Source organism: Ornithorhynchus anatinus, chromosome 4 (genome assembly GCF_004115215.2).
Source record: "Ornithorhynchus anatinus isolate Pmale09 chromosome 4, mOrnAna1.pri.v4, whole genome shotgun sequence".
Taxonomy (NCBI): domain Eukaryota; kingdom Metazoa; phylum Chordata; class Mammalia; order Monotremata; family Ornithorhynchidae; genus Ornithorhynchus; species Ornithorhynchus anatinus.
This window is the reverse complement of record NC_041731.1, coordinates 81,474,999-81,547,087: the sequence shown is the minus strand read 5'-3', so window position 1 is coordinate 81,547,087 and position 72,089 is coordinate 81,474,999. Positions and strand designations below refer to the sequence as shown.

General features: G+C 45.2%; 4 non-coding genes across 4 annotated transcripts; 3 read left to right on the top strand and 1 right to left on the bottom strand.

Annotated features, from left to right (window-relative positions):
- The first annotated feature begins 13,697 nt into the window (after positions 1–13,697).
- LOC114811578 lies at positions 13,698–13,835 on the top strand. Its single transcript, XR_003759275.1, has one exon. It is a non-coding gene; the product is annotated as a small nucleolar RNA SNORA7 (small nucleolar RNA).
- A 5,922-nt stretch (positions 13,836–19,757) lies between these two features.
- On the top strand, positions 19,758–19,896 carry LOC114811658. Its single transcript, XR_003759354.1, has one exon. It is a non-coding gene; the product is annotated as a small nucleolar RNA SNORA7 (small nucleolar RNA).
- Positions 19,897–56,452: 36,556 nt separating this feature from the next.
- Positions 56,453–56,590, top strand: LOC114811480. The gene has a single exon (XR_003759182.1). It is a non-coding gene; the product is annotated as a small nucleolar RNA SNORA7 (small nucleolar RNA).
- Positions 56,591–63,834: 7,244 nt separating this feature from the next.
- Positions 63,835–63,972, bottom strand: LOC114811605. The gene has a single exon (XR_003759301.1). It is a non-coding gene; the product is annotated as a small nucleolar RNA SNORA7 (small nucleolar RNA).
- Positions 63,973–72,089: the final 8,117 nt, after the last annotated feature.

Genomic DNA, 72,089 nt, shown 5'->3' with positions numbered 1-72,089 from the left:
GTTGTATTTACTGAGGGCTTACTGTGCAAAGCACTGACTACACACTTGGGAGAGTACAATATAATAATAAATAGACACATTCCCTCCCCACAGTGAGCTTCTCTTGAAAATATTCCAGCACTTAGTATAGCACTTGCCACGTAGTAAGGACTTAACAGAGGATGATGATAATAGTAATGGGATGATGATAATGTTAATAATAATAATGATGGTGTTTGTTAAGCATTTATTATGTGTCAAGCACTCTACTAAACAATGAGATAGATGCAAGATAATCAGGTCCCACATTGGGTTTACAGTCTAAGGATAGAGAACAGGCATTGAACCCCCACTTTGCATTTGAGGAAATGCAGAGAAGTTAAGTGACTTGCTTAAGGTCACACAGCAGACAAATGACATAGCTGGAATTAGAGACCAAGTCATCTGACACTCAGGCCTCTGCTCTTTCCTCTTAGTAGATAATCAGAGGATTGTAATCCCTGTCTTGCCTGGAGCTCACAATCTAAGTGATGAGGGGAGAAGGCATTTCATCCCCATTTTACAGATGAGGAAAGTGAGGCACAGAGAGATTGTGACTTCAGTGCCAAATCCAATTCCTCTGCTCCAACTTAATCTGCCTCGACCTCTCAGCTGCTTTTGACACTGTTGACCATCCCCTTCTGCTGGAAACATCATCCAACCTCGGCTTCACTGACACTATCCTCTCCTGGTTCTCCTTTTATCTGTCTGGCCATTCATTCTCATCTCTTTCACAGGCTCCTCCTCCTCTGCCTCCTGTCCCCTAACTGTGGGGTTCCCGCAAGGTTCAGTTCTGGGTCCCCTTCTATTCTCCATCTACACCCACTCCCTTGGAGAACTCAATCTATCCCATGGCTTCAGCTACCACCTCTATGTGGCTGATTTCCAAATCTGCAACTCCAGCCCTGACCTCTCTCCCTCTCTGCAGTCTCACATCCCCACCTGCCTTCAAAACATCTCTACTTGGATATCCTGCCATCTCCTCAAGCTTAACATGTCCAAAACAGAACCCCTTATCCTCCCACCCAAACCTTGTCCTCCCCCTGACTTTCCCGACACTGTAGACGGCACCACCATCCTTCCCGTGTCACTAGCTCATAACCTTGGCGTTATCCTTGACTCCCTTCTCTCATTCAACCCACATATTCAATCCATCACTAACTCAGGTCAGTCCAGCACCTTCAACATCGCTAAAATCTTCCCTTTCCTCTCCATGCAAACTGCTACGTTAATATAGTGACTTGACCTATTGCACCTGGATCACTGCAATAGCCTCCTTGCCTATCTTCCAGCCTTCTGTCTCTCCCCACTTCAGTCCATACTTAATTCTGCTGTCTGGATCATTTTTCTACAGGAACTATCAGTACACATCACCCTGTTCCTCAAAATACTCCAGCTGTTGACCATCCACCTCTGCATCAAAGACTCCTTACCATTGGCTTTAAAGCAATCCATCATTTTGCTTCCTCCTACCTCACGTCACTACTCTCCTACTACAACCCAGCCTGTGAACTTCACTCCTCTAATAAGAAGCAGCCGTGGCTCAGTGGAAAGAGCCCAGGCTTGGGAGTCAGAGGTCATGGGTTCGAATCCTGGCTCTGCCACTTGTCAGCTGTGTGACTGTGGGCAAGTCACTTCTCTGTGCCTCAGTTACCTCATCTGTAAAACGGGGATGAAGACTGTGAGCCTCACGTGGGACAACCTGATTATCCTGTATCTACCCCAGCACTTAGAACAGTGCTCTGCACATAGTAAGCGCTTAGCAAATACCAACATTATTATTATTATTATTTTTAATGCTAACCTTCTTTCTCACCATGCCTTGATCTTGCGTATCTTGCCTCCGACCCCTTGCCCATTTCCTGCCTCTGGCCTGAACACCCTCCCTCCTCAAATCCAACAGATGATTACTTTCCCCCCGTTTCAAAGTCTTATTGAAGACATCTCCTTCAAGAGGCCTTCCCTGACTAAGCACTCCTTTCCTCTTTTCCCACTTCCTTCTGCATTGCCCTGACCTACTCCCTCTGTCCATCCCACCGCCCAGCCTCAAAGCACTAATGTACATACGTGTAATTATTTATATTAATATTTTTCTGCCCAGCTCTAGACTGTAAGCTTGTTGTGGGCAGGGAATGTGTCTGTTTATTGTTGTACTGTACTCTCCCAAGTACTTAATACAGTGCTCTGCACCCAGTAAGAGCTCAATAAATGCAAGAAGCAGCGTGGCTCAGTGGAAAGAGCATGGGCTTTGGGGTCAGAGATCATGAGTTCGAATCCTAGCTCTGCCACTTGTCAGCTGTGTGACTGTGGGCAAGTCACTTAACTTCTCTGTGCCTCAGTTACCTCATCTGTAAAATGGGGATTAAGACTGTGAGCCCCACGTGGGACAACCTGATTCCCCTGTGTCTACCCCAGTGCTTAGAACAGTGCTCTGCACATAGTAAGCGCTTAACAAATACCAACATTATTATTATTAATTGAATGAATGAATATCAAACATTGTTCTAAGAGTTGGGGTAGGTACAAGTTAATTAGGTCAGGCACAGTCCCTGCCCTGCATGGGGACTCACAGTATAAAGTAGGAAGGAAAACAGGTAATGAATCTCCATTTTACAGTTGAGGAAATTGAAACACAGAAGTTAAGTGGCTTGCCCAAGGTCACATAGCAAGCATTAGGCAGAGCAATTAGCAGAGCTGGGATTAGCACCCAGGTCCTCTGACTCCCAGGCCCAGGCTCTTTCCACCAGGCCATCCTGCTTCTTGGGAATGTGCAGTGAAGTAAAGTTGATATATTCAATCCCTGCCCTCAGGATCTTACATTGTAATGGGGGAGGCAAACATTAAAATAAATTGTACATAGTGGGAGCATTATAGTTTATAGTGGAAATAATAATAATAATGATAATGGCATTTCTTAAGCGCTTACTATGTGCCAAGCATTGTTCTAAGCACTGGGGTAATCAGGTTGTCCCCTTTGGGGCTCACAGTCTTAATCCCCATTTTAATAATAATAATGTTGGTATTTGTTAAGCGCTTACTATGTGCAGAGCACTGTTCTAAGCGCTGGGGTAGACACAGGGGAATCAGGTTGTCCCACGTGGGGCTCACAGTCTTAATCCCCATTTTACAGATGAGGGAACTGAGGCACAGAGAAGTTAAGTGACTTGCCCACAGTCACACAGCTGACAAGTGGCAGAGCTGGGATTCGAACTCATGAGCCCTGACTCCAAAGCCCGTGCTCTTTCCACTGCGCCACGCTGCTTCTCAGAGAAGTTAAAGACCACAGGCCTGGGAGTCAGAGGACCTGAGTTCTAATACCAGGTCTGCCATTTATTTGCTGTGTGACCTTGGGCTTTAGTTCTCTAATCTGCAGAATGGGATTCAGTATCTGTTCTCTCTCCTATTTGGACTGGGAGCCCCATATGGGACCTGATTATAGTACACCTACCCAGTGCTTAAAACAACACCTGGCACATAAGGGCTTAACAAAAACCATTATTTTTATTATAGGAAAACCTAAGTGCTTCCAGGGAGAAATATCCAAACGGGGTAAGCACCACTTAGGAAGTAGGTGCCGGTCTTACCAAGGTCTCAGTCAGAAATGAATTGAGGTTAGAAACCCTAGAAGCTTGTGTAGGTGTTCCTATAACCAACCAATCAACCAATGCCCTTGCTGTACTAATAAAGTAGATTTTGTGTAGACAAATTCATAAGAAAAACTCATCTTTTTAACGCATATCTCAAAACGCTAAATCGTCATTAACAGTGAGTTCTTTCCTTTGAGATTTGGGTAATTTAAGCTCTTTTTAAAGGAAATATGGCCCGTTAGATGCTCAACCTTTCGGCGATTAGTATGCTTTTCTTTGTTTAGAAGTATGTAACAACTTGTCCCTGACTGATTGTGCAGTCTTGACATAGCTGAGGGGAAGATCCAACTTTAAACATTGCAAGATAAATCATTTCCACATTCTTGCTTAAGTGGCTATTTTAGTGTGGGGAAGCACATTTTCTGTTGAAAGCTAATGCTGGTGTCTCCTTGACCCAAGGTCTTAACAATTTTTGAACAACATAGGTATGATAGTCCAGGAAAGAGTTTTATAAATATAAAAATACCCTGCAGAAATTTGAAATTTCTCCCCCGTTGAAGAGTCTTGACAGATGTATTCGCCAGGTTCGGCGTGATTCACAGACAGCATTAATGAGAAATGGTGTGTTTCCTGGTTAGTGGTATATGTCAGTGGTATTTTTTGAGCAGAGCTCTGTACTAAGCACTTGGGAGAGTACAGAGTTGGTAGCCTTGCTCCCTGCCCACAGTGAACTTACAGTTTAGTGGTACTGAGACTCCTCCTAACCAGACTTCCAGATCCCCTCAGAAACTTCCAATTTGGTGCACCGAGCCTCAGATCATTTAGTGTAAAATATTTTTAAAGATCCCAAAGTTTTCATCCTTGTTGGGTTCTAATCCTGGCTCTGCCACTTTTATGCTGGGTGACCTTGGGCAAGTCACTTCTCTTCTCTATGCTTGTTACCTCATCTGTAAAATAGGGATTGAGCTGTGAGCCCCATGACCAACTGTGTTGAACGCGATTTGCCTGTATCCACCCCAGTGCTTAGAATAGTGCCTGGCACATAGTAAGAGCTTAACAAATACCATAATAATAATAATTATTATTATTAATTATTAAGACAAGATGCAGCTCATATGCAGATGGTGAGGGAAAGGATATAATAATTATTATGGTATTTGTTAAGTGGTTACTAGGTGCCAAGCACTGTCCTAAGAACAGGGGTGGATACAAGCAAATCAGGTTGGCTCTCAGTCTCAATCCCCATTTTACAGATGAGGTAACTGAGGCACAGTGAAGTGATTTGCCCAAGGTCACGCAGCAGACAAGTGGCAGATCTTGGATTAGAACCCATGACCTTCTGACTCCCAGGCCCATGCTCTACCCACTATGCCACGCTGCTTCTCATGATAAAATATATCTCATATGATATATCTCATGATAAAGTTTAAAGAGAAACAGTATTGCCTAGTGGAGAGAGCATGGGCGTGGGAACCAGAAGGATCTGGGTTCTAATCCCACCACTGCCAGTTCAAATGAACTGATTGAGTGCTTAATATGTGCAGAGTACTGTACTAAGTGCTTGGGAGAGTACAAAACAATAATAAACAGACACATTCCCTGATCACAACGAGTTTACAGTCTAGAGTGGGGGAAAGTGACATTAATATAAATAAATAAATTACAGATATGTTCATAAATGTTGTGGGGCTGGAAGGGGGGAGGAACAAAGGGAGCAAGTCAGGGAGACGCAGAAGGGAATGACCTTGAGCAAGTCACTTAATTTCTCTGTGCCTCTGTTTCCTCAACTGTAAAATGGGGATACCTGTTCTCCCTCTTACTTGGTCTCTGAGCCCCATATGGGACAGAGATTGTGTCCAGCCTAATTACCTTGTACCTATCCCAGCACAAAGATGACACATGCCATAAAATACCATACAAATACCATTAAAAAAGGATGAGGCTGTGTGCTGAGAGACCCCCTACCTCCTGGGGGATCAGGCGGTCCCTAGTGCCCAGGACGACTGGAACTGAGCCATCTCTTAGAGGCTGCAAGGTCAGGTGCTTCTAGCTTTGTTATAGGAGAATTCTGGACTTGGAGTCTAGGTGACAAGTATCGGTGAAATTTGTAGCTGGAATGATTGACAAATTTTTCCCAAAGACACAAGGGGAATCGATCAAGGAGCGCTGCAAGATCCTTAAAAGAAGATGAACAGGTAAGCCAGTTCTTAAGGAAGTTGGTGCTCCCATTCCTGGAGAGTAGAATAATTCCCAGTTTGATCTGGGAGAAGACATGTATTTTCCTCTTGATCTCTCTGGGAACATTTCACTCCATAGACCTGGTTCCCTGAGAAAATTGGCCTGGCTGTGGGGAAAGGCCCTCAGATGGGCAATTTTGAAAAGAGAACCAACCCCTCTCTTTTGATCGATGCTCACATTACTTCATCCTTTCCTTTATTTAGTTTGAAGATGGTATTTGTTCAGTGCTATGAGAAGCATAGTGGATGGAGCATGGGCCTGGGAGTCAGAAGGTCATGGGTTCTAATCCCAGCTCTGCCACTTCTCTGCTGTGTGGCCTTGGGCCAGTCACTTCACTTCTTTGGGCCTCCGTTCCCTCATTTGGAAAATAGGGATTAAGACTGCAAGCCCTATGCGGAACAGGGACTGTGCCTTACCCGATTTGCTTGTGTTCACCCCAGCGCTTAGTATGGTGCCTGGCACATAGTAATCGTTTAACAAATGCCATCGTTATCATTATTATTATTATGTGTCAGGCACTATTCTAAGCTCTGGGGTAAATACAAGCTAACCAGGTTGGACACAGTCCATGTCCCACATGGGACTCACGAATCTTAATCCCCATTTTACAGATGAGGTAATTGAGGTCTGGAGGAGTGAAGTGACTTGCCTAAAGTCACACAGCAGACAAGTGGCAAAGTCAGGATTAGAATCCAGGGCCTTTTGACTCCACTGGGCCAAGCTCCTTCCTTTCACAAAGGCATTTGACAGAGCAGGCCAGCTTTTTTGCTGAATGGCTGTAACTATGGGAAGTTGGAGTGAGTTAATCAAGGCTTCTTCTATTTCAATTGATATGTATTATTTGCATCAATGAATAACGTATTGCGAGGTATCTTGAGGCATTGTGGAGGAATGTGGAATGTAATTTGAAATTCTCAACTGGGGCTAACCTGCCTAGGTAGTTATATTCGAGAAGCAGCGTGGCTCAGTGGAAAGAGCACGGGCTTTGGAGTCAGAGGTCATGAGTTCGAATCCCAGCTCTGCTACTTGTCAGCTGTGTGACTGTGGGCAAGTCACTTAACTTCTCTGGGCCTCAGTTACCTCATCTGTAAAATGGGGATTAAGACTGTGAGCCCCACGTGGGACAACCTGATTCCCCTGTGTCTACCCCAGCGCTTAGAACAGTGCTCTGCACATAGTAAGCGCTTAACAAATACCAACATTATTATTATTATTATTAGTAGTAGTATAGACTCCACAAGGGCAGGGATTGGCTATTTTACTTCTATTTTAATGTTTCTAAATCCCCTGTAAAGACTCTACACCCAGGAAGTGCTCAGCAAATGCTCTGCTCCCAAGAGGAAGTCAACACAGTGGTCTCCATGCAAGAGCATCTCATCAAAGTGCTCTGCACCCAGGAGGGGCTCAGCACAGTGCTCTGCAGCCCGGAGGGGTTCAGCACAGTATTCTGCACCTAGGAGGAGTTTAGTACAGTGCTGCACACCCAGGAGGCACTCAGCACAGTGCTTTGCACCCAGGAGGCATTCAGCAAGTGCTTTCGATGATGATAGCTACAGCCAGAGCTATTGTTTTTTCAGAACTGCTTAAATGTGCAACACCATCAGATACATTGAGCTCTCCACTGTGGAGAAACTGGCTCACCTAGTTTGTGTGTCTGTTTCTTCTCTCACCACCTGCCTTTTGGCCATTTCACAGTTTATTGGGCTTCCAGGAGAGAGAAGAGCAGGGAAAGCTATTTTGCGATTCCAATAAAATATTTGGTGGCAAAGAAGGTCAAAATTAAAAATGAAGATTCCATTTATCCGTTTTCTTTTTACTGTAGGTGATTGAGAATTGGCTGAAGTAGCATTTGGGGCAGCTGAGGAGAGTCATCAGGGAGGAAAGTAGGTCTTTGGAGCCAGCAGGGAAGCGGCTGCACCTTCAAAAGGAAACTGTCAGTGTTTTACCTGGAACCTCAGTTCGCCTTACCACAATTTTATAAACAGGAGGTGGACTTGAGAGGGGGAGAGACAGGGAGAAATGAATTTTTTGTTACATTGGAGACTGTGGAATTGTCTCTGCTGAAGCAGCATGACGTAGTGGATAGACCGTAGTGGAGTTAGAAGGACCTGGGTTCTAATCCCATCTCTGCCACGTCTGTTGTATGACCTTTGGAGAGTCACTTCATTTCTCTGTGCCTCAGCTAGGTCATCTATAAAATGGGGATTAAGAGTGTGAGCCCCTTGTGGGACAGGGACTGTTTCCAACCTCACTAACTCGTATCAACCCCAGTGCATAGAACAGTGCCTGGCACATGTAATCGCTTTATAAGTACCATAATTATTATTATTATTGTAGCTGGATAGCTTTCCTTGTAAGGTAGTCCAATCAATCAGTGCTATTTACTGAGTGCTTACTGTGTGCAGAGCACTGTACGAAGCGCTTGGGAGAGTACAATATAATAGAGTTGGTAGACCCGAATCCTGCCCACAGTGAGCTGGAAGGGGAAGACCTGGTGCTTGGATCTCCCCCGCCAAAGGGAGGAGGGTTTTGGGGAGGTGGGAAGTAGCAGGAGGTGTTGATAATGAAGGTTGAGGTAAATGACTGAGGCCCTTTTGTTACTAAGTGTCTAAGTAGCTAAGGGGCGGCGGACGGGGGAAGATGGAGGACATGGATGTTCAGTGACTTGCAGCCCTGCTGCTCTGGAGGGATTATGAGAAATATTATGGCCACAGGCATATGTCAGAGCCTTTGGAGAGCTCAAAGGGGACTTCAGCCCTTGTTTTCCCACAGTAGGGGTGCCTTTCGGGGCGGTGCTAGAGCCGGGTAGGGGGGTGGAGGGGCAAGGGGGAGGAGCAACTTCTACAACTCTCTGAGGTAAGTGGTCACTGTAATACCCGATGAAGACACCAAGCATGAAGTAATTGGCAATGGAAATAAGATCTATGCAAAATCGAGGTGATGCTTGAACATTTAGATTTAGAGTCTTTGGTTATGGTGGAAATTCTCCAGGCAAAACTGGGGAAAGTTTCTAGCGTGTCATTAGTACGAGTGGTCGTAATGGGGTGAGTAACCAAATATAAGGAGAGTGGAAAAAACGCAAATACGTAGTTGTCTCCTGTCCCTGACCACAAAATAAATAGCAATAGCTTATTCATTTGGAATCTCTTTTTAGGTCTGGAGAAGGCTTTAGGAAAATGACACAAATCTATTTTTACATAGCTCAGTCTCTAGGTAGGGAAAAGATATTAGTAAAGGACGATATTCTTACTTGGGACATGTTCAATAGGAGTTGAACAGTTTATTGTTCCTGGTTTTCATTCTTTTTTTTTTTTTTAGCTTGAATGAAGATCTTTATAAAATAGCTATTCATTCTATGGGTATTTCAGGAGTACCGGTACTGACCTTGGCAAGCACACTGAGGGAGATATAGCGATTGATCTGTGTACTCTAGAGCTGACATTTATTTTTGTAAATCTCCTGTCAGCATAAGAATATTTTGAATATCTCTGCAGTGGAAAATGAAAGATATGGCTTTTAATTCATGAATTCAAGCAAGTCATGAATTTGTAGATAAGTATATCAAATAGAGTATTACTTCTATAGCTGGTCTTTTTCTTCCAAAAGAAGCTGCTACTTATTATTCTTTGGTCTCACTCATTTAAAATTCCATTCTCAATCATATGGTTAAGTTTTTAAATGGAAAATATCAAATACTGTAATATAAGGTGATTACATTATCTGTTTCATGGTCTTTATCAAGCACTTACCATGTGCCAGGCACTGTACTAAGCAGTCAGTAGATACAAGCTAATCAGGTTGGATATAGTCCCTGTCCCACATAGGGCTCAAAGTCTTAATTTTCATTTTACAGATATGGTAACTGAGGCCCAGAGAAGTTGAGTGACTTACCTAAGGTCACACAGAGGACAAGTAGTGGAGCCGACATTAGAACCCAGGCCCTCTGACTCCCAGGCCTATGCTCTTTCCATTAGGCCACACTCCTTTTATTGGCAAGAGTTTTTGCCACAGCTTGGATGTGAGGCAGTGTGGGCAAGTTACTTCAGTTCTCAGGGCCTCAGCTTTCTCATTTGCAAAAGAGATATCTGCCCTTCCTTAGCTAATAGACATGTAGCAAAGTGGAACTAGTATCTGGTAAAACTCTTAGGAAAAATGGTTTGATAAATACGTACACATCGGAGACAGTATTTTGAAAATTATGAAACAACTTTTTATCTTATTGTGGAATAAAGGGGCGATTTGTCGTGCTCTTTAACTTGTAGTGCTTGAGCTCTGAACTCTATCAATGATTAACAGGAAGACCTACCCTGCCACACAGTCCACCCACCGAATATATTGAGCGCCCACTCTATGCAGAGCTCTGGAGTTAACTGTTGAGTGGATTACAGAACACCAAAGCTTGACTCCTTCTCTTCAGTTGACAATCTAATGAGAGAGGCATGACAGTAAGCAAACGTTGCAGTCAAATGGTAGCAAAAGATAAACATAAACTCCGGACAAGAATATATACAACCTAAGTACAAAGATGTCCTCCCTGACCTAATAGTAATGGAGGTATATGTTAAGCGCCACTATGGGCCACTGAGTGCTGGGAGACATACAGTATAATAATAATAATAATAATGATGGAACTTGTTAAGTGGTTACTATGTGCCACACACTGTTCCAAGGGCTGGGGTGGATATGAGGTAGTCAGACTGGACACAGTCCCTGTCCCACATAGGGCTAACATTCTTAATCCCCATTTTGCAGATGAGGTAACTGAGGCCCAGAGAAGTAAGGTGACTTGCCCAAGGTCACACAGCAGACATGTGGCAGAGCAGAGATTAGGACCCACGTCCTCTGACTCCCAGGCCCGCGGTCTATCCACTAGGCCACACTGCTTCTGTGGACAATTATATGCCTCATGCCTGACGAGTCATCTAGTGGATGGAGCATGGACCTGGAAGTCAGAAGGACCTGGGTTCTAATTCTGACTCTGCCATGAGTCTGCTGTGTGATCTTGGGCAAGTCACTCATCTGTAAAATGGGGATTAGGACTGTGAGCCCAATGTGGGACAGGGATTGTGTCCAAACTAATTACCTTCTATCTACCCAAGTGTTTAGTATAGTGCCTGGCACATAATAAGTGCTTAACAAATACCATAATCATCATTATTGAGGGAGGGAGAACAGGCATTGAATCTTCATTTTACAAATGAAGAAACTGAGGCATTGAGAAGTAAAGTGGCTTGCCTAAGGTCACCCAGCATACAAGCAGTAGACCTGGGATTAAAACTCAGTTTCCCTGACTTCCAGATTCATACTCTTTCTACTAGGCCAACATTCCTTCATTGCAGAAGGCCTGAAGATTCCTGGAATGCTTTTTTTTTTAAATGGTATTTTGTTAGGCGCTTACTATGTGTCAGGCACTGTTCTAAGCCTTGGGATAGATACAAGTTAATCAGGTTAGACACAGTCCCTTTCCCACATGAGGCTCACAGTCTCAGTCCTCATATTGTAGATGAGGTAACTGAAGCCTAGAGAAGTTAACTGACTTGCCCAAGGTCACACAGCAGACAAATGGCAGAACCAGGAAGGGAGCTCAGGTCCCATGACTGACTGCTACTTTTCACACTGCTTCTTTGTGGTCAGAGAATGTATCTGCTAATTCTATTGTATTATACTCTTCCAAATGTTTAGTATGGTGCTCTGCGCACAGTAAGTGCTCAATAACTAGCATTGATTGATTGATCGATGATTGGGATGGCCAGAGTCATGGAAGGTTAATCTGGGAAGATTTGAAGGATCTGGTGAATATTCAATCAATCAATGGTATTTATTGAGCAGTTACTGTGTGCAGAACACTGTACTAAGTGCTTGGGAGAGTAGAGTACAACAGAATTTGTAGACACGTTCCCCACCCATGAAGAGCAGAAGGCTAAAGGGACAAGGTATATAATGTTTGCTTTCCAGGCATCATCATGAAAAATGATTTATCGAGTATTTTCACACAGGTGGCTTTGTGCTGAATATGGTCAGAATCAGTTTTGTGAAAGTAAATGCCTTTCCTTTTAGGAGTTGGTTATCTAAACCCCAACATATCCACAGTAGAAGCCTAGCAAAGTGATTGGTTATTAGAAACGCTTGGACATGCAGCAGAGAAGTGGCAAGACCTCAGGGAAGGAGCATGAGCCTGGGATTCAGAGAACCTGGGTTCCAATTCCAGCTCTGCCAGCTCTGCCAACTCTGCTCATCACTTTGGGCCAGAAGTTAAATTAAACTGTTTCTCAGTTTCCTCATCTGTAAAATAAAGATTCAATCCCTGCTTTTCTCCTACTCCTACTGTGAGCTCTAGACTGTAGGCTTGCTGTGGGCAGCGAATGTGTCTGTAACATTGTTATAGTGTACTCTTCCAAGCAATTAATACAGTGCTCTTCACACAGTAAGTGCTCAATAAGTACGATTGACAGACTGCGAGCGCCATGAGAAACAGGAACTGTGTCTGACCTGATTATCCTCTGTCAGCCTTGATGCTTAACAGTGCTTGGCACATAATAAGCACTTAAAAGATACTACTTATTATTATTGCCAACGTTATCTGACCAATCAATAACCATTGATTACCCACCCTTCCAACCTTCCTGCCTCTCCTCAGCTAGAGAGGGCTGGCCTATGGGAATTCCGAGAGGTGTGGTGGAAGCCTAAAGCCCCATCTAAGCTCATGGACAGGGAATGGATCTGTTTATTGTTATATTGGACTCTCCCAAGTGCTTAGTACAGTACTTTGCACACAGTAAGTACTCAATAAATGATTGAATGAATGAAAATACTGCTCAGGCTGACCATTCTATTTTGAGTTTAATGCTAACCCTATTTTTGAATTTCTAGGTAAAGTATCTGTCTAACATGTATGGAACCTGTCGCGATATTATTTTTTAAGAAAGTCCCTAAGGCACCAAGTAAGGGCTTTTATTGTGGATGAGAAATACCAGAAAACAATTTCAGCAGTTGGGGAGATCTGAGTATTTTTCATAAGAGTAATTATATTAAAACATAATAATAATAATAATGTTGGTATTTGTTAAGCGCTTACTATGTGCCGAGCACTGTTCTAAGCGCTGGGGTAGACATAGGGGAATCAGGTTGTCCCACGTGGGGCTCACAGTCTTAATCCCCATTTTACAGATGAGGGAACTGAGGCACAGAGAAGTTAAGTGACTTGCCCACAGTCACACAGCCGACAAGTGGCAGAGCTGGGATTCGAACTCATGAGCCCTGACTCCAAAGCCCGTGCTCTTTCCACTGAGCCACGCTGCTTCCCCATATTGACATGTCCCCCATAAAACATGTCCCCCATAAAACATGTCCATATTGACAAGTGGCTGGCTCCAGAAGAGCTGATCGCTCCACTGGAAATAGAGAATTGTTTTTGACTGCTCTTATGAGCCAGGACCCAGGAAGCCGACAGCCTAGACTTATAGGGCTACAAATTGGCAGGGGCTGTATATCATCATCGACATCACCAGTGGGACTTATTTGAGCACTTACTGTGTGCAGAACACTGTAGGAAGTGCTTTGGAGAGTACAATACAATAGAGTTGGTAGACATGTTCCCTGTTGACAATAGGCTTACAGTCTAGAGGGGAAAACGGACAAAAGTCACAGTGCATAGATGACGCAGAAGGGAGAGAGAGAGAGGCAAAGAGAGCTTAATTGGGGGAAGGCCTCTTGGAGGAGATGTGACCGCTTTGAAGGTGGGGAGAATGGTGGTCTGGTGTATATGGACGGGGAGGAGTTCCAAGGCAGAGGGAGGATATGAGAGAGGGGTTGACACCTAGGGAGACGAGATTGGGGCACAGTGATCTAGCTGTTCCCCTCTCAGGGTCACAACTGGAGATTTTCCAGGATTTTACCAGTCTCGGCTGTGGGAGGGAGAGTTAAGCAGAGGCCTACCCATTCCATTCCTAGCTTGGGCAGTGGCTAGTGAGTGGAAGGCCATCTGCTACAAGTCAAAACTTACCCACGCTGGGCAGCAGCCACATGGGAGAGAGTCGAGGGCACAGACAAGTTTACTGCGTGGAAGGAGACAATGGTAAACTGCTTCCAGATTTTTACCAAGAAACTTCTATGGATCCACTACCAGAATGATTGCAGATGGAGAGCGAGGCGTTTTGGGAGAGATGTGTCTGTGGTGTCGCTACGGGTCGGAAACAACTCAGTGGCATAAGACAAGGCAAGAGCAAGCTGGCTCTAGGGAGGCAAAGTGTGTGGGCTGGGCTGAAGAAGGAGATCAGTGAGAGAAAGGAGGAGAGAACATGCTGAGTGAGTGTTTAAAGCCAACAGTAAGGAGCAACCTCTCCTCAACTGACAACCCCCAACCCGCTGAGGGTAAAAAGAAGCACCCAGAATCTTGGAATCCAGAGGCCCCAAACTCCCCTGTTAGGAATACTGTTCGGTGACCTGAAGCAATTGTGTTTTCTGGAGCTCAGAGTGAATCGGATGGTCCCACCGAGATGGGGGAGAGGAGTGGTATAGAGAAAAGAAGGAAAGAGAGTCAGTCAGAAGAGTAGAGGAGCAGACCCTTTTTATGGTATTTAAGTGCAAACTGTGTTCTGGGCACTGTGCCAAGTGCTGGGGTAGATACAAGCTAAAACTGTCCATGTCCCACATGGAACTCACCGTCTTCATCCCCATTTTCCATTTGAGGTAGCTGAAGCCCAGAGAAGTTAAGTGACTTGCCCAAGATCACAAAGCAGGCAAATGGCAGAGTTGGGATTAGAAGACTGTGAGCCCATTATTGGACAGGGGCTGTCTCTATCTGTTGCCTAATTGTACATTCCAAGCACTTAGTACAGTGCTCTGTACATAGTAAGTGCTCAGTAAATGCTATTGAATGAATGAACCCAGGCATTTTTTTTAGTAGTATTTGTTAAGCGCTTACTACGTGACAATCACTGCACTAAGTGCTGGGGTATATACAGATTAACCAGGTTGGACACAGTCTATGTCTTAATCCCTGTTTTACAGATGAGGTAACTGAGGCACAGAGAAGTTAAGTGACCTGCCCAAGGTCACACAGCAGACAAGTGAGGGAGCTGGCAGTAGAACCCAGATCCTTCCGACTCCCAAGCCCGTGCTCTATCCCCTAGGCTACACTACTTGCAAACGTGCACACTTCTTGGTTTTCTGGCCGCCCAGGTCAGACCATGTAAGAGCCAGTAACAGTGAAAACTCCAGTAATATCAACTGTAACATGTGTTAGGCCATACTGTGGGTAAGCCCATTGCTAAGCACCGAGGTAGATGCCATCAAAGCAGGTCGGTTGCAGTCCCTGTCCCACATGGGGCTCATAGTCTTGAGGAGAAGAGAGAACAGGTATTTTAATCCCCATTTTACAGTTGAGGAAATTGAGGCACCGAGAAGCTAAGTGACCTCCCCAAGGTCATACAGCAGGCACGTAACAGTCCGGATTAGAACCCAGGTCCTATTCACCCTCAGGGCTGTGCTCTTTCCCCCGGCCATGCTGCTTGCCTCCAGTGAGCCAGCAACAGGGAGGAGCAGTAGCAAGAACCAAATCTACTGCTGTTTGTTTCTCCACCCACTCCTGCTGTTCTCCTGGAAAATGAGTTCCATGCCACCATCAAGTTCATTATAGGCAGGGAACGTGTCTGCTTATTCTCTCAATCATAATAATTGTGGTATTTACTAAGCGCTATGTGCCAAGCACTGTTCCAAGTGCTGGGGTAGATAGGAGGTAGTTGGGTTGCACACAGTCCTTGTCCCACATGGGGCTCACAGTCTTAATCTCCATTTTTTTTTTTTTACACGGATGAGGTAACTGAAGCCCAAAGAAGTGAAGTGACTTACCCAAGGTCACACAGTAGACATGTGGTGGAGCCAGGATTAGGACCCATGTCCTCTGACTCCCAGACCCATGCTCATTCCAATAGACCAGTCAGCTCCCCTGTATTGTATTGTACTCTCCTAAGCACGCAGAATAGTGCTCTGCACATAGTAAGCACTCAATAAATATCAATGATCGATTGATTGATTGGTCTTCGCCAGGATGGAAGTGGGATCTTCCAAGTTCACCTGCCTGTCTTGGGGGCAAAATCAATCAATCAGTGGTATTAAATGATCCCTTCCTGTGTCCAGGGCCTTGTACTAAATGCTCGGTAGACTAAAATAATAATAATGATGATAGCTCTGCTATTTAGGTGTTATGTGCCAGGCCCTGTACTAAACGCTGGGGTGGATACAAGCAAGTCAGGTTGAACACAGCCCTGTCCCATGTGGGGCTCACAGTCTTAATCCTCATTTTCCAGAAGAGGTAACTGAGGCCCAGAGAAGTGAAGTGACTTACCCAAAGTCATACAGCATAGAGAAGCAGCGTGGCTCAGTGGAAAGAGCCTGGACTTCAGAGTCAGAGGTCATGGGTTCGACTCCCGGCTCTGCCACTTGTCAGCTGTGTGACTGTGGGCAAGTCACTTAACTTCTCTGGGCCTCAGTTACCTCATCTGTAAAATGGGGATTAACTGTGAGCCTCACGTGGGACGACCTCATTACCCTGTATCTCCCCCAGCGCTTAGAACAGTGCTCTGCACATAGTAAGCGCTTAACAAATACCAACCAATACCAACAGCAGACAGGTGGCAGACCCAGGATTAGAAGCCATGACCTTCTGACTCAGGCCCGTGCTTTATCCACTGTGCCAGCAATATCCCGTGGCTCAGTGGAAAGAGCCCGGGCTTGGGAGTCAGAGGTCATGGGTTTGAATCCCGGCTCTGCCACTTGTCAGCTCTGTGACTGTGGGCAAGTCACTTAACTTCTCTGGGCTTCAGTTACCTCACCTGTAAAATGGGCATTAACTGTGAGCCTCACGTGGGACAACCTGATGACCTTGCATCTACCCCAGCGCTTAGAACAGTGCTCTGCACATAGTAAGCGCTTAACAAATACCAACATTATTATAGTTGATAGACCCAATCCTTGCCCTCAAGGAGCTTCAAGCTGCTCCACCCAGGATATGACATAAGGTGATAATCTCGGAGTGATATCTTGCAGCAGGATGAGTTTGTGCTCTACTGGGCTACAGGTAAAATAATCTCCCTCTGGCCCTCAATAGCCATGCACAAACATCCCCCACCACCAAGGAGGAAGATAACTTTTTATTGAAGTCTCAGGTTAGGCCCTGATGGTGGCTCTGGGAGCCCCTGGTGAGGTGGAACAGTGACTGCAGTAATAGAATGTAAGCTTGTTGTGGGCAGGGAATGTGTCTGTTTTTATATTGTAGTCAGTCAATTGATAGTATTTTTTGAGTGCTTACTGTACACAGAGCTGTATGAAGCGCTTGGGAGAGAAAAGTACATCAGTAGACTGACGTTCCCTGCCCTCAATGAACTTTCAGTCTAGAGGGGAAGACAAACATTCATATAAATCGATTACAGATATGTACATAAGTGCTGTGGGGCTGGAACGGGGAGATGAATAAAGGGAGCAAGTCAGGGTGACGAAGAATGGAGTGGGAGAAGAGGAAAAGAGAGGTTATTCAGGGAAGACCATTGTACTCTCCCAAGTGCTTAGTACCATGCTCTGCACACAGTCAGCACTCAATAAATACCATTGAAAGAGTAAATGAGAAGCTAAGAGAAACAGCATGGCCTAGTGGGTAGAGCATAGGCCTGGGAGCCAGAAAGGCCTGGGTTCTAATCTCAGCTCTGCCATTTCTCTGCCTTGTGACCGTGGGCAAGTCACTTCTCTGGGCCTCAGTTACGTCATCTACAAAATGGGGATTAAGATTGTGAGCCCTATGTGGGACATGGACTGCATCCAACCTGATTAGCTTGTATCTAGCACAGTGCTTAATCTAGTGTCTGGCACATAATAAATTCTTAAATATTTAAAAAACAAGCAAACAAAAAAGTAAGTTACTTCAGGACCCAGCCAACCTGCCATCCCTTCTGAGGAGTTTTTGGCTCCACCAGGCTGGACCTGAGAAAGGTTCTCCGTGGGTTTGATGACAGATAGCCCCCAAGGCAATTTCTAACTCATTCATTCATTCATTCAATGTATTTATTGAGCGCTTACTATGTGTAGAGCACTGTACTAAGCGCTTGGAATGTACAAATTGGTAACAGATACAGTCCCTGCCCTTTGACGGGCTTACAGTCTAATCGGGGAGACGGACAGACAAGAACAAATGAACTTCATTCAATTGTATTTATTGAGTGCTTATTGTGTACAAAGAACCATACTAAGCTCTTGGGGGAGTACAATAAAATAATAGACACATTTCCTACCCACAACGAGCTTATGGTCTAGAGAGGGAGACAGACATTAATATAAATAAATTATAGAAAAGTACACAAATGCTGTGGGGCTGGAAGGGGGGATGAATAAGGTGAGCAAGTCAGGGTGACAGAGAAGGAGAAGAGGAAAGGAGGGCTTAGGAATGGCCTCTTGGAACTTGTCAATCTCCAGGTATCTGTTGGGGAGGTGGAAGGGGGAGAAAGAGAGAGAGACAAAGTGAGTTTGTGGGTCCTGGTGGGTCGGACTTTGTGTGTGGATCTGCACATGCATCTTTGAGGATGTGGTCTCCTCCCCCTCCCCACCTGCTTTCTCTATTTTTCCTATTCCTGGCTACCTGGGTTCCTCCTGCCTCAGGCTTTGACTTGGGCCCCGGGCCTCACTCTCCAGAAAAGAGGTTCACTTTAGCCCTGAGCAGTGGAAATCAGGGGTTCCCAAGGCCTTCTCCCTTCCTTGTAGTTTGCAAATACCTTCCCTCCCTGGCCCTGTTTCGGCTACTTCTAAACCTGGTAAACCCCGTTTTGCAACAGGGAATATCTGAACTATTTTATTTTCAACCACTACCACTTAGCACGGTGCTCAGCACACCCAAAAGTGTTTAATTTTTACCCTAATCAATCAAACCTAGGAGCAGGATGGCAGCAATAAAGGCCTGGGGAAGGAGGATAGCAATGCTACTTGGGAAACTCCTCTTTCCCTCCCACTCCTGCCACCCCATAAGCCTGGGACACCAGCAACCAATCAATGAGTGATATTTATTGAGTGCTTACTGTGTGCAGAACACTGTACTAAGCACTTGAGAGAGTTTAGTATTACAATATATTAGACATTCCCTGCCCACAGCAAGCTTAGTCAGTTTAACCCAACTTACTGCCAACACTCAAGCTCTTTTTCCTTTTGTAAGAAGAATATCTTGAGATTAAGTGCCTTCATTTTTTCCGATCAATCAATTGTACTTATTGAGCATTTACTGTGTGCATTGTACTAAGTGTTCAGAAGAGTACAATAGAGTTGGTAGACGCATTCCCCGACAACAACGGGATCACAGCTTAGAGGGAGAGACAGATATTAATATAAATGAATTATGGATATGTGCATAAGTGCTGGGGGCTGAGGGAGGGGTGAATAAAAGGAACAAATCAGAGAGATGCAGTAGGGAGTGAGAAAAGAGAAAATGAGGCTCTAGCCAGGGAAGAACTTTTACAGGATATGTACCTTCAATAAGGCTTTCCCAAGTGCTTTCATGTTAATTACCAGCATCCTCAGATCTCTTAGTGAGGTCAGTATTATTGTTTTCAGTTTTAAAGATAGGAAACAGGCATAGAGATTAAGAAACTTGCCAGAGGTCACAGAGAAGACTAGTGGTGAATCTGGGTGTAGAGATTATGTTTCCTGATTCACAGACATGTGCTCTTTTCATTAGACCTCTGGCACAGCTTGGACTTACTTCAGAGGACCATGTACAGTATGAAATATAAATACTGTACAGTATGCTAAGCAGGGTGGTTTAGAGGGAAGAACTCGGGCCTGGGAGTCAGAGGACCTGGATTCTGATCCTGGTTCTGCCATTTGCCTGTTGTATAGTCAGGGAAAGTCACTTAATTTATCTATGTCTCAGTTCCTTTACACCTCTCAGGGTCGCAACTGGAGAGTTTTCAGTACTCTACCAGTCTCGACTATGGTGGGGGAGAGTCAAGCAGAGGCATATCCATTTCATTCCTAGATTGGGCAGTGGCTAGCGAGTGGAAGGCAATCTGCAACAAGTCAAAACTCACCCATGCTGGCAGCAGCGGCATGGGAGAGAGTTGAGGGCGGAGACTCAGGTTTACTGTGCGGAAGAAGGCAATGGTTAAACCACTTCCAAGAACACTCAATGGATCCACTGCCAGAATGATGGCAGGTGGAGGTGGGGCGTTCTGGGAGAGATGTGTCCATGGCATCGCTATGAGTCGGACACGACTCGACAGCATAAGACAACAATAAGAACGGTTCCTTCACCTCTAAAATAGGGATTAAATACTTGTTCTCCACCTCCCACCCCTTAGATGATGAGCCTCATCTAGGATAGGGACTGTTATCTAGAATCAATCAATCGTATTTACTAGTGCTTACTATATGCAGAGCCCTGTACTAAGTGCTTGGGAGAGTACAATACAAATGTATCCCAGTGCTAGGCACATAGTAGATACTTAGCAAATACCACGATTATTATTATAGAGAAGCAGCGTGGCTCCGTGGAAAGAGTCCGGGCTTTGGAGTCAGAGGTCATGAGTTCTAATCCCGGCTCTGCCACTTGTCAGCTGTGTGACTGTGGGCAAGTCACTTCACTTCTCTGTGCCTCAGTTAGCTCATCTGTAAAATGGGGATTAAGACTGTGAGCCCCACGTGTGACAACATGATGACCCTCTGTCTACCCCAGCGCTTAGAACAGTGCTCTGCACATAGTAAGGGCTTAACAAATACCAACATTATTATTATCCCGCAAATGTAAAACTGGGATTGATACTATTGGAGGACATTAGTCACAGCCTTGCAATGCACCCACATCTGGCTGGCATTGCAAGAGAGCCTGGGCAGTTGATTCCAAAGGACAGAGTACTGAGTGATAAAATTGTTTTTGCTAAGTGTTGTTGAGTTTCTGTAAAATGATTTCCAATTTCAAACTAATCAGTGGTATTTTTTGAGTGCTTACTGTATACAGAACACTGCATTAAGTACTGGGTAGAGTACAGTAGAGCAGAATTAGTAGACACATTCCCTGCCCACAAGGACTTTACAGTTTAGAAGGAAGAGTTCCACTCAATCAGTGGTATTGAGTGCTTACTATGTGTAGAAAACTGAGTTAAGGTTTTGGGAGAGCACAATACAATGGAATTAATGGATATGTTCCCTGCCCATAATGAGCTTATGGTTTAGAGGGGGACATGAGCAAGACTGAGCTCCTCATCTTCCCTCCCAAACCCGGTCCTCTCCCAGACTTCTCTATTACCGTGGATGGCATGACCATCCTTCCTGTTCCGCAGGCCCGCAATCTCGGTGTCATCCTTGACTCGTCCCTCTCGTTCACCCCACACATCCTATCCGTTACCGAGACCTGCCGGTTTCACCTCTACAATATCGCCAAGATCCGCCCTTTCCTCTCCACCCAAACGGCTACCTTACTATTACGGGCTCTCGTTATATCCCGGCTAGACTACTGTGTCAGCCTTCTCTCTGACCTCCCTTCCTCCTCTCTCGCCCCGCTCCGGTCTATTCTTCACTCCGCTGCCCGGCTCATCTTCCTGCAGAAACGATCTGGGCATGTCACTCCCCTTCTTAAACAACTCCAGTGGTTGCCTATCGACCTCCGCTCCAAACAAAAACTCCTCACTCTAGGCTTCAAGGCTCTCCATCACCTTGCCCCTTCCTACCTCTCCTCCCTTCTCTCTTTCTACCGCCCACCCCGCACGCTCCGCTCCTCTGCCGCCCACCTCCTCACCGTCCCTCGGTCTCGCCTATCCCGCCGTCGACCCCCGGGTCACGTCCTCCCGCGGTCCCGGAACGCCCTCCCTCCTCACCTCCGCCAAACCGATTCTCTTTCCCTCTTCAAAACCCTACTTAAAAATCACCTCCTCCAAGAGGCGTTCCCAGACTGAGCTCCTCGTCCCCCTCTACTCCCTCTGCCATCCCCCCTTTACCTCTCCGCAGCTAAAGCCTCATTTTCCCCTTTCCCTCTGCTCCTCCACCTCTCCCTTCCCATCTCCACAGCACTGTACTCGTCCGCTCAACTGTATATATTTTCGTTACCCTATTTATTTTGTTAATGAATTGTACATCGCCTTGATTCTATTTAGTTGCCATTGTTTTTACGAGATGTTCTTCCCCTTGACGCTGTTTAGTGCCATTGTTCTCGTCTGTCCGTCTCCCCCGATTAGACTGTAAGCCCGTCAAACGGCAGGGACCGTCTCTATCTGTTGCCGACTTGTTCATCCCAAGCGCTTAGTACAGTGCTCTGCACATAGTAAGCGCTCAATAAATACTATTGAATGAATGAATGAATGAATGACAGACATTAATATAATTTATAATATATTATTTTCAGATACATACATAAATATTGTGGGATTGGGAGTGGAGTAAATATCAAATGTCCAAAGGCCACAGATCCAAGTACAGTTGGTGGAGACACTTAGGGTTTCTGGAACTCTGTTGAAGTGTTTAGTGGATATTAATAATTTTGGTATTAAGTGTTTGATTCTTGCCAAGAATGGTACAAAGCACTGAAGTAGACACAAGAAGAAGAAGAGAAGCAGCGTGGCTCAGTGGAAAGAGCACGGGCTTTGGAGTCAGGGCTCATGAGTTCGGATCCCAGCTCTGCCACTTGTCGGCTGTGTGACTGTGGGCAAGTCACTTAACTTCTCTGGGCCTCAGTTCCCTCATCTGTAAAATGGGGATTAAGACTGTGAGCCCCACGTGGGACAACCTGATTCCCCTATGTCTACCCCAGCGCTTAGAACAGTGCTCGGCACATAGTAAGCGCTTAACAAATACCAACATTATTATTATTATTACAAGAAAATCAGGTGGGGCACATTCCTGTCCCCTAAGGGGCTCAGAGTCTAAATAGGAGGAAGAATGTGTATTGAATCCCCATCTCACAGATGAGGAAAGTGAGGCCCAGAAAAGTTATGCTTAAGTAATTATGGTTTTTGTTAAGCACTTCCTACGTGCCAGGCACTGTTCTAAGCTCTGAGGTAGATACAAGGTAATTGGATTGGACTTAGTCCCTGTCCAAATAGGGCTCACAGTCTTGATCCCCACTTTACAGATGAGGGAACTGAGGCACAGAGAAGTGAAGTGACTTGCCCAAGGTCACACAGCAGGCAAGTGGCAGAGTCAGGATTAGAACCCATGCCCCCTGACTGTGAGGCCTGTGCTCTTTCTACTGGGCCAAGCTGAATATAAACTAAAATTAATTCAGGGTTATTTTTTCTTTTAGTGTTATATATTTACAAACCCACTTCCTCAATCTGTTACACTCTAGAAAAAACAAGCGTCTGCAGTGCCTTTCGTTTATGTGTGTGATTGTAATCTTCATGGGCAGGGATCAAGTCTTCACACAGCACAGCTCTTAATGTCAAGTTAACACAAATGCTCAGCAGGGCCTCAGGGTGGCGAAAAGTTTGCCACTCCTTCCTTAAGATGATCATTACATTTCACTGCAGGCACATGCAATCTAATGTGATGACGCAGCACACGGAAATTCTTTTTGAAGTCTGGAGGCTAGGGCTTTTTTTTGTTTTTAAGTGGCATTTGTTAAGCACTTACTGTATGCTAGTCACTGAACTAAGAGCTGGTGTAGATACAAGGTAGTATACAACATGATTAGCTTTTACCTACCCCAGCTCGTAGAACAGTGCTAGACACACAGCCAGCTGCTTAACAGATACCCTTATTATTTTTTTTAGACTGTACACAGTCCATGTCCCACATGAGGCTTGGGTGAGCTGGGATTAGCACTGTTTATTGTTGTATTGTTCTCTCCCAAGCGCTTAGTACAGGACTCTGCGTACAGTAGGTGCTTAATAAATACGACTCAAGGAATGAATGAGGCTCACAGCTTTAATTTCTATTTTACAGATGAGGTAACTGAGGCACTGAGAACTGACTTGCCCAAGGTCACACCACAAGCATGTGGTGGAGTCGGAAGTAGAAGCCAGGCCCTCTGCCTCCCAGACCCATGCACTTTGCACTAGCTCACGCTGTTTCCTCTGGAGGGTCATTTAACACTCCTCCCCAGTTCTGAGCTATTGTTCCAGTCCCAGGCTCGAGTTCACACAGGTGCCAGTTTCAGCCTGCACTGGGCATTTTAGATTTTCGAACTGTGCCGTGCCTCTCCGGTCAGAAATAAGAGTCAAGTCTCGGCCTGGTCGCCCAGATATCAAGGGTGAGAATTTGTATGAGGGGATTGATTTTAGTGTTCTTGGTTTCTGCAAACCAACCTCCTGCTATGTGGTCTTTGTAGTCACTGCCTCAGTGGGTGCAACAAGCAAGCAGGTTGGTGAGGGGTATTTGTGGTAATTTTGCATACAAAACGTATTGTGGCCACAGTGATTGCAGCATAGTGCTGATGCTGTGCTGTAGCAGGCAGGTCTTCATTCATTCATTCATTCATTCATTCATTCATTCATTCATTCATTCATTCATTCAATTGTATTTATTGAGCGCTTACTGGGAGCAGAGCACTGTACTAAGTGCTTGGGAGAGTTCAATATAACAATAAACAGGCACATTCCCTGCCCACGGCAAGCTTACTGTCTAGAGGGAGGGAGACAGACATGGATACAAATAAATAAATGGCAGATATGTACATAAGTGCTGTGGGGCTGGGAGGGGGAAAGAAGAAAGGGAGCAAGTCAGGGAGACCCAGAAGGGAGTGGGAGAAGAAGAAAGGAAGGCTCAGTCTGGGAAGGCCTCCTGGAGGCTTTCAGTAAGGCTTTGAAGGGAAGGAGAGTAATTATCAGTCGGATTTGGGTGGGAAGGGCATTCCAGCCAAGGCAGGAAATAGGCTAAGGGTTGGTGGCGAGTTAGGTGAGATGGAGGCACAGTGAGAAGGTTAGGATTAGAGGGGCAAACTGTACGGGCTGGGTTGTAGGAGAATAGTGATATGAGGTAGGAGAGGGCAAGGTGGTCGTGTGCTTTAAAGCTAACGGTGAGGAGTTTTTGTCTCATGCAGAGGTGCATGGGCAATCACTGAAGTTTTTTGAGGAGCTGGGTGACATGTCCTGAACATTTTTGAGAAAAATGATCTGGGCAGCAGAGTGAAGCAAGAACTGAAGTGGGGAGAGACAGGAGGTTGGGAGGTCAGCAAGGAGGCTGATGCAGTAATCCAGGTGGGATAGGTCAAGTGATTATATTAACGTGGTAGCAGTGTGCGTGGAGAGGAAAGGGTGGATTTTAGCGATTTTAGTTCTAGTTGTCAATTGGACTGTGTTTTTGTAGGTCAGTTTAGTTGTCAGTTAGGGGTCTTGGTATTAGTCAAGCGACCAGTGGTATTTATTGAGCATTTACTGTGTGCAGAGCACAACTAAGTCCTTGGGAAAGTTATTAGTTTGGGATCCCGAAACTAAATGTGTTTATAGCTTAGTGGGGAAGAAAGACATTAAAATAAATGCAGGTAGGGGAAGCAACCCTATGAGGACCCTTACTTAAATGCTTAGAGGGTGGGGCAATCAATCATTCAGTTGTATTTAATGAGCATTTACTTTGTGCAGAGCATTATCCTAAGTGCTTGGGAGAGTACAGTGCAACAATAAACAGACATATTCCCTCCCCACAATGAGCTCACAGTCTAGAGGGGAGACAGATATTAATATAAATAAATAAATTACAGATATGTACATAAGTGCTGTGGGGCTAGGACGAGGGACATGGAAGTGGAAGAAAAAGAAAAGGCTTAATCAGGGAAGGCCTCTTGGAGGAGATGTGCCTTCAGTAAACTTGATGGAGGCGAGAGTAATTATCTGTTGGACGTGAAAAGGGAGGGAGTTCCAGGTGAGAAGCAGGGCGTGGACGAGAGGTCTAAGGTGAGATGGATGAGATCAAGGTAGTGTGAGTAAGTTGGCATTAGAGGAGTGACCTGAGTTGTAGTAGGAGAGTAGTGAGGTGAGGTAAGAGGGGGCAAGGTGATTTAGTGCTTTAAATCCAGTGATTTCTGTTTCATTCATTCATTCTATCATATTTATTGAGCCCTTACTGTGTGCAGAGCACTATACTAGTTTGATGCAGAGGTGGATGGGCAACCACTGGAAGTTCTTGAGGAGCGGGGAAACATAGATTGAATGTTTTTGTAAAACAGTCCCCTCTAGACTGTAAACTCGTTGTGGGCAGGGTCTGTTTATCAGTACAGTACTCTGCACACAGTAAGTGATCAGTAAAGAAAACTGACAAAAATGATCCGGGCAGCAGAGCCAAGTGTGTACTGGAGTGGGGGAAGACAGGAGGCGGGGAGATCAGGAAGGAGCAGGATAGGATAAATGCTTGGATTAACCTGGCAGCACTTTAGATGGAGAGGAAAGGACAGATTTTTAGTAATGTTGTGGAGGATGAATTGACAGGATTAGATTAAATATGTGGGTTGAAGGAGAGGAGTAAAGGAAAATGTCAAGGTTATGGGCTTGTGAGACAGGAAGGATGGTGGTGCTGTCTACAGTAATGGGAAAGTCAGGGGAAGGATAGGGTTTAGGTGGGGAGATAGAAATTAAGTTTGAGGTGAGTGGAGGACATCCAACTAGAGATGTCCGGATGGAAATGCGAGACTGCAGAGAGGGAAAGAACATCAGCGCTGGAGATATAAAGGTGGTAGTTGAAGCCATATGAGTGAATGAGTTCTCTTTAACTCTTCTCTTGCCAAGCACCGTACTAATCACAAGGGTGGATACAAGCAAATTCGATTCGACACAGTCCCTGTCCCACATGGGGCTCGCAGCTTCAGTCTCTATTTTTCAGATGAGGTAACGGAGGCACAGAGAAGTGAAATGACTTGCCCAAGGTCACACAGCAGACAAGTGGTGGAGCTGGGATTAGAACCTATGACCTTCCGACTCCCAGGCCCGTGCTGTAGCCACCACACCATGCTGCTCCTCTAATCAAATACAATTGAGTGATTGAAAGCCAGGAGACAAATGTGTCCAAACATCAAGGTTTCCAGAAGGAAGGAGGGGACAAGAGTGGGTAAAGCCTCTGAGAAGTGGAGGAGGATCCAGAAGGGCTAGAGCCCTTTGGATTTGGCTACAGAGAGATCGTTAGAGACCTGAGAAAGCAAGTTCTGTGTGAAGTGAAGACATGGGAAGTCTGACTGCGTTGGGGGGCGGGGGGAGAGGAGAGGGGCGTGGAGGGTGAAGTGAAGGCCACTCAGGGGAAGAAGCAGCATAGTGTAGTGGCTAGAGCCCAGGCCTGGGAGTCAGAAGGTCATGGGTTCTAATCCAGACTCCTCCACTTGTCTGCAGTGTGACCTTGGGCAAATCACTTCACTTCCCTGTGCCTATCTCATCTGTAAAATGGGGATTAAGACTATGAATCCCATGTGGGACAGGGACAATCCCACCTGATTAGCTTGTATCTAATTTAGCACTTAACACAGTACAGTAAGAAACAGTATGACATAGTGGATAGAGCACAGGCCTGAAGTGAGATGGTCATGGCTTCTAATCCTGGTTCTGTGGGCCTGGGAGTCAGAAGGACATGGGTTCTGATCCTGGTTCTGCCACTTGTCTTTCTATGTGGCCTTGGGCAAATTACTTGACTTCCCTGGGCCTCAGTTCCCTCATCTGTAAAATGGCAATCAAGACTGTGAGCCCTATGCAGGTCAGAGACTATGTCCCACCTAATTAACTTTTATCCACTCCTGTGCTTAGTACAGTGCCTGGCACCTAGTAAGAGCTTCACAAATACCATCATTATTATTATGATTATTATTACAGTGCCTGGCACATTGCAAGAGCTTCACAAATACCACAATTATTATTATCATTATTATTATTATAGTGGCTGGCATGTAGTAAGAGCTTTGCAAATGTTATTATTATTATAGGGAGCATGGTGTAGTGGATAGAGTCCAGGCCTGGGAGTCAGAAGTTGATGGGTTCTAATTCTGGCTCTGCCACTTGTCTGCTGGGTGACCTTGGGTGAGTCATTTCACGTCTCTGGGCCTCAGTTCTCCAGTCTGTAGAATGGGGGATTGAAACTGTGAGCCCCACGTGGGGCAGGGACTGTGTCCAACCCAATATTCTTGTATCCTCCCAAGCACGTAGTAAAGTGCCTGACACATAGTAAGTGCTCAACAAATACCATTATTATTATTATAGTGGGGAGGAGACAATCCTTCTAATCTGCAGGAGGAGTAGGCAGGGCCCTGGAGTGGGGCAAGGAGGGGCTCATGTTTGCTAGACCCCGGGTGATAGTGCCCACAGTGGGGGGCTTGGCTTATCCTGCTCCTCTAACAATAGGGGAGTTGGACGGGCCATATTATCAGCCCCCAACCCTGGCCCCCCACCCCTCGCCCTTTCCCTTGCCAATGCCTCTCCAGCTGGCATAGGATGGTGTCTTAGTGTCTCTGTCCCTAACTGCCCTTCTCTATCCATAATAATATTAATAATGATGGTATTTGTTAAACTCTTACTATGTGCCAAGGACTGTTCTAAGTGCTGGTCATCGGGTTGTCCTACATTCATTCATTCAATAGTATTTATTGAGCGCTTACTATGTGCAGAGCACTGTACTAATTGCTTGGAATGTACAAATCGGCAACAGATAGAGACAATACCTGCCCATTGACGGGCTTACAGTCTAATTGGGGGAGACAGACAAAAAACAATAGCAATAAATAGAATCAAGAGGACGTACACCTCATTAACAAAATAAATAGGGTAATAAAAATATATGCAAATGAGCAAATGAGCACATTGCTGAGGGGAGGGGAAGGGAGAGGGGGAGGAGCAGAGGGAAAAGGGGGAAAAGAGGGCTTAGCTGAGGGGAGGGGAAGGCAGGGGTGGAGGGGAAGGGAGAGGGGGAGGAGCAGAGGGAGGGGGGAAAAGAGGGCTTAGCTGAGGGGAGGTGAAGGCAGGGGTAGAGGGGGAGCAGAGGGAGCAGAGGGAAAAAGGGAAGCTCAGTCTGGGAAGGCCTTTTGGAGGAGGTGAGCTCTCAGTAGGGCTTTGAAGAGGGGATGAGAGTAAGTTTGGCGGAGGTGAGGAGGGAGGGCATTCCAGAAGAGCGGGAGGATGTGGCCCAGGGGTCGACGGCGGGATAGGCAAGAACGGGGGACGGTGAGGAGGTGGGCGGCAGAGGAGCGGGTGGGCAGTGGAAAGAGAAAAGGGAGGAGAGGTAGGAGGGGGCAAGGTGATGGAGAGCCTTGAAGCCTAGAGTGAGAAGTTTTTGTTTCGTGCAGAGGTTGATAGGCAACCACTGGAGGTTTTTAAGGAGGGGAGTGACATGCCCAGAGCATTTCTGCAGGAAAATGAGCCGGGCAGCGGAATGAAGAATAGACTGGAGCGGGGAGAGACAGGGGGAAGGGAGGTCAGAGAGAAGGCTGACACAGTAATCCAGCTGGGATATTATGAGAGCCTGTACCATTAAGATAGCCGATTTGATGGAGAGGAAAGGGCAGATCTTGGCGATATTGTAAAGGTGAGACCGGCAGGCCTTGGTGACGGATGGGATGTGTGGGATGAACGAGAGAGACGAGTCAAGGATGACGCCAAGATTGCAGGCTTGAGAGACGGGAAGGATGGTCGTACCGTCCACAGTGACAGGGGAGTCAGGAAGAGGACAGGGCTTGGGAGGGAAGATAATGAGCTCAGTTTTGGACATGTTGAGATTTAGGTGGCGGGCAGACATCCAGATGGAGACGTCCTGGAAGCAGGAGGAGATACGAGTCTGAAGGGAGAGGGAGAGGACAGGGGCGGAGATGTAGATTTGTGTGTCATCTGCAAACAGATGATAGTTGAAGCCATGGGAGCAAACGAGTTCACCAAGGGAGTGAGTGTAGATGGAGAACAGAAGAGGGCCAAGAACTGACCCTTGAGGAACTCCTACAGTTAGAGGATGGGAGGGGGAGGAGAAGCCTGTGAAGGAGACCAAGAATGAATGGCCAGAAAGATGAGAGGAGAACCAGGAGAGGACGGAGTCAAGATGAGATAAGGTGTGGAGGAGAAGGGGATGGTCTACAGTGTCAAAGGCAGCTGAGAGGTCGAGGAGGATTAGGATAGAGTAGGAGCCATTGGATTTGGCAAGAAGGAGGTCATGGGTGATCGAGAGAGAGCAGTCTCGGTAGAGTGGAGGGGACGGAAGCCAGATTGGAGGGGGACCAGGAGAGACTTGGAGTTAATTGGAATTCTAGGCAGCGAGTGTGGGGCTCACAGTCTTCATCCCCATTTTCCAGATGAGGTAAATGAGAAGCAGAGAAGTGAAGTGACTTGCCCAAGGTCACCCAGCAGATGAGTGGCAGAGCCGGGTTTAGAACCCTTGACCCTCTGATTCCCAGGCCCGCAGACCATGCTCCTTACCAGGTGGGCCTGGCACTTATCCGATCGGGGCTCCCCATCCCTCTAGACTGTGGGCAGGGATTGTCACTCTTTATTTCAGTATTGTACTTTGCCAAGTGCTTAGTACAGTGCCCTATACACAGTAAGGGCTTAATATGAGTGAACGAATGCTTCTGTGTGTGTGTGTGTGTGTGTTTGTAGGGGGTCACTCCCCATGTGGAGCAGCTGTTCCCTCCAAAAGAGGCTGTGCCCTTCCTAGAAAGAAAGTGGGGAGGGGGCCAGGCCTGTCTCCCCCTCCCCTCCTCACCCTTCTCCCATTCCCACTGAGGCACAGCAGCTGTAGGGCAGAAGAAAACTTTGCTTTCCGTAAGTTTCAGCACCACGTTGTGGGGATTCTAACGTTTTGCAAAATGCATAGAAGCAATTCATTCAATGGTATTTATTGAGCACTTATTGTGTGCAGAACACTATACTAAGTGCTTAGAGATCTTTAAGGGAGACTCTTTGGAAAATGCACAGTCCTAGACAAATGGGGAGATTGGGCTCCATTCCATTTTACAGTTTAGAGGACAACAGTAAAGTTGTTGTGTGCATTCATTCAATGGTATTTATTGAGCACTTACTGTGTGCAGAGCACTGTACTAAGCACTTGGAAAGTACAATTCAGCAATAAAGGGAGACAATCCCTGCCCACACTGGGGTAGGAAATGTGTCTGTTGTATTGTTATAGTGTATTCATTCAATCGTATTTACTGACTCTCCCTATATTTGTTAAATGGAGATTGAAATTGTGAGCCCCGTGTGAGGCAGAGACTGTGTCCAACCCAATATTCTTGTATAATAATAATAATAATAATAATGTTCGTATTTGTTAAGCGCTTACTATTCATTCATTCATTCAATAGTATTTATTGAGCGCTTACTATGTGCAGAGCACTGTACTAAGCGCTTGGGATGAACAAGTCGGCCACAGATAGAGACAGTCCCTGCCGTTTGATGGGCTTACGGTCTAATCGGGGGAGACAGACAGACAAGAACAATGGCAATAAATAGAGTCAAGGGGAAGAACATCTCGTAAAAACAATATGTGCCGAGCACTGTTCTAAGCGCTGGGGTAGACACAGGGGAATCAGGTTGTCCCACGTGGGACTCACAGTCTTAATCCCCATTTTACAGATGAGGTAAATGAGGCACCGAGAAGTTAAGTGACTTGCCCAAAGTCACACAGCTGACAAGTGGCAGAGCCGGGGTTCGAACCCATGACCTCTGACTCCAAAGCCCGGGCTCTTTCCAGTGAGCCACGCTGCTTCTCTTATCCTCCCCCAGCGCTTAATACAGTGCCTGATACATATAAGTGCTCAACAAATACCATTATTATTATAGTATTACTAGTATTACAGTGGGGAGGAGTGTGGACTGTGAGCTCATGTGCAACAGGGACTGTGTCCAACCTCATTTGAATGTATTCCCCCAGTGCTTGGAACAGTGCCTGGCACATAGTAAGCGCTTCACAAATACCACAGTTATTGTACATAGGTGTTGAGGAAGGGTATAAATAATAATATGCTAATGATCCAGGGTTGCTATGACAAGATGTTGAGAGCAAATTGGGGGAGGCTTCTTGGAAGAGGTGGGATATTTTGAGAGCTTTAAAGGTGGGCTGAGCTTGTGGTCTGTCAGACAAAGCAATAGATTGAGAACCAGCGGGGCCTCGTGGAAAGAGTGCGGGCCTGGGAGTCAGAGGGCCTGGATGCTAATCCCAGCTCTGCCTCTTGTCTGCTGTGTGACCTTGAGCAAGTCATTTCACGTCTCCATGCCTCAGTTACCTCATCTATAAAATGGGAATTTCGACTGAGTCCCATGTGGGGTCCCAACCTGATTTGCTTGTATCTACTCCAGAGCCTAATACAGTGCCAAACACTTCATGGCTTAGTAGAAAGAGCATGGACTTGGGAGTCAGAGGTCGTAGATTCTATTCCCGGCTCCACCGCTTGTCTGCTGTGTGACCTTGGGCAAGACACTTAACTTCTCTGTGCCTCGGTTACCTTATCTGTAAAGTGGAGAGTAATAATAATAATGTTGGTATTTGTTAAGTGCTTACTATGTGCACTTTTCTAAGTGCTGGGGTAGATACAGGGTATTCAGGTTGTCCCACATGAGGCTCACAGTCTTAATCCCCATTTTCCAGATGAGGGAACTGAGGCCCAGAGAAGTGAAATGATTTGCCCACAGTGGCAGAGCCGGGATTCCAACCCATGACCTCTGACTTCCAAATCCGTGCTCTTTCCACTGAGCCATGCTGTGTGAGCCCCACATGGGACAATCTGATTACCTTGTATCTACCGCAGTGCTTGGAACAGTGCTTGGCACTTAGTAAGCACTTAATACCATACTTATTAATGATTATTACTTAGTAAGTGCTTAATAAATAATCAATCATATTTATTGAGTGCTGTCTGGGTGCCGAACATTGTACTAAGCACTTGGGAGAGAAATAATAATTGTGGTATTTGTTAAGCTCCTATGTGCCGAGTATTGTTTAATGCTTAGAACAGTGCTTGGCACAGAGTAAGTGTTTATTAATAATAATAATAATAATAATAATGATTGGTATTTGTTAAGTGCTTACTATGTGCCGAGCACTGTTCTAAGTGCTAGGATAGACACAGGGTAATCAGGTTGTCCCACGTCAGGCTCACAGGCTTAATCCCCATTTTATAGATGAGGTAACTGAGGCACCGAGAAGTTAAGTGACTTGCCCAAAGTCACACAGCTGACAGGTGGTGGAGCTGGGATTAGAACCCATGATCCCTGACTCCTAAACCCATGCTCTTTCCACTGAGCCACACTGCTTAATAAATACCATCCTTATTATTACTAAACACTGGGGTGGATTTAAGCAAATTGGGTTGGACACAGTTCCTGTCTCATTTGGGACTCACAGTCTCGATCCCCATTTGCCAGATGAGGTAACTGAGACACCGAGAAGTGAAGTGTCTTGCCCAAGGTCACTCAGCTGACAAGTGGTGGAGGCAGGATTAGAACCCATGACCATCTGACTCCCAGGCCCATGCTCTATCCAGTAGACCCTGCTGCTTCGGAACTAGGAGACATGTTCCCTGCCCACAGTGAGTTTACATTCTAGAGGGGGAGACAGACATTACAGATATAATAAATAAATATCAGATTGTGATTCTTATATGTGTATCATATATGCATATATAACTTTGTGTGTATCTATAGAGAAGCAGCGTGGCTCAGTGGAAAGAGCCTGGGCTTGGGAGTCAGAGGTCATGGGTTCGAATTCCCACTCTGCCACTTAGCTGTATGACTGTGGGCAAGTCACTTCACTTCTCTGTGCCTCAGTTCCCTCATCTGTAAATTGGGGATTAAGACTGTGAGCCCCACGTGGGACAACCTGATGACCCTGTATCTACCCCAGCGCTTAGAACAGAGCTTGGCACATAGTAAGCGCTTAACAGATACCAAAATTATTATCTTTTGAAGCGAAGCAGCATGGCCTAGTGTATTGAGCAGAGGTCTAGGAGTGAGAAGCACCTGGATTCTAATTTTGGCTTCACCACCTGTCTTTTGTGTGACCTTGGGCTAGTCACTTAACTTTCTAGGACTCAATGTCCTCATCTGTAAAATAGAGATTAAGACTGTGAGCCCCATGTGATACAGGGACTGTGTTCAGGCTGATTAGCTTGTATCTATCCCAGTACTTAGTACAATGCCTTGTACATAATAAGTACCATAAAAAGAAAAGCTTTTCAACATATGAGCAGTCAATTAATGGTGTACTCTCCCCAGCACTTAGTACAGTACTCTGCACACAACGCTCAATAAATCTGATTGATTGATTGATTATTACTGAAGGAATGAGCTGTCTTGTACTGCCCACCCTTGAGATCTCGCCTTTACTGGAGGGAATAGCTCTACTGTTTCAGGAATCTTGTGAAATGCTCTCAACAAAGAAAGGAAACATTTGGCAATACAGAAGGAGGGGCAGTGGTTGGGGTAAAAGTTCTTGCAGCATTCGCTGTTGAAGTGGAAGAGAAAAAGAGGGCAGAGGAGGAGTCCCTAAATCTAGAGCAAACAGCTTCTTGAAGAGCAAACTAATTCTTAAACCTTGGAAGCAATTGCCTATTTAAGGGAGAGGGTGAGCAGAAGTGAGGCAGAACTCACCTGCTCTGGGAAGGCTCAGCCTTTACCCTCTGTTTGCTCTTCCGTGGGGATTTCATGGGACCTGATGACCTTAGAGAAGCAGTGTGGCTCACTGGAAAGAGCCTGGGCTCCGGAGTCAGAGGTCATGGGTTTGAGTTCCGGCTCTGCCACGTGTCAGCTGTGTGACTGTGGGCAAGTCACTTAACTTCTCTGTGCCTCATCTGTAAAATGGGGATTAACTGTGAGCCTCACGTGGGACAACCTGATTACCCTGTATCTACCCCAGCGCTTAGAACAGTGCTCTGCACATAGTAAGCACTTAACAAATACCATCATTATTATTATTATTGTATCTCACCTCAGCGTTTAGTACAGTGTTTGGCCCATAGTAAGCGCTTAACCACTTATGTTATTTTCCTGGATTCCTGAGCTCTTGTTCATCCAGCCAACTGAAGAAATTGGACTATGTCGCACCTCCTGCCACCTTGCTCGCTGGGGCCATCCTAATTCCTAGGCTTTTCCTATTACGAAAGGCGCTGGAAATAGTGTGGGGGGCTGGGCTCCATGGTTGGGTCACACTGTAGACCACAGGGAAATGATGTAATGTAAGGTGCTAGAGTGCAAGGAGAATGGTGCCCTAAAGGAACTAAAAGACACGTTTTTGTTCCTTTATGAGTAGCCAGCAGCTACTCATGGCCTGGAAGCCAGAGCCACTCCAAGCCATTTTGAACACTCATTCATTCAATCAAGTGCTTACTGTATTATGCGCTTGGAAAGTACAATTAAGCAATAAAGAGAGACAATCTCTGCCCACTCCGGGCTTACAGTCTAGAAGGAACTATACACTGGACACTCATGGACCAGCCCTGGTTCTCCTGTCCCACTTTTTATTTTTATTTTTATGATATTTGCTAATCAATCAATGGTATTTACTGAATACTTACTATATGCTGAGCACTATGTTAAGCGCTTGGCCGGGAATAATACTACAGAATCAGCAGACATGTTTCCAGCCTATGACGAGCTGACAGTCTAGAATTAAGTGCCTACCATGTGTCAGGTACTATACTAAGCGGTGGGGTAGATACAAGGTAATCAGGTTGGACACAGTCCCTGTCCCGCATGGGGCTCACAGTCTTAATCCCCATTTTCCAGATGAGGTAATTGAGGCACAGAGAAGTGAAGTGACTTCCCCAAGGTTGCACAGCAGACAAGTGGCGGATCTGGGATTAGAACTTTCAGACTTTTCAAGCTTCTTCCCTATCTTCTTTTCCCCAAATGCTGGATTTTCAGAGTGTGTGTGTGTGTTTCTCCATTATTCCTGAATGAGTGAGCTCCCTTTTTCTGGGGTCTAGGGAAAAGGAGATTTGTGGCTCCTAGTTCCTAGCTAGTTTTCAGTATGGGCCCAAAGCCATGTGTATGTGTCCCTTCCCAGGTGAGGAAGGGGGATGAGAGTGGGGTGTGTGGACACTAATAATAATAGTAAGAAGAATAATTTTGGTTTTTAAGTGCTTACTAGGTACCAGGCACTGTTCTAAGCCCTGGAGTAGATACAGGATAATTGGGTTGGATACAGCCCCTGTCCCACTTGGGGCTCGCAGTCTTAACATTCTAACCAACTGAACTAACTGGTCACAATATAATAGTAATAATTTTAATTACAATAATGATAATAGTGGTATTTGTTAAGTGCTTACTATGGGCCAGGCACTGTACTAAGTGTTGGGGTAATGATTCAAACCACCCCAGCTGGTTCTAGATCTGAGGAGGAGTCAGATTGGGTTCCTGGTGTCTTTTCTCTTAAAGATAATAATAATAATTATGGTATTTGTTAAGCACTTACTATGTGCCAGGCACTGTGCTAAACGCTGAGGTGGTTACAAGCAAATTGGGTTGGACACAGTCCCAGTCTCATTTGGGACTCACAGTCTTGATCCCCATTTGCCAGATGAGGTAACTGAGACTCTGAGAAGTGAAGTGTCTTACCCAAGGTCACTCAGCTGACACGTTGCGGAGGCGGGATTAGAACCTATGACCGTCTGACTCCCAGGCTCGTGCTCTATCCACTAGGTCATGCTGCTTCTGCTATGATCCAAGGAAAGAATGGTAGTCTGGTCCCTGGTTTCTGCCCCTTAACTAGATCTGCATGGCAGATGCTGCTTTTTTCTATCTAATATATTTACCCTGATTTTTGCTAGTTTTCAGATATTCATTCATTCAATAGTATTTATTGAGCACTTACTATGTGCAGAGTACTGTACTAAGCGCTTGGAATCTACAAATCAGCAACAGATAGAGACAGTCCCTGCCCATTGAAGGGCTTACAGTCTAATCGGGGGAGACAGATAAAAACAATAGCAATAAATAGAATCAAGGGGATGAACATCTCATTGAAACAATAGCAATAAATAGAATCAAGGTGACGTACACCTCATTAACAAAATAAATAGGGTAATAAAAATATATACAATTGAGCGGTTGAGCACAGTGCTGAGGGGAGGGAAAGGGAGAGGGGGAGGAGCAGAGGGAAAGGGGGGAAAAGAGGGCTTAGCTGAGGGGGGGTGAAGGGGGGTTAGAGGGGGAGCAGAGGGAGCAGAGGGAAAAGGGGAGCTCAGTCTGGGAAGGCCTCTTGGAGGAGGTGACTCCCAGTAGGGCTTTGAAGAGGGGAAGAGAATGAGTTTGGCGGAGGTGAGGAGGGAGGGCATTCCAGGACCGCGGGAGGACGTGGCCCAGTGGTCGACGGCGGGATAGGAGAGAACGGGAGACGGTGAGAAGGTGTGCAGCAGAGGAGTGGAGCGTATGGGGTGGGGAGTAGAAAGAGAGAAAGGAGGAGAGGTAGGAGGGGGCAAGGTGATGGAGAGCCTTGTAGCCTAGAGTGAGAAGTTTTTGTTTCATGTGGAGGTTGATAGGCAACCACTGGAGGTTTTTAAGAAGGGGAGTGACATGCCCAGAGCGTTTCTGCAAGAAGATGAGCCGGGCAGCGGAGTGAAGAATAGACTGGAGCGGGGAGAGACAGGAGCAAGGAAGATCAGAGAGCAGGCTGACACAGTAATCCAGCAGGGATATTACGAGAGCCCGTACCAGTAAGACAGCCGTTTGGGTGGAGAGGAAAGGGCGGATCTTGGCGATATTATAAAGGTGAGACAGGCAGGTTTTAGTGATGGATCGGATGTGTGCGGGGTGAACGAGAGAGCCGAGTCAAGGATGACAGCGAGGTTGCGGGCTTGAGAGACAGGAAGGATGGTGGTACCATGCACAGTGATAGGGAAGTCAGGTAGAGGACAGGGCTTGGGAGGGAAGATAATAATGTTGGTATTTGTTAAGCGCTTACTATGTGCAGAGCACTGTTCTAAGCGCTGGGATAGACACAGGAATCAGGATGTTCCATGTGGGGCTCACAGTCTTAATCCCCATTTTACAGATGAGGGACCTGAGGCACAGAGAAGTGAAGTGACGCCCACAGTCACACAGCTGATGAGTGGCAGAGCCGGGATTTGAACCCATGACCTCTGACTCCAAAGCCTGTGCTCTTTCCACTGATAAGGAGCTCAGTTTTGGACATGCACTTTATCATTTAGGTGGGCAAGGACTTCATTCCCATTCTGGAAGTCTCACTGCAGACAGGGAATGCACCTACCAACTCTGTTATATTGTACTCTTCCAAGTGCTTACTACAGTGCTCTGCATACAGCAAGCTCTCAATAAATAGGATTGATTGAAAGTGCAGGTGATCATACCTACCTACTCAACCAATGTCCCTGATGCCTTTAACTGTATCATATTCTGAGGTGGGTGAACTAAGGGGCTGAGAGGTTATTCTCTTTTTTATTTTTTAGTTTAGTATGCATGTGCTTATTCTGTCCCAGGCACTGTACTAAGCACTGGGGTAGATACAAGATAATCAGGTTGGTCACAGTCTGTATCCCACATGGGGTTTTCACTTGCCCAAGAAGTTGTGACTTGCCCAAGGTCACACAGCAGATAATTGGCAAACCTGGGTTTAGAACCCAGTTCCTTCTTACTCACAGGCCCATGGTGAATCCACTAGATCACCCTGCATAGTTGTATAATATTCTGAGATAAGTGAACTAATGGGCTGATAAGTTGTTTCCTTTTTTTAAATTTTATTTTTATGGTATTTGTGAAGTACTTACTATGTGCCAGGCACTGTATTAAGTGCTCTACCATCTGTCAGGTTGGTCACAGTCCATGTCGCATAGGGACTCACTGTCTTAATCCCCATTTTACAGATGAGGTAACTAAGGCAAGAAGAAGTTAAGTAACTTGCCCAAGATCACATAGCAGCCGAGTGGCAGAGGTCGAATTAGAATCCAGGTTCTTCTGACTCCCAAGCCTATGCTCTGTTCACTAGGCCAGATCAGTGATAGTTTGGAATAGAGTTGTAATTGAAAGTGTAACGTTCTCGGTACATATAGTATATTTTTTTTGTGCTCATCCTCTTGGTAAATCTGGTACATTTTAATCAGGACTCTGAAAAGATAATTTTGGAGACAACATGTAACCAAAAAGTGTGCGTTTGAGTTGTCCTTGACTCCTCTCATTCCCCACACACGTTCAATCTCTCACCAAATCCTGTCGGTTCTGTCTTCACAATATTGCTAAGATCCACTCTTTCCTCTCTATCCAAACTGCTACCCTGATAATCCAAGCATTTATCCTATTCCACCTTGACTATTTCATCTGTCTCCTCACAGACCTCTCGACCTCCTGTCTCTCCCCACACCAGTCCATACTTTGCTCTGTTTCATGGATCATTTTTCAACAGAAATGTTCAGTCCTTGTCTCCCCACTCCTCAAGAACCTCCAGTGGCTGCCCATTCACCTCCACATCAAACAGAAATTCCTTACCATCAGCTGTAAAACACTCAATCAGTTTACCCGCTCCTACCTCATCTCACTGATCTCCTGCAAAAGCCTGGCCTGCATACTCCGCTCCCCTAGCATCAGCTTACTCACCGTGCCCTGATCTCGACTATCTTGCTGCCGACTCCTTTTCCACATCCTCCCCCTAACCTGGATCTCATTCCTCCTCCATACACACCAGAACACCACTTTCCCTACCTTCAAAACATTATTAAGGTCACATCTTCTCCAAGAGGTCATCCCTCATTAAGCCCTCTTTTCCGTGACTCCCTCTCCCTTTGTGTTGTGTGCTTAGATCCGTGACATTTGGCATTCAATATGAAGCAGCATGGCTCAGTGGAAAGAGCCCAGGATTGGGAGCCAGAGGCCATGGGTTCTAATCCCGGCTCCACTGCTTGTCAGCTGTGTGACCTTGGGCAAGTCACTTCTCTGTGCCTCAGTTACTTCATCTGTAAAATGGAGATGAAGACTGTGAGCCTGAAGTGGGACAACCTGATTACCTTGTACCTACCGCAGCGCTTAGAACAGTGCTTGGCACATAGCGCTTAACTAATACCAACGTTATTATCATTATTATTATTATTATTATTATTATTACTATTCATCCCACCCTCATTCCTGCAGCACTTATGTACATATGTTTGAATTTTTAATTATAAATGATATATAATGCCTGTCTTCCCCTCTCCCCTTTGTGGATCACACCTGGAGAGTTTCCAGTACTCCACTAGTCTCGGCTATGGGAGGGAGCGTCAAGCGGAGGCCTACCCATTCCATTCCTAGCTTGTCCAGTGGCTAGCATGTATAAGGTAATCTGTTAAAAGTCAAAACTATCCCAAGTGTACTTTCCCAAGCACTTAGTATAGTGCTTTGCACCCAGTAAGTGCTCAATAAATCCGACTGAATGAATTAATTAATGAAAAGCTCACTTTTGCAGGGAAGCAGTGTCAAAGGAGAGATTTGGGGGTGGAGACTGAAGTTTGCTGCACGGAAGAAGGCAATGGTAAACTACTTCTGCATTTTTACCAAGAAAACTCTATAGGTGCACTACCAGAACCATTGCAGATGGAGAGTGGGGGCATTCTGGTAGAGATGGGTCCATGGAGCTGCTATGGGTCAGAGATGACAGCATAAGACAAGACTTCCCCTCTACACTGTAAGCTTTTTATGGACAGGGAACAGGTCTATTCATTCTGTTGTATTTTGCTATCCCAAGTGCTTAGTACAGTGCTCTGCTTACAGTAAGTGCTCAATAAATATCATTGGTTGGTTGATTAATTGATACCTGTAATAACACATAACCCATATGCGACAGGGACTGAGCCCAACCTGATTATCTTGTATCTCCCCCAGAGCACGCACAAGCACTTAAAAAATGCCACAATTATTTTTATTGTTATAACAATAGGTATACTGGTTTAGAACACCAGAAGTGCACTGCCCAGAATAATAGATATCGAGGGCATCACAGTTTTGTGCTTTTTAAAACTTCAATCATGCTAGAGAAGCAGCATGGTTCAGTGGAAAGAGCACGGGCTTGGGAGTCAGAGGTCATGAGTTCGAATCCCAGCTCTGCCACTTGTCAGCTGTGTGACTGTGGACAAGTCACTTAACTTCTCTGTGCCTCAGTTACCTCATCTGTCAAATGGGGATTAACTGTGAGCCTCACGTGGGACAGCCTGATTACCCTGTACCTATCCCAGTGCTTAGAACAGTGCTCTGCACATAGTAAGCGCTTAACAAATACCATAATTAAATTAATTATTAGTTGTTAAAAATTTAAAAAAATATTATCTAAGGTGAAGTCTTTCCAGCATTATGTCCATATTCATTTTGGCATCATTAGTTTGGTCATTGAATGTTTCATGTGTTGGTTTTAGTTACTGGAATAGTAAAACATGTCCAATTATAGTAGCTATTAGTTTGAATCTCAGGGTGTGTCAGGTTTCATGGACACTGCTACTAATATGTGGCATTCATTTAATTATGAGTGCTGTCACAGGCAGTTCTCGGACTTATGTCGTAACTGATTCTTAAAAGACAGAACAAGTTGCAATGTCAATTTTTCTCAGAGGAATAATATTATAATAATAATAATTGTGGAGTTAAATGTTTACTGGGTAATAATAATGATAATTGTGGTACTTGTTAAGCAATTTCTAGGTGCCAAGCAACTTGCTAAGCGCTGGGATATATCCAAGATAATGATGCTTAGTACAGTGCTTTGCAAACAGTAAGCACTCAATAAATACGATTGAATGAATGAAGTTGAACGCAGTCCCTGTCTCCCATAGGGCTCATATTGTAAAGGAGGAATGGAGCATTGATTTTTGAATCTAGGTAGCATATCTTTTTCTTCCCCCAACTTACCCAGAATTGTATACTTAATTATAGCACTTAGTACGGTGCTAGTGATGAGTACAGTGCTTGGCACATAGTAAATGTTTAACAAATACCATTAAAAATTATGGGAGAGGAGTAACATTACATTAACATTTTTATGAATATTTAGAGGATTTTCATATTAGTTCAACTCATTTTACTTCACTGGAAGTAAAACAAAAATAGAGAAATGACATGATATAGTGGATAGAGCACGGGCCTGGGAGTCAGAAGGTCGTGGGTTCTAATCCCGGCTCTGCCACTTGTCTGCTTTGTTATCTCGGGCAAGTCACTTCACTTCTCTGGGCCTCAGATTAAAACTGTGAACCCCACAGCGGATAGGGACTATGTCCATCGCAGTTTGTGTGTATCCACCCCAGTGCTTAGTACAGTGCCTGGCACATAGTAAGCACTTAACAAAAACCACAGTTAAATATGTCAGCCTTCTTGGGTGATTAGGTGAATCCCACCCTTTCCCTGCTCCGAGCTTCTTCAGACCGTCCCCCTGTCCCCCGCCACCTGCCCCCTGCTCTTGTGAAACTTTTCCTTCTCTTCCCTGTGAATTATGGCTCCTAAAATTGTTCCCCATTTCCCCATGGCTCCTGTGCCCTCATGGAGCTGGTGCCTGAGGGAACTTAATATTGTAAAGTCATGCCCGACATGCTGTAAGGCTGATACAGGGTATACATTTGTAAACTTTGTAAGTACCATTTGTCTTAACTCCGGATGTCCTCATTTGAGATCTATTGTACAGGGTAAGTGTAGAAAATGTTAAGTAACTGGAATGGGCTCAAGGAAGAGAACAGGGGTATCAAAGAACAGGGACTAACCTCCTGGAAGATTTATTTTACCCAGGCAATCTTATTTGGTCAAAGTCTGGGATTTAGAGATTGGGATATTTGTCTTCCCTGAGTTCTTGCTTTGCTTCTCAGAGAGGGGGGTCCTGCCCATATTCTGGATTAAGTAAGGCGTCAAGAGCAAGCCAGGGACATTTGGAAAACTACCAGCTCATGTTTTATAAGAGGTATTTGCCTCTTTGTCTCTCAGGTGAACAGTGGCTGAAATCTTACAGTAGCCCCATGATAAACAGACAGTCCCCGTGTAGTGTCAGGTTTTCATCTGGAGTATCTTCCCCACTACTCTTAGCCATTCCTCATGCTTAACCATACCTCCAAAACTCAGCTGTATCCAACATTCATCCTCTTCCCTTTCTCATCAGGACCAGAGCCAAAGACAGTGGAGTACAGCCCCTGAAGCAGGGGAAGAGAGAAACTGCTTTTCCAGCTGTCACCGTCCTCAGCTTTTTGAGAATCTCAGAAGCACAGCAAGAAACACCCCTATAGCTGGAGGGCTATACACATCTCCCAAGCACTTAAGCAGTGCTCTGCACACAGTAAGTGCTCAATACATACCACTGATTGATTGATCAGTTGACCTCTGTCACTTCTCTGGAGCTTAGGCATCTTTTCCACAAGACTTTTTCTCCCTAAGCTCTTGGCAAGATTGGACTCCAGGTAGCTGGTTATGTCAGCAGGAGTGGTTTCTCTTGTTACCTTTATTGGCTCCCAACTTTGTCCTTGTTGCTAGGCTCCCTAGAGTTCTTGCCTTATTACGGAACCCAGCAAGAGGCATCTGAGCAGTGATTGGGGCTGCTGCCTCAGCCATATGGGCTGTACCCCTAAAGGACATTATAATAACTATAATAATAATTGTGGTATCTGTTAAGCACTTTGTGTCAGGCACTATACTAAGTGCTGGAGTAGATACAAGCAAATTGCACTGGATACAGTCCCTGTCCCATGTGGGGCTCACAGTCTCAATCCCCATTTTACAGGTGAGGTAACTGAGGCCCAGAGAAGTGAAGTGACTTACCCAAGGTCACACAGATGGTCCCACCTTCACGCCATAGCTGAAATCCAGACTTTCCACTCCATCCAAACTGCTACCTTGTTAAAACAATCACTCATCTTAACCTCCCTGGATTACTGAATCAATCTCGTTGCCAACCTCCCAGCCTCCTGACTCTCCCCACTCCAGTCCATACTTCACTCTGCTGCCCGGATCATTTTTTTACAACAACGTTCAGGACATGTCACCCCGCTCCTCAAAAAACTCCAGTGGTTGCCCATGAACCTCCGCATCCAGCAAAAACTCCTCACCATCGACTTTAAAACACTCAATCACCGTTGCCACTCCTACCTCAACTTGCTAACTCTTCTTCTACAACCCAGCCTGCAACACTTTGCTCCTCTAGCGCTAACCTTATCACTGTACCTCCACCTCGCCTATCTCGCCACCCATCTCTAGCCCACGTCCTGCCTCTGGCCTGGAACACCCTCCCTCTCAAATCCGACAATGACTCTCCCCACCTTCAAAGGCTTATCCAAGGCACATCTCCTCCAAGAGGCTTTCCCTAAGCCCCTCTTTCCTCTTTTTCCCATTCCCTCTTCATGCTCCCTTTCTTCTTCCCCCTCTTCCAACCCCACCACACTTAAGTCCATGTTCTGTAAATTATTTAATATTAATGTCTGTCTCCCCCTCTAGATTGTAAACCACTGTTGGCAGGGAATGTGTCTGTTTATTGTTGAATTGTACTTCCCCAAGCACTTAGTACAGTGCTCTGCACACGATAAGTGCTCAATGAATATGAATGAATGGAAGTGGCACAGCTGGGTTTGAAATCACTGCTCCCAGCCGTAGATTCTGCAGTGACACTGTTTACTTGCCAAAGCTTAGATGAAATTGCCCAGGTTGGCCTTTTATGGGACATTCTCTGGAGAGCTTTCTACTGTTTCCTCCTAGGTGAAAGTTGTTCCCCTGAGAAGAAACGAGAGCAATTCTAACTAGAGATGTGGCAATTCCTAGGAAGAGTAAACAGATTCTCAAGTTAACCAATACGGAAAGAAACTTACATCAAGCATTAGAGATGGAGCATGAATAATATTTCATCGATAATGACAACGTACATTGTTGACTATCACTATTACTCTTTCCATGTTACATATTTGTGTTTTTTCATGGATTGCCTTTATATCACTTTATTCTACAAATGTATGGTACATGAGGTGGCATGGTCTGTTAGAAAGAACATGAGCTTGGGAGCCAGGAGGACTGAGTTCTGGCTCAGGTTGTCCAGTGGCCTTCTGGGTGACCTTGGGCAAGTCACTTAACCTCTTGGGACCTCAGTTTCCAAATGTGTAAAAGTGGGGATAAAATGCCTGTTCTTCTTCCTTCTTAGACTGAGTCCTGGGTATTAGGTCTTGGTCAGATTATCTTGTATAATAATAATATAATGATGTTGGGTGTTTGTTAAGCACTTACTATGTGCAGAGCACTGTTCTAAGCACTGGGTAGATACAGGGTAATCAAGTGTCCCACATGAGGCTCACAGTCTTAATCCCCGTTTTACAGAAGAGGTAACTGAGGCACAGAGAAGCTAAGTGACTTGCCCACAGTCACACAGCTGACAGGTGGCAGAGCTGGGATTCGAACCCATGACCGCTGACTCCCAAGCCTGTTTTCTTTCCACTGAGCCACGCTGCTTCTCATTCTCTGAGTTAGTTGTATGCTTATGTATGTAGTTAGCCATGCTTCTCTGAGTTAGTTTGTATCTAACTCAGGCTTAGCCCAACCCCTAAGCGCATACTAGGTGCTTAATGAATGCCATCATTATTAATATTACCTCTGTTATTTGATGGTATCATCTTTTGAGAAGCTTTCGTTACTTCATATCTATTATTTCATCCCTTTGAGCAGGGATGATTTTCACACCCATAAGCTGTCTGTGCATCCAAAGCAATTCAGGACTCAGGGAAGCAGCCATGGGGTCAGTGGGTAGAGCATGGCCTGGGAGTCCAGAAGGTGGTGGGTTCTAATCTTGGCTCCGCCGCTTACTGCTGTGTGACCTTGAGCAAGTCACTTATACTTCTCTGGGCCTCAGTTCCCTCATCTGTAAAGTGGGGATTGAGATTGCGAGCCCCATGTGGAACAGGGGCTGTGCCAACCTGATTACCTTGTATCTCCCCAGTGTTTAGAAACGGTGCTTGACACATATTCATCTCATTCATTCATTCAATTGTATTTATTGAGCTCTTACTGTGTACAGAGCACTGTACTTGGAAAGTACAATTCACCAACAGAGACATCCCTGCCCACAACGGGCTCACAGTCTAGGAGGTTGTCTCAGTAGCATCAATATATAGAGAATTACAGATAATACACATCATTAATAAAAAGAATAGAATTAATAATATACACACAATGCTGTGGGGAGGGGAGGGGTTAGAGCAGAAGGGAGCGAGTGGGGGTGATGAGGATGGGAGAGGGAACAGAGGAAAAGGGGGACTTAGTCCATGAAGGCCCTCATAGTCAGCGCGTTACAAAATAACTATTAGTTGGTTATTACTATTTCTTCCTTTCTATCATTATTATTATTATTATCCTGTTGGTCTGGAGCTCTCTAGATTCACATATGCTGCTGCTTGTGGTTTGTCTGCGGTGCCAGTTTAATCTTCACAACTTCACAACCGTGACTTCTGAGAGCATTTCTTCTCTTACATTTTTCACCTAACCCAAAAGCAATTGCAATCATGCTGATCATTATTAATGTGCAACATTCATTCAGCCCTTCATACACTGGCGCCTTCCACTCCCCCACATCTGCCCCATTCCTCTAGTTCACATCCCCAACATGATTTATCCCCTGGCAGACTCAGAAGCAGATTTTATCTTAAGTATTGTGTACTTTTCATTTTAGCTGTCTTCTAATGAGATGAATGCAAGCCCTCAAACTCCGTGAAGACAGACCTTAATCTGAGGAGCTCTGTGGATACAACTCGAGAGGCCATGTTCTGATTACTTGCTCTACCCTATAGTTATTTCACTCAAGAACCCTTTTGTGGCAAATGTTCCCTGCTGAATAATAGCTCTGTCCAGAGAACATTTCCTCTTAGGCTTTGTTTGAATGGGAAAACAAATGTAGGCATTTTGGAGCAAGAAGATTTACTGACATTGAACATAAGGGGCTTTTCTTTCGTTCATCATTTTCAATGCAAAACTTGTTCAGAACTGTTTTTCCAAGGGGGTGGGAAGAGTTGTTGTTAAGCATGTCAACATTCCAATTTGGCAGCGTATAATTTGCATGCAAATTGAATCTTCAATATCAACCATCTTCCCAGCAGTCGTTCACGCTTAATTAATTTGCAAAACATATTCTATTAGCATCGCCTATTAATTAACACGTAGGCAGATCCAACAGCGTACAAGCCATAGTACAGAGCACGACAGTAGGCATTATTTTATGCTCAGCCATGACCAGAAAACAATGTCCATCCTGATTTATCTTGTATCTAACTCAGGGCTAGTGCAGTGCTTGCCAAAGGTTAAGTGCTTCACATCAAAAACACAATTATTATTGTTATTGTTATTATTGTTATCATTATCATTATCATCATTAGACGAGCTACCTAGTGGTTAGAGCATGGGCCCTGAGAGTCAGGAGATCCCCCTGACTCCCACCACTTGTCTGCCGTGTGACCTTGGGCAAGTAACTTCACTTCTCTGTGCTCAATTGCCTCATCAATAAAATGGAGATTAAGAATGTAAGCCCCATTTGGGACAAGAACTGTGTTCAACCTTGTATGTACCCCAGCACTTAGTACAGTATTAAAAATACCATAAAAAAGGTAGGGCATGAGACTGGGAAATTATATTATCTATTTGCTTCAAACAGACTATCTCACAGACACTTTTTCTCTCCCAGTCAATCAATCAATGGCATTTATTGAGCATTTACTTTGTGCAGCACACTCTACTGAATGCAAATGAGGAGAGAGAAAAACTAGTGTTTTCTGCCACCTTGTTGCTGTAGCCTAACTTGGCCGGACTGGGCAACGGAGGAGAAATTGTGGCAGAGGTCACGGTGAGGAAAACATCAATTCGATCACATTTATTGAGCGCTTATTATGTGCAGAACACTATACTAAGCGCTTGGGGATACGTACAATATAACAGAGTTGGTAAGACGTTCCTTGCCACAGGGAGCTTAGAGTCTGAGAGCACTAAAACAGTTGAGAGAAGAGCTTGAATGCAGATAAAAAGAACTTTTTTGAGAGATAACATCAATTTCAAGTCTCAATCAATCAACCAGTAGTAAATATTGAATACTGACTGTGGGCAGAGCACTGACCTAAGCCCTTGTGAGGGTTCTAGTAGAATGGAGTTGGTAGAGACATAGTCCCTGCCGTCAAGGAGTTTACCACCTAGTAGGCAGGGCAGATATTAAAACACATTAAGATAGGGGAAGCAACAAGAGAATAAAGATATGGCTATAACACCATGAGCCTGGGGATGGGGGATGGAGTATTAAAATGCTTACGGGGGTACAAACTCAAGTGCACATACAGTGCAGAATAGAGGGTGAATAGGAGGGAAAATGAGGAGTTAAGGAAGACCTCTTAGAGATCTGATAATTCTATTGTATTGGGGGCCTGGCAGCGTGGCTTCAATGTGGAAAGATCCGGGCTTGGGAGTCAGAGGTCATGGGTTTGAACCCAGCTCTGCCACTTGTCAGCTGTGTGGACTGTGGGCAAGTCAGCTTAACTTCTCTGTGCCTCAGTTATCTCATCTGGAAAATGGGGATTAAGACTGTGAGCCTCACGTGGGACAACCTGATCACCTTGTATCCTCCCCAGTGCTTAGAACAGTGCTCTGCACATAGTAAGCACGTAACCAATCCCAACATTATTATTTATTGCTTAGTACAGTGCTCTGTACACAGTAAGCACTCAGTAAATACCATTGATTGAACAAGAGAGAAAAGGTTTCTGCAAGATTGATTGAGATGTGATTTTAGTAGGGCTTTGAAGATGGGGAGAGTGGTAGTCTGTCAGATACAGCATGGCTTTATTGGAAAGAACAGGGGCTTGGGAGTTAGAGGTCATGGGTTCTAATACCAGCTCTATCACTTGTCAGCTGTGTGACTTTAGGCAAATCACTTAACTTCTCTATGCCTCAGTTACCTCATCTGTAAAATGGGGGTTATAACTGTGAGTCCCATGTGGGATAACCTGATTGCCTTGAATCTACCCCAGTACTTAGTAGAGTGCCTGGCACATAGTAAGCACTTAACAAATAACCATTATTATCATATAAAGTGCGAAGGCATTCCAGGCCAGAGGGAGAATGTGAGTAGGGGTCATTGGTGAGACAGTTGAGACTGAGGTATACTGAGTGGTTTGGCATTTGAGGAGTGAAGTGTGTGGGCTGGGTTAAAGCAGGAGATTAGTGAGGGAAGGTAGGAGGGGGGTGGTGCTGATTGGATGCCTTAAATCTGATGGTAAGAAGTTTCTGTTTGCAGAGGTGGATGGAAAACCACTGAAAGTTTTTGTGGAGTGAATTGTATTTTAGGAAAACATGATCTGATCGGCAGAGTAAAGTGTGGAGCAAAGTGGGGAGAGAGTAGTGGCTGGGAGGTCAATGCTGAGACTGATGCAGATGTTAAGGCAGGATATGATAAATATTTGGACCATTCCTTCAATTCATTCAGTCATATTAACTGAACACTTATTGGGTGTAGAACACTGTACTAAGTGCTTGGGAGAGAATAGTATAACAATAAACAGACACATTCCCTGCCTAAAATGAGCAGTGGTAAGCAGTTTGGATGGAGCAGAAGGGATAGATTCTAGAGATGTTGTGATGGTAGAACTGATGGGATTTAGCGACAGATGGATGTGCTAGTCGAGTGAGATAGATTAATCAATGATAATGCCAAGGTTATGGGCTTGTGAGACTGCGAAGATGGTGGTGTTGCCTGTGGTGATGGGAAAGACAGGGGAGGGTGGGATTTGGATGGGAAGAGGAGGAATTCAGTTTGGGTTATATTAAGATTGAGGGCTCACTGGGGAACCTAAATAAAGATGTTCTGAAGGCAGGAGGAAATGCAAGACTGTAGAGGAGAGAAGTTGGAGGTGGAGGAGTAAATTTGGGAAATATCCCTGTAGAGATGGTAGCTGAAGCTATGAGAGTGAATTAGGGAGGTAGGAGGAAATGCAAGACTGAAGAGGAGAGAAGTTGGAGCTGGAGAAGTAAATTTGGGAAATATCCATGTAGAGATGGTAGTTGAAGCTATGGGAGTGAGTGAGTTCTCCAAGAGTGTGGGTGTAAATGGAGAATAAAGGGGACTTGGAATTGAGCTTCCAGGGACTCTTACATTAAGGGGGTGGGAAGCAGAGGAAAAGCTTGTGTAAGAGGAGTGGTCAGAGAGACAGGAGGAGAACGAGGGGAGGTCAGTGAGACTGAAAGCGGAAACATAATAACAGTGGATTATGTTTCCGAGAGAAGGGGGTGGTCCACAGTGTAGAAGGCAGATGAGAGAAGTCTAGGAGGATTAGGATGGAGTAGGGGCCATTGGAGGGAAGAAAGGAGGCGGAAAAGTGTTTTAAGTGTGCTGTGTTAAGTGCTCCAAAGTAACCAAACTACTGTGCTAACTATTGAGATAGGTGCAATATAATCAGATTGGCCCAGCCCTCTCCCATGTGGAGCTCACAGTTTAAGAGGTATTTTATTCTCCAGTTTGCAGACTAGGTAACTGATGTACAGTGAAGTTAAGTGACTTAATAATAATAATAATAATGTTGGCATTTGTTAAGCGCTTACTATGTGCAGAGCACTGTACTAAACGCTGGGGTAGATGCAGGGTAATCAGGTTGTCCCACATGAGGCTCACAGTCTTAATCCCCATTTTACAGGTGAGGTAACTGAAGCACAGAGAAGTTAAAGTGACTTGCCCACAGTCTCACAGCTGACGTGGCAGAGCCGGGATTCAAACCCATGACCCCTGGCTCCCAAGCCCGTGCTCTTTCCACTGAGCCATGCTGCTTCTCTTAATAATAATGTTGGTATTTGTTAAGTGCTTACTATGTGCAGAGCACTATTCTAAGCGCTGGGGTAGATACAGGATAATCAGATTGCCCCACGTGAGGCTTACAGTCTTAATCCCCATTTTATAGATGAGGGAACTGAGGCACAGAGAAGTTAAGTGACTTGCCCACAGTCACACAGCTGACGTGGCAGTGCCCGGATTCGAACCCAAGCCTGGGCTCTTGCCACTGACCCTTGCTGCTTCTCGGCTCACACTGTAGGGAAGTGGTGGAGTCTTCATTTGAATCCAGGTCTTCTGCCTCAGTCCTCTCCTCTTTCCAGTAGATCATGCCGCTTCCTATTTTCAACTGGCTTTACCCGGCTACCTTTCAAGTGAATTCCCTCCCTAACAGGATCTAAGTCCTGTTTTTCAATAAATCATTCTATATTAAATTAAATATATTCTATAGTCATATTTATAAGTATTCAATATTATATTCCTATACATATATTTTATATTAATATATTGCATTGAAGATTTATGTCTCACCATCTTTTTGTCATAAACATGGCAGAAATTTCACCACAAGAACTCAACTCCACTGTCTTTTGTGGGACACCACAATTCTAAATAACACTCTTTTTAAAAGGTTCTCAGATTAAGTTTTTAAAAATCTGTGTGACTTCTTTGGAGTCAAATTTCCACTCTTGTAGGGAGAAAAAACATTTCTATTATTGCAAAAGAGTTTCAAGTGAACACTGATACTTAGTCTTCTTAAAAGGGTAGTTATAAATGGGTTATACTGTCACAGCCCAATCTGATCTTGTCTTTCTGAGTTAAACAGAAGAATCTCTAATTTCTTATAAAAATAAAGATGGAATTTATGGGTTTACTATTTGCCAAGCACTTTCCTAAGTGGTGGGATAGTTTCAAAAAATCAGGTCACACACAGTCCCTGTCCTACATGATTTTCATAGTCTAAGTAGGAAAGAGAATAGGTATTTAATCTTCATTTTACAGCTGAAGAAACTGAGGCCCAGAGAAGTTCAGTGACTAGACCTAGGCTACACAGCAGACAATTGACAGAAGTAAGATTAGAATTCAGGTCCTCTGGCTCCCAGGCCCATGATCTTTCCTCTAGGTCACACTGCTTTTCTTCTATATTAATTCAATGTTGAGTTATTTAAAAGCAAATCTAAGTTGTTTCTCACGATAAATATCCTTTTAACAAAATATCATGGCTCTGGCCACTGAACTGGGAGACGGGAACTAGAAAAAGTGAACCTACAATTGCCTGCTTTGTCCACTGAACCTTGCTGACCAGAGGAAGTTTATTCCTGTATTGGGAAAGTTAAACATATTAAATTGTCCATTCCTCATCATGAAGAGGGCTATCCAGGAGGTCAATGATTTCAAGGTTCCTGCAAGTGTCCTATTACCAATGTTGGAGAAAGTTTATTGGGCTGGATGGACCTCTGCTTTGCTCTAGTAGCAGCATTTCTCATGTTCTTTTATTCTTGTGCCTTGAAATTATAGCTGGACAGAACAGACATGAACTCAGTAGCAATCAGACGAGGAAAAGTGTAGGGTACAACCACAAAACCTCTATATTATTTGTGTAAACTTTTAAAAAAATATTTGACCCTATCGGTAGATCTGAGCTCTGATAATTACAAAATAAATTTGAGGAATCGTGTATGGTACAAAACATGAGGAACTGGGCCATAGAAGAAGACTCATAATCAAAAAATCTCAACTCTCTGCCAAATGCTTGAATGAAAAACATACCCTGAAAGCCAATATTCCCTAGTTTGGTTTGGCTATGAGGGAAAATGAAATGTGAAAGAAGAACACTTTTAGGGAACTTGCCTCTCTCAGTATTGGACCTGCAAGCTTTTGGGACCGGACTATCAACTTTGGACACTGGAGTTGAGGCCTAAAGAAGCCCTGAATCAATCAGTGGTCTTTATTAAGCACTTATTCTGTGCAGAGCACTGTATAAAACACCTGAGAGAGCACAGTACACCAGAGTTGGTAGCAATGTTCCCTGCCCAGAGGAAATTACAGACCAGAGGAGTTCACAGTCTTGAATCCTATAGGAAGTCTCTTCCCTAATTCCACTACACAGGAGGATATCTGGAAGGAGCTACCAGACTGAGCCTTTCCTACTGCTCCTTCATTAATGTCAATCCATCCATCAATATTATTAATAATGATAATAACTGTGACATTGTTAAGCACGTACTATGTGCCAGGCACTGTTCTAAGCACTGAGGTGGCTACAAGCAAGATGAGTTAAACACAGTCCCTATCCCACATAGGGCTCACAGTCTTAATCCTCATTTTACAGTTGAGGTAACTGAGGCTCAGAGAAGTGAAGTGACTTGCCTAAGATCACACAGTGGACAAGTGTCAGAGCCGGGAATAGAACCCAGATCCTTTTGATTCCCAAGCCCATGCTCTATCCACTAGGCCATGCTGCTTCTCAATCAATCAGTGTATTTACTGACCCGTTGTCTCTGGCCCTGAAATCTTGTTATGAGACTCCTCCCGTGTTGAGGGTCATCCTGCCCTGTCGGGAATGACCCTTCAAACCTTAATCTCACTGGAAAGCCCAGGTCAGGAACCAAAGGTGTGGCTACCCAAGGTCAGAGACTAGAGCCTTAAAGCCTGAGGTTCCAGGACTTCAGTATGATCTTCATCCTACCCTTGGTTCACCACATCCCTGTCCTGTTATTTCACCCTATCAGCTCAGTCCCATCTGACCTGTCCTCATCCCGGCGCCTTTCCCTTTCCCACTCTAACCCTATAATGCCCTCGCAATGTGACATGTGGAACATCCATTCTATCATGACCAAATTCCCCTTCATCCTCGACCCATTCTTCACCTAGGTACTGCTCCTCTTCGTCATCACCAAGATCTGACTCACTTCAATTGACACTCCTCTCTGCTGTTGTCCCCTGGGGGAGCCACATGGGGAAAGAGGGTATTCATTCAATAGTATTTATTGAATGTCGGATGAAAGTATTGAAAGTAGCCAAGTCGGCCTGCTCCTTGTCCCCTTGAAGCTCTGTAATATGCACCCCCTCTCACCCACCATCCTCTGTCTCTTCTTTAGAAGCCCACATTACCTTCCTCTAACGCTCACACAAAATATGAATGGCTGTCATTTACCTGGCTCGGGTCCCACCTCCAATTTTGTAAGCCATTTTGGTACCTCTCTCATCTACTTCCACTCCCTCTCCTCCCTTAAACTGATCCTTGGGGATTTCAGCTTCCTGATGACACTTTAGCTACCTGCTTTCTCTCACTTAACTCTCCCCCTTCTCTGCTCCACTTCACTTATTTGCCAAGCAATGTGGCCTAGGAGAAGCAGCGTGATCTAGTGGATAGAGTATGGGCCTGGAGGCAGAAGGACATTCATTCATTCAATTGTAATTATTAATAATAATTATGATATTTTTTAAGTGCTTACTATGTGCTAAGCATTTTTCTAAGTGCTGTGGGGGGGGGATACAAGGTAATCATGTTGTCCCACGTGGGGCTCACAGTCTTAATCCCCATTTTACAGATGAGGTAACTGAGGTACAGAGAAGTTAAGTGACTTGCCCAAAGTCACACAGCTGATAAGTGGCGGAGCCGGGATTAGAACCCACAACCGCTGACTCCCAAGCCCTGGCTCTTTCCACTAAGCCATGCTGCTTCACATTATTGAGCACTCATCAATAATCATCAATTATTGAGCACTTACTGTGTGCAGAACACTGTACTAAGCACTTGGGAGAGCACAATATAACAATAGAAAGGCAAATTCCCTCCCACAACAAGCTTACATTCTAGAGGGAGAGACAGACAATATAATTAAATAAATTACAGATATGTTCATAAGTGCTGTGGGGCTGGGAGGGGGGATGAATAAAGGGAGCAAGTCAGGGTGACGCAGAAGGGAGTGGGAGTATTGTTTTAATGAGATATTCATCCCCTTGATTCTATTTATTGCTATTGTTATTGTCTGTCTCCCCTGATTAGACTGTAAGCCCATCAAAGGGCAGGGACAGTCTCTATCTGTTACCGATTTGTACATTCCAAGCGCTTAGTACAGTGTTCTGCACATAGTAAGCACTCAATAAATACTATTGAATGAATGAATGAATGGAGTGGGAGAAGAGGAAAGGAGGGTTTAGTGAGGGAAGACCTCTTGGAAGGAATGTGTCTTCAAGAAGACTTTGAAGTGGGGAGAGTAATTGTTGGTTTTGAGGAAGGATGGCATTCCAGGCCAGGGGCAGATTGTGGGTAAGGGCTCAGCGGGAGATAGATGAGATCGAGGTACAATGAAAAGAGAGGAATAGAGGAATGAAGGAGAGTAGCCAAGAAGGTAGGAAGGGGCAAGATGATTGAATGCTTTAAACCCCAGTGGTGAGTTTTTGTTTGATGTGGGGGTAGATGGACAACCACTGGAGTTACTTGAGGAGTGGGGAAACACATCCTGAATGTTTTTGTAGAAAAATAATCTGGGCAGCAGAGTGAAGTTTGGACTGGAGTGTGGAGAGATAGGGGGCCGGGAGGCCATCAAGGAGGCTGATGCATCCAGGCGGGATGAGATGAGTGATTGTATTAACGTAATTTGGACAGATTTTAGCAATGTCGTGTTGGTGGAACCAACAGAATTTAGTGATTGAATATGTGGGTTGAATGAGAGAGAGGAGTCAAGGATAATCCTGAGGTTGCGGGTTTGTGAAACAGGAAGGATGGTGATGCCATCAATGATGATGGGAAAGTCAGAGGGAAGACAGAGGTTGAGTGTGAAGATAAGGAGTTCAGTTTTGGGCACGTTAAGCTTGAGGGGATGGGAACACATCCAAGTAGAGATGTCTTGAAAATGGGGAAATGCAAGACTACAAAGAGGGAAAGAGATCAGGGCTGGAGAAGTAGATTTGGGTATCATCTGCAAAGAGGTGGTAGTTGAAGCCATGGGAGTGAATGAGTTCCTCCAAGGGAGTGGCTGTAGATGGAGAATAGAAGGGGCCCCAGAACTGAACCTAACAATTCTGGGGGTAGGAGGCAGAGGAGGAACCTGTGAAGGAGACTGAGGATGAACGTTCAGAGAGATAAGAGGAGAACCAGGAGAGGACAGTGTCAGTGAAGTCCAGGTTGGATAATTTTTTCAAGAGAAAGGGGAGGTCGACTGTGTCATAGGCTGCTGAGAGGTCGAGGAGGATTAGGAAGGAGTAGAAGCCATTAGATTTGGTAAGAAGGAGATCATTGGTGACCTTTGAAGGGGCGGTTTCTATGGAGTGAAGGGGATGGAAGCCAGATTGGAAGGGGTCTAAGAGAGAATTGGAGGAGAGGAATTTGAGACAGCGGATGTAGACAAGTTGAGGGAGATGGGGAGATAACCGGAGGGAGCCGTGGGGTCAGGGGAGAGTTTTCTTAGGATAGAGGAGACTGAAGGCAGTGGGGAAGAAACCACTGGAGAGTGAATAGTTGAAGATGGCTGTTAGGCAGGGAAGAAGAGAGGGTGCAAGTGTTTTGATAAGGTGCGAAGGAATGGGGTTAGATGTGCAGGTGGAAGGGGTGGATTTTGAGAGAGAGGTGGAGATGTCCACTAGAGATATTATTGGGAAAGATGGGAGAGTTGAAGAAGGGGCAGAAGGGGAGAGGGCCTGGGGAGTGGAAGGGGAGATTTTAGGGAGATCATTTTAGGGAGACAAGGGATGGGGGGAGGCGGTGGGAAAATGGGTTCTGGTTCTGCAACTTGTCTATTCTGTGACCTTAGACAAGTCACTTTACTTCTCTGTGCTTCAGTTACCTCATGTGTAAAATGGGGATGAAGACTGTGAGCCTTATGTAGGACAGGGACTGTTTCCAGGTTGATTTGCTTGCATTTACCCCAGAGCTTAGTCAGCTCCTGGTACATAGTAACCACTTAAATACTATTTTAAACACACCCAAAAAAAAAAAAAGCTTGGACATATGCTGGATTTCATCATCACCAATCATTTTACCCCTCTCAGGATCACACCTGGAGAGTTCCCAGTACTCTACCAGTCTTGACTACAGGAGGGAGAGTCAGGCAGAGGCCTACCCATTCCATTCCTAGCTTGGGCAGTGGGTAGCGAGTGGAAGGCCATCTGCTACAAGTCAAAACTCACCTATGCTGGGCAGCAGTGGCATGGGAGAGGATCAAGGGCAAAGACTCAAGTTTACTACATGAAAGGAGACAGTGGAAAATCACTTCCATATTTTTACCAAGAAAACTCTATGGATCCACTACCGGAATGAGTGCAGATGGAGGTGGGGCTTTCTGGGAGAATTGTGTTCATGGTGTCGCTATGGGTCGAAGATGACTCGATGGCATAAGACAAGACAAGAGTCATTTTACCAACTCCAGTCTCATAACTCTGAAATCCCACTCCCTAACTACAACCCCTAACCACCTCCATCTGGGAAGCAACATGGCATAGTAGATAGACCATGGGACTGGGAGTCAGAGGGCATGGGATCTAATCCTGGCTCTGCCACTTGGCAGTGGGACCTTGGGCAAGTCACTTCACTCCTCTATGCCTCAGTTAACTAAGCTGTAAAATGGGGATTGTTACTGTGAGCCTCAAGTGGGACAGGGACCATGTCCAACCCAATTTGCTTGTATCTACCCCAATGCTTAGTACAGTGCCTGGCATATAGTAATTGCTTAACAAATACCTTTACTATTATTATTATTATTACCTCCAACCACAGTTGTCCTGTCTCTCCACAGGGAACTCTGATCTAGTGACCCCCGCGCCCCCCATCTCCCTCCACTTATCCCAGACCATCATGTTACATTTGGAATCCCTAACCCAACTTCCCCTCAACTCGGCCCCCTTTGCCAAACTCAACTCCATTGCCTCTCTTGCCACTCTGTTGCTCTTAGACCACCAATCCCCAGCCCTGGATCATCTCCAGAGTTTGTTTCCTCATCTCCTGCATCCTTATGCTGAGAAGCACCCTTGGCAGAAGTCCAGACATTAGATCACTTTAAGTCACTTCAAATTCCTCACTTGTAATGACTGACCCCTTTCCCCCGCAATCCTGGAAAACGGCTCCTAACTCATTGACTCCCATGCATCTCGCCTCTTTCCAACTATACTCTATCTTCAACTTTTTCCTGAGCTCCCTGTCAATTCTTTATTCATGTCATGACTATTTCCTGTTCTGCTTGTCACTGCCCTTTTGGGGTTACCCTTTTTTATTGTATTTGTTAAGCACTTACTATGTGTCAAGCATGCTTCTAAGCGCTGGGACAGAGACAAATAATAATAATAATAATGTTGGTATTTGTTAAGTACTATGTGCTGAGCACTGTTCTAAGTGCTGGGGAAGATATAAGGTTGTCCCCCACATGAGGCTCACAGTCTTAATTCCCATTTTACAGATGAGGTAACTGAAGCACCGAGAAGTTAAGTGACTTGCCCAAAGTCACACAGCTGACAGGTGGTGGAGCTGGGATTAGAACCTATGACCCCTGACTCCTAAACCTGTGCTCTTTCCACTGAGCCTCGCTCCTTCTCTGTCAGTCAGGTTCTCAGTTGAAGTAGGAGAGAGAGAACAGGTATTGAAATCCCCATTTTACAGATGAGGAAATTGAGGCCCAGAGAGATTAAATGACTTGTCAAGGTCACACATCAGGCAAGTGGAGGAGCCGGGATCAGCACCCAGGTTCTCTTACTCCCAGGCCTGTGCTCTTTCTGCTAGACCACACTACTTCCCAACAGAAATGACTGGGCAATTTCAAGGAAACAGTTTTGACTCAGCCTTGCGGCATCCCTAATTTAAGCTCCTGATCTTCACATAACAAGGGATTTGCAGAACATTTGTAAGGTAAAGCAGCAGGGTGGCCTAGAGAAAAGAGCAAGGGCCTGGGTGTCTGAGGACCGGCATTCTAATTCTGGCTCTGCCAATTGCTTAATGACTTACCTTGGGCAAGTCACTTAATTTTCTGGGCTTTGGTTCCCTCATCTGTAAAATGGGGATTCAATACCTATTCTCCTTCCTACTTAAGACTGTGAGCCCCTGGTGGGACAGAGTCTGTATCTGACCTGGTTATTTCACATCTACCCCAGCACTTAGTACAGTGCTTAGTATATGGTAAGCACTTAACAAATATCCCTCCCAAAATAAGGAACCCCCTTTGAATAAGTGAGAGAGGTGTTTGATCAAAGCTGCCAAATTTGATCAGAAAGAGAGTGGGGGATTGTCAGATGTAAAGTTCAAGTGTTTCTCCCTCTCTCTCTCTCTTTTTAATGGTATTTGTTAAGCACTTACTATGTGTCAGGCACTGTACTATGCACTGGGTAAACAGAGGTTAATCACGTTGGACACAGTCCACGTCCCACATGGGGCTCTCAATATTATTCCCCATTTTCAAGATGAGGGACCTGAGGCTCAGAGAAGTGAAGTGACCTGCCCAAGGTCACGCAGCAGACAAGTGGCAGAGCTGGAATTAGAACCCAGGTCCTTCTGACTCCCAGGCCTTTATGCTCCAGCTACAACGTCACACTGTTTTTCCTCATGGGCATGTGGGCCTTTTGCCCCTGGCTTTTTACCTCTCCTTTTTCCAGGATATCAATTTGAGCAAATGGTATGGAGCAATGTCCTTGCCTAAGACACAAAACCCTGTCCGCTGTACCAAGAGGAAAGTGAGTTAGGTGAACCAGTTGTGGAGGAGGGGAAGTGGATCCAGTGACCATTGCACAAATGAATTGCCTTTTGGTTGGCAGGGGTTAGGAATCTGCAAGGGAGCTTTCTATTTACTTGGATTCAGGGATCACGTAAAATAAAGAGAAAATGAAGAGATGGCATTTTGTTCAAATGGCAGAAGGGTGGCACTTTGGTACAGAACGGGTGCATTGTTTTGATTAACTGGCCATCAGGCCCTACAGTGTTCTCCCTGAGCATGGAGCTCACAGCCTGGAGCCCACAGTGCTTCTGGCAAGGTGTTTTTCCTTCATGTGCTTAGCCTAGAACTATTCTCTCAAGCACTGTCCAGCTTCACAAGGGCAAAAATGAACCGCTGGAGAATGCTTTAGAGGTGATCGGAGACTGCTGATGGCTGGGGATTTTTTTTAATACTCGGGGAACTCTGTCTCAGGGTTTGGTGATGTATTCATCTTGCCTATGAATGTTATAACCTACGCAAAACACATGCAAAGTCATGACTCTAAGTAACAGTACCAAAGTACCTTAATCCTCCTATCGACAACTGTACTATTGGGTTACACAGTTTTACTCTCAGAGGAGTTGTCTCCTGACATTAAACTGTCCAAAGAGTATTTATATCTGCTGCTGCCCTGCAAGATCACTTAACCCTGCACAGCAGTTTAAAAGTAGTTAATGGCATGGCTTGCCCCTTATGAATGATCACATAAGTTCGACCTGGGCTGTCATGGTTTATGGAGGAAGGCAGTTTGTCCATAGCCCGCTTCAGCCACAGCAGGTAATTTGAAATGAAATGAGACAGTTTCTACAAGCAGATTGATTTGAGAATCTTGCCTGTTCTTCCCTTTGACCCTTGACAAGTTGACACTACAAAGATTGTGACTTTAAAAAATGATTGCGTGCAAATACATTTAGGTAGATGATTTACTGTGTGTTAAAGCAAGGACAGTGCGTTTAGAGTGAAACTGGGAAGGGAAGGTAATTGTAAACTTTAACAACTCATGTTTTATGTTTCGGTATCTTATTAATTATCTGACTAGGAGAATCTACTGATAACGGCGGATCAGGAGTTTCATCTGCTTGAGTCCCTGGAAGACATGCAAACATCTGGTTCCCAATTTCAAGATTGCCAGATAAAGATCCGAAGGCAAGTTGGCTTTTAAAAGTCAATTATTCATTCATTCATTCATTCATTCATTCATATTTATTGAGCGCTTACTGTGTGCAGAGCACTGTACTGAGTTCCTGGAAAGTACAATTCGGCAACAGACAGAGACAATCTCTACTCAACAACAGGCTCACAGTCTAGAAGGGGGAGACAGACAAAACAAAACAAGTAGACAGTCACCAATATCATCAAAATAGTTAAATAGAACCATAGATAAATGCACATCATTAATAAAATAGAGTAATAAATATGTACAAATATATACAAGTGCTGTGGGGAGGGGAAGGGGGTAGAGCAGAGGGAGGGAGTAGGGGCGATGGGGAGGGTAGGAGGAGTGAAGGAAAGGGAGGGCTCAGTCTGGGAAGGTCTCTTGGAGGAGGTGAGCTCTCAGTAGGGCTTATAAATGATATGATCTGGATTGCAAAATAAGGTTTTGTCTAAAGGTAAGACTTTAGGTTTTTATTTAAACACACACAACCCGCAAACCTGCAACCCTCTTTCTGAAATGTAGTCATGCCAACATAGACAAGAAGCAGCATGGCCTAGTGGAAATAGGGTAGGCTTAGGAGTTAGATGACCTGGGTTCCAATTCTGACTCTACTATTTGCCTGCTGTGGGACCTTGGACAAGTCTTTTAATTTCTCTGTGCTTCAGTTTCCTCAGCTGTAAAGTGGGGATTCACTATCTGTCTCCTTCTTTCAGTCTCATGTGGGACAGGGACTGTGTCTGACCTGATTATCTTCTATCTAGTCCAGCACCTGGTACATATTAAGCCTTTAGCAACTGCTAAATGGTATTTATAATAATAAATAAGGAAAGGGTAGACAATTTCATTCTTGGTGAGTATCAGCGTGAATAGATTATGCTAGCAGAAGAGATGAAATCACAGTTTCAAATTAATACATATGTCCTCTTTTCCCCACCAAAGCACCTTGAGCTTCTGGACAGAATCTTTATGTTGTATTATTAAATGTCCATGTTCACCTTGGTTATTTAAAAGTGCTTTTTTTAAATGTACCCATTCCCCATTAAACAAGTTTTTAAAAATTATTTTAATGTCACAATAAATTAAATTTCAAGAAACAAATTATTCCCCCAAACCAGAAGAGATAGAACCTTTCCCTAAATGGATATTTACAAAACAATATTCATTTCTTTCATATTTGCTTAAAAGGTCTGGCTGAAGTGGAAAATATAATTTGATCTACAATATCATTACTGCTGGAGTGTTTACCAAAGAAAACACCGAGCAACGGGAAGCCTGGAGAGAATGAATCCATCTCTGCTGGGTTTCTCTCTCTTGACATTTTGACCATTTTGTTTGAAGCAGAATTTGGAGGATGCTAGTAAAAAGTAGAGCAAATTCCTTATTGGGATCAGTTTAAATTATTTACTATCCTTTCGAGTCATATCTTCATTGAACTATGCTAAAAGTATTTTGCTGAAATGTTTCTTTATGTTGTCCATTGGATTTAATAGACGTGCCATTTAATAAGCTCTCTACCTGTAAGGATAGACTATTTGACCTTTGTGACCTGCCACTGCTAGACATAGTGTAAGATTGCTTTGTGAAATAAAGCTGTCGGTAACATCAACAAAATAAAAAATGATCGTATTCCAATACTCTCTGCTGAGTACTATGACAGCACTGAAATATGGAATAAAATTGAAAGTAGATTAGTTTTGGGTCCTAAGTCATGTTTTGACAAGATATAAGAGAGGAGAACATATCTTTGAACTTTTAGTTTTAAAGTTTTTTAATGAAAATATTTATCATTTTGTAAGGTTCCTTCTTTCTTTATCACGGCGGGGCTGTATAACCTTAAAACAATCTGTTCTCTTATTGTGAGGGATATAAATACTGTGCTATCTCTTATATTAAACATCATAAAGGATACATGCTCAGAATGGAATTGTTTGACACTTGTAGGTTAAGGACTGTCATAAAAGAACTTACTGGAGGGTTGAAAAATCAGTCGTTAATAAGCCACATATTTTAAAACTATGTAAAGCAGGTAAATGCTGTAGACAAGCAGGCTGTTTTAGCTATATTTTCTCCTCACCTTTCGGAATGCTTTGAATCTGAAGCCGAAGAATAAATACGCCGGGAGAAAAGCGAGGTTCTCTCATAATTGTCCTAAACCCTGGGGAATTTGACAAACGGCTCCGTACGTTCGCTCCTATGATTACTGTTGAGAGCACGACGGGAATTCCCCTGTCTGATCCAAACATTTTTGCATAGCTAGAGGCTTTGATGAGCCAGTGAACATCTTGGAGGGAGGGAAGGAGAAGTAGGGGTCGTTCTAAATTTAACGGCTTAATCTTTGAATCTAGAACTCTTTCAGACAGAGCCAATCCTTATTAAAACAATGAACTGGTTTTTTACTCACCACCCGTGCAGAATGATTAGAAAGAGGACAAGCGTCAGGATTAGCGGCCTCGTTCATTTCAGAATTTAAATTAAAGACCGAGACATGCTCGGGATAGAAAAGAGATGTTTGGTTTTGTGTGAGGGACGGGAGATTTTGGGGTGTGGGTTACACGGCCCACGGCCCCCTGGGTGGAAGGCTGATCTAATGGGTGGAGGCAGGTGGAGTAGCAGGGCTTTTGGTCTGAACCTAGTGCTGTCGGCAGAGGCGATCGATCCATGGTGGTCAAGGGCTAAAGGTTGACTTTCCACCAGGAGGGGATCTCTGCTGTCAGAGCTATAAGACTGGTACACAGTCTGAATCTGCCTCCGGCTCTCCCTGACTCCGCAGGGTCCTGACCTGGGCTCAATGGCCAGCTAGCTCTCAAGCTGCTATGATGATCGGGCAAAGGGACACCCTCCTGATGGCACCTGAAGCAGTATGGCCTAGTGGATAGATCCCGGACGTGGGTTCTAATCCTGGATCCCTCACTTATGATGATAATGATGATGGCATTTTTTAAGCACTTACTATGTGCCAAGCATTGTTCTAAGCACTGGGGTAGATACAAGGTCATCAGGTTGTCCCACTTGGGGCTCACTGTCCTAATCCCCATTTTTTAGATGAAGTAACTGAGGCATAGAGAAGTGAAGTGACTTGCCCAAAGTCACACAGCTGACAAGTGGCAGAGCCGGGATTAGAACCCACGACCTCTGACTCCCAAGCCCATGCTCTTTCCACTAAGCCTCACTGTTTCTCTCAGTCATGCTGCATCTGCTGTGTGACCTTGGGCAAGTCACTTCACTTCTCTGTGCAGTTACCTCATCTGGAAAATGGAGATTAAGTGTGTGAGCCCCATGTGGGACAGGGACTGTGACCAACCTGATTTGAAGCAGCACGGTGTAGTGGATAGAGCACGGGTCTGGGAGTCAGAAGGTCACAGGTTCTAATTCCAGCTCTGCCTCTTGTCTGCTCTATGGCCTTGGCCAAGTTACTTCACTTCTCTGTGCCTCAGTTGCCTCATCTGTAAAAAGGGGACTAAGACTGTGATCCTCATCTGGGACAGGGACTGTGTCCAATCCGATTGGCTTGATACAGTACTGGGGGATACTGACTTGTAGCAGGTTGTCTTCCACTTGCTAGCCACTGGCCAAGCTAGGAATGGAATGGGTAGGACTCTGCTTGATTCTCCCTCCCATAGCTGAGACTGGTAGAGTACTGGAAACTCTCCAGGTGTGACCCTGAGAGGGGAGTGCTGGGCTAGATGCAAGATAATCAAGTGGGACACAGTCCCTGCTCCAGCTTCTTGTGGGTAGGGATCAAGTATTCCAACTTTATTGTTTGATTCTCTCCCAAGCATTTAGCAATAATAATGATAATGTTGGTATTTGTAAAACACTTACTATGTGCAGAGCACTGTTCTAAGCACTGGGGTAGATAGAGGGTATCCCACGTGAAGCTCACAGTCTTAATCCGCATTTTACAGATGAGGTAACTGAGGCACAGAGAGGTTAAGTGACGTACCCACAGTCACACAGCTGACAAGTGGCAGATCCGGGATTCGAACCCATGACCTCTGACTCCCAAGCCAGTGCTCTTTCCATTGAGCCACACTGCTTACTTGCAATGCTTTGTATGCAATAAGCGCTCAGTAAATACCACTGAATGATTGGTGCTCAGTCTTAAGTAGGTTTGCAATGTGGCAAAGGGCTAAGAATGACCATCAGCCCAAAGATGCCGGTAAAGAGGACTAGCAGGATGCTGGCAAGGAGCTGGCAGCTTGGTTGCGATTGCCGGACTCAAAGCCGGAAATGAACGGGGTTAATTGGCTCAGGGTTTAATGGGGCGGGATGGACCGCTCAGCACAGCCTCCCGGGGACCCGTTTGCCCTTTCAGCATTTCAAGTGATACCAGAGTCCTGGCTGGTTCTGGAGGATCACGCGTTAATTTGCTTTTTTAGATGGGGTTAATCTTGGTTCACTTTAATAATCTTCAATTTGACAGTGAATAAGTGTGGCCTTTAGGTTGGAGCTATTTGTCATCATCAGGGTCGGTTTGACTCATGAGTGAGGACCCTTGCTAAATAACTACACGGTTATTAATGAGTGAGGCAAAATGCACATATGTATTGCATTCTGCGGTGCTCCGTCAAGGGTCGGCTGCTAGACGGAGAGAGGGAAGCTAAATGTGCTGGAAGGTATCTAAAGCGGAGAGTTAATCCAGATTTAGTGAAAACTGAGTTTAAACAAATGGCATAAGAAGAGAAAAGGAGAAAGGCAAGAGTGATTTAGAAAACCACAAGAGAGGTGTAGACACAGGGGCATGGCAAAGGAACTCTGGAGACGAGTCCTTCGGCAAAAATTACATTCCTCTTCATCAGTGTCATAGTTGGCTCAGACCACAGAAGAATGGAGGGTCTTCCTGTAGAAAATTTGGGGAGAATGACTTAAACTCTCTTTCTCCCCATGGAGGCTTGAGTGAAGGAATATGAAAATCGAATAGTTTCTGTCCTGAAATCTTGGTACTATATGAACACATAGGGATCCTTAGTAATCGAAAAATAATGCGAACTCCTGGGGAAGACAAGGAAGAAACATGCTCTGAGATGGGATATGGCGCATGTGTCTGTGATAAACGTTTCTCCTCTTTGACTTCTCAGGTCCTCAGCAGTGGTCATAAGATTGGAAAAATTTTGAAGCAGTGTGGTCTAGTGGGTAGAGCATGGGCCTGGGAGACAGAAGGACCGGGGCTCTAATCCTGGCTCCACAACCTGTCTGCTCTGTGGCCCTGAGCAAGTCACTTCACTTCTCTGAACCTCCTATCTCCTCTGTAAAATGGGGATTAAGAGTATGAGCCTCATGTGGGATAGGGACTGTGTCCATCTTGATTTGCTTGTATCTACCCCACTATTAAGAACAGTACCTGGTACATAGTAAGTGCTAAACAAATGCCACAGTTATTTTTATTATTAATTCCCTATGATCTGATCTGATTATCCTGTATCTATCCCAGTGCTTAAACATGGCTTAGTGGAAAGAGTCCAGGCTTGGGAGTCAGAGGTCATGTGTTCTAATCCTGGCTCTGTCACTTGTCAGCTGTGTGACCTTGGGCAAGTCACTTAACTTCTGCTTAGGAGAAGCAGCGTGGCTCAGTGGAAAGAGCACGGGCTTTGGAGTCAGAGGTCATGAGTTCGAATCCCAGCTCTGCCACTTGTCAGCTGGGTGACTGTGGGCGAGTCACTTAACTTCTCTGTGCCTCAGTTCCCTCATCTGTAAAATGGGGATGAAGACTGTGAGCCCCACGTGGGACAACCTGATTCCCCTGTGTCTACCCCAGCGCTTAGAACAGTGCTCTGCACATAGTAAGCGCTTAACAAATACCAACATTATTATTATTATTTATTATTATTCTCTGTGCCTCAGTGACCTCATCTGTTCAATGGGGTTGAAGACTGTGAGCCCCACGTGGACAACCTGGTTATCTTGTATCTCCCCCAGTGCTTAGAACAGTGTTTGGTACATAGAAAGTGCTTAACAAATACCAACATTATTATTATTATTAATAATAACAGAAACCACAATTATTATTATGAGTGTATGTGTGATTGAAAAGGCCAGTGAAGGACACACAGTTTTTGCCACACTGTACACTTCAAAAGGCTGTCCTTGTGGGGTTTTGAAGTTGGAAATATTTACATCGATCACATCTTCAAGGATGAGAGCTGTTTCTATAAACTCTTCCCCACCTTTTCTTCGAATCCCATGAACTCCAATTTTACTCTTTGTTGCCGTAGACTGCATTAGGTGTTTTAATAATAATCATCCTTATCTCCATCATTATCGAGGTATTTGTTAAGCGCTGACTCTGTTCCAAACACCGTATTAAGGCCTGGGGTAGATACAAGATAATCAGGTCAGACAGTCCTTTTATTCATTCATTCAATAGTATTTATTGAGCTCTTACTATGTGCAGAGCACTGTACTAAGCGCTTGAAATGTACAAATCAGCAACAGATAGAGACAGTCCCTGCCCACTGATGGGCTTACAGTCTAATCGGGGGAGACATACGGACAAAAACAATAGCAATAAATAGAATCAAGGGATGTACATCTCATTAAAACAATAGCAATAAATAGAATCAAGGTGATGTACATCTCATTAACAGAATAAATAGGGTAATAAAAAATATATACAATTGAGCGGATGAGCACAGTGCTGAGGGGAGGGGAAGGGAGAGGGGGAGGAGCAGAGGGAAGGGGGGGGAAGGGGGCTTAGCTGAGGGGAGGTGGGGGGGTAAAGGGGCAGCAGAGGAAGCAGAAGGAAAAGGGGAAACTCAGCCTGGGAAGGCCTCTTAGAGGAGGTGAGCTCTCAGTAGGGCTTTGAAGAGGGGAAGAGAATTAGTTTGGTGGAGGTGAGGAGGGAGGGCATTCCGGGACAGTGGAAGGATGTGGCCCAGGGGTCGACGGCGGGATAGGCGAGAGCAGGGGACGATGAGGAGGTGGGCGGCAGAGGAGCGGAGCGTGCGGGGTGGGCGGTAGAAAGAGAGAAGGGAGGAGAGGTAGGAGGGGGCAAGGGGATGGAGAGCCTTGAAGTCCTTGGCCCACATGGGGCTCACAGTCTGTAGGAAGGAGAAAGGGTATTGAATCCTTGTTTAACAGATGAAGAAACTGAGGCACAGAAAAGTAAAGTGACTCATCCAAGGTCATGCAGCAGGCAAGAGGTGGAGCCAGGACTCCCAGTCCTGTGCTTTTTCCACTAAACTATGCTGCTTCTCCAGGTTGTAGTCTTCTGTCTATTCGCTATCGTGTCAAAATTAGATCTGTTTTATGCCACTTACCACTATCCACTCATTTTGGGGAAAATATCGTTCACTGGTGGGATTGGGCTAGTGGGAGATGTTTCCCCCATGAATTTCCTTGTTTTTTGAGCTCATCTATAGATTGTAAACTCATCTGGGGCAAGGAACGTGTCTACTAATTCTGTTGTATTATACTCTCCCAGGCGTTTAGTAGAGTACTCAGCCCATAGTAAGTGCTCAGTAAATACCATTGATTGATTGATTGAATTCAAGGCAAAAAGGTGGCATCGTCCTCTTCCTTTTCCACAATCTCCTTGCACCCTCTACTTTCTGATGGAGTAGAGAGGGCTTTATTGGGAACCTCAGAGGCCAGAGGGCCCATTCTCCTCCATGCAGTTCAGGATGCAGAATTCCTCGTCGGTAACCCCGCGCCATTCAAATTTAAGTCACCAGAGCATAGTCTTCCCATTAGATTGTCTGCTCTTGGTTGGCTGAGACCATTTGTTTTGTTCCTGTCATACTTTCCCGACTAGTTTAGCAGCATGATCTGGGATCAATAGATGCTCAATCAATGCCATCAGCTGACTGATCTTTTCAGATTTAAACCTGGTACAGAAGAGCTGTTAATAGATCCCTTTCTCTTTTGCCGTACCCTTACTATGCTCGCCACTGGAGATAGCAGGAGTGGTGGGAGAGAGAGGGGGCGGCTTAGCACAAGCCGTCACCATTTGAGGGCCCGGCGGGGACCCAGTACCCTGTGTCAGGACCTCCGACTGGGACGTGGTATGGTGGAGAGGCTTCACAGCCAATCACTGCTGGTGTTTTTCGATTTGGCCCCCACACAGCGGGAATTCCCATTGAGTAGTCTGTGGGTTGAGATCCTTCTCTGTGGCAATTTGGAGATGGAATATAAAAATGGCTGCTTTTTATCTGACAACCAAGAGTTTCATCTTCGGCTCCCTTGAGCAGCCCTCACCCAACCTGGCACCTGGCAAAGACTTAAAAGCAGCAGTGGAGTGAGGGATAAAGCAGTGATGAATACTTTTTTTTATGGTATTTGCTAAGTGTTTACTATGTGTCGGGCACTGTTCTAAACACGGGGGGAGTCTATGCCCCACATGGGGCTCCCAAAATGTGTCTGTTTGTTGTTGTAGTCTCCCAAATTCTTAGTATGGTGACCTGCACACTATAATAATAATGTTGGTATTTGTTAAGCTCTTACTATGTGCAGAGCACTGTTCTAAGCGCTGGGGTAGATACAGGGGAATGAGGTTGTCCCATGTGAGGCTCACAGTCTTCATCCCCATTTTACAGATGAGGGAACTGAGGCACAGAGAAGTGAAATGACTTGTCCACAGTCACACAGCTGACAAGGGACAGAGTCGGGATACGAACCCATGACCTCTGACTCCCAAGCCCGGGCTCTGAGCCACGCACTGTGTCCAACCCAATTACCTTTTATCTACCCCAGTGTTTGGTACAGTATCTTGCACATAGTATGCCCTTAACAAATACCACAATATATGGCAGAGCCGGGATTAGAACACAGGTCCTTTTGACTCCCAGCCCCATGCTTCATCTACTAGACACACTGCTTCTTTTTCTCCTCCTCCACTCTTTCCCTCTCTCCCCTTCACCCCTTTCTCTTCTTTTCCCCTCAAGTTCTTCTTCCTTTACCTGTCCCTGATGCTGGGCCCCCCTAACAACTCAAGCCAGGCCATCGCGGGGTCCCTCCAGCCTGGACATTTCAGTGGGGCCTCCGCCAGGACACCTGGAGGAAATGGATTTGGATGCTCCCGTAGACATCCACCCAAATGCGAGGGATAGACCATCCAATATCCCACTCTTCCCTCTCTATCCCTGCCTTCCTTCCAGCGACCCAGCGCTTGGCAGTCCACCAGATGTTTCCGGCTAGCCAGCTTCAAGTAGGCACCCATTCCATGTGCTTAATCCCTGTCCGGGGAGAGAAGAGTTTGTTTTGAAACTGCCACGCTCAAACTTCCATGGCTTCCTGGAAGCAGAGTGGATTTGAAGAACAATTTTGTGTTCAATCTGGTCACATCCTTCACAGATCCATAAGTTCCAAACCTGCCCCTTTTGTGTTTCCAGGCTCAACCTTTTGGTCTGTCATTATCTGGAGACTTCTCTATCCCGGATCCCCATGCCCTTCATTGTTCTGATAATTATAGTACTTGTTAAGTGCTTACTATATGCCAAGCACTCTTCTAAGTGCTGGGGCAGAGACAAGTTAATCGGGTCGGACACAGTCGCTGTTCCACATAGGCCTAACAGTCTAAGTAGGAGGGAATAGGATTTATTCCCCATTTTATAGTTGAGAAAACTGAGGCATAGAGAAATAAAATGACCGGTCCAAGGTCACTCAGCAAGCACTTGGCAAGGCTGGGATTGGAACCCAGGAACCTCCAACCCCCAGGCCCATGCTCTTTCCACTAGGCCATACTGCTTCACCACAATGACCAGAAAGTTCCCATTAATCCAGGTGAGCACACACACTGGTTTATTTAGAGTCAGAGTATGTTTATGGTTTAGCTTTCTCTCCCTTTGCTGAGGGGGCTGGCACTTAGCCTATTTTGACTTCCATGCACACCGGGTCAGTGGTTTCGAAGAGCAGTTGGAGATGATTCTGAGAGATCTTCAGTAGTTTCCCTTCTACCTCCGCGACAAACAGAAACTCCTTACCATAGTCTGTATACCACTCGATCACTTTGCCCCCTCATACCTTACCTTGCTGCTTTCTTCAATCAATCACATTTATTGAGTACTTACTATGTGCAGAGCACTGTACTAAGTGCTTGGGAGAGTATAATACAATGTAATTAATACACATGCTCCCTCCCATAATGAGCTTACAGACTAGAGGGGGAGACAGACATTAATAAGAATAAATAAGTACTTTATGATACATAATTGAAAGATATGAACGTAAGTGTTATAGGGTTGGGGATGGAACAAATATTCATTCGTTCAATCGTATTTATTAAGTGCTTATTGTGTACAGAGCCCCGTACTGAGCACTTGGGAAAGTACAACAACAAATATCGAGTGTCCCCAGCTGCACACTTTATTCCTCTAAAGTCAACCTACTCACTGTACCTCAATCTCTTCCATCTTGCCGACGACCTCGTGCCCACATCCTGCCTCTGGCCTGGAACGCCCGCCCTCTTTATATCCGACAGACGATCCCTCTCTCCATCTTCAAAGCCTTATTAAAAGCAGTGTCCAAGAGGGCTTCCCCATCTAGGCCCTCATTTCCTCTTCCCCACTCCCTTCTGTGCCACCCTTGCACTTGCATTTGTACCTTTAATTCTTTCCTCCCACAGCTTCACAGCACTTATGTACATATCCGTACTTTAGTTATACTAGCATCCGTCTCCCCCTCTAAACTGTAAGCTTATTGTGGGCAGGGATTGTCTCCACCAAGTCCATTCTATTGTACTCTCCCAAGCGCTTAGTCCATGAATGGATTGATGGATTGGTCTCTCTCCAGAGTCGGTTCTGTCATCCTACCTATGGCCTGGAACGCCCTCCCTCCTCAAATCCGCCAGACGATCACTGTCCGCCCCTTCAAAGCCCTACTGAAGGCACACCACCTCCAAGAGGCCTTCCCAGGCAAAGCCCCACTTTTCCTCAACTCCCTCTCCCTTTGGCATCACCACGACTCGCTCCCTTTGCTCTCCCCCCTAACCCCCCAACACTTATGTATAAATAATGATGGCATTTGTTAAGCACTTTTGATGTGCCAAGCACTGCTCTAAGGTAATCAGGTCGTCCCACGTGGGGCTCACAGACTTAATTCCCATTTTACAGATGAGGCAACTGAGGCACAGAGAAGTTAAGTGACTTGCCTAAAAAGCCAAACAGCTGACAAGTGGCAAAAGTGGGATTAGAACCAACGACCTCTTACTCCCAAGCCTGTGCTCTTTCCACTAAGCCACACTATTTCTCTCTCTATATATGTACATATTTATAATTCTGTTTATTTATATTGGTGTCTGTTTACTTGTATTGTCTCCCTCTAGTCTCCCCCTCTAGAGCTCGTTGTGGACGGGGATTGTCTCGCTTTATTGCTATATTGTACTTTCCAAGAGCTTAGTATAGTGCTCTGCACACAGTAAGCACTCAATAAAAATGATTGAATGAATGAATAGGCATCAGCAGCAGCGGAAACCTCGGCTCCAGGACTGCCTCCCTCAGCTCCTCGGACCCCACTATTAGAACCGGCTCAAAGCTATGGGTAGTGACCCCTGGTCCTCCGATTCAAAGCGGTCACTACTGTGAGACCCAGCCCCTCGATGTGAGGGCAGAGACCATGAAATCCTCTCCCCTGCCTCTCACCCGTGTTTGGAGGGCCCAGACAAGCTGTTATTACCCAGTGTGGGTCAGGAGTTGGGTGAACAAGAGCTGTTTAAGGAGGAAATTCCCTGCTCCTGCAGTCATTCTACCTGTCAAATTGCTAATGATAATAGACTGTAAGCTCTATGTGGGCAGGAAATACGTCTGATTATTGTGTCGTACCCTCCCAAGTGCTTAGTTCAGTGGTCTGGCATAC